The 62,677-nt window shown below is 43.9% G+C and overlaps 3 protein-coding genes across 3 annotated transcripts; 2 read left to right on the forward strand and 1 right to left on the reverse strand.

Annotated features, from left to right (window-relative positions):
- The first annotated feature begins 38,380 nt into the window (after positions 1–38,380).
- Positions 38,381–40,061, forward strand: LOC124651173 (AAA-ATPase At4g25835-like). Its single transcript, XM_047190305.1, has one exon. It carries the CDS (start codon positions 38,505–38,507, stop codon positions 40,059–40,061), a length of 1,557 nt encoding a protein of 518 aa, XP_047046261.1. The 5' UTR covers positions 38,381–38,504.
- Positions 40,062–40,450: 389 nt separating this feature from the next.
- On the forward strand, positions 40,451–42,001 carry LOC124657280 (putative cyclin-dependent kinase F-2). The gene has a single exon (XM_047195857.1). It carries the CDS (start codon positions 40,451–40,453, stop codon positions 41,924–41,926), a length of 1,476 nt encoding a protein of 491 aa, XP_047051813.1. The 3' UTR covers positions 41,927–42,001.
- Positions 42,002–45,877: 3,876 nt separating this feature from the next.
- LOC124655359 lies at positions 45,878–46,795 on the reverse strand. The gene is made up of 2 exons (XM_047194267.1): positions 46,718–46,795; positions 45,878–46,611 (listed from the first exon to the last, which is right to left on the reverse strand). Exon 2 carries the CDS (start codon positions 46,597–46,599, stop codon positions 46,033–46,035), a length of 567 nt encoding a protein of 188 aa, XP_047050223.1. The 5' UTR covers positions 46,600–46,611; positions 46,718–46,795; the 3' UTR covers positions 45,878–46,032.
- Between the last annotated feature and the right edge of the window lie 15,882 nt (positions 46,796–62,677).

A 62,677-nucleotide genomic window follows, 5' to 3' on the forward strand; every position in this document is an offset into this window, starting at 1 on the left:
AACTAGTTGGACCAAGTAGTGAGGATGAAGCCACAAATTTGAGTTCTTCATCTAAAAGGATGCAACTTAGACACCAAGATTTTTGAAGACTACATAAGGAAAAGGCCTGAAATTATTATACACATCAACATCTTCAAATGTCATGACACGACTTAGACACCAAGATTTGTGAAGACTTATATAAGAAAATGGCCTCAAATTATTATACACATCAACATCTTAAATGTCAGTGCGCAGCTTAGAGACCAAGATTTGTAACGATTTACATAAGAAAAAGACCTCAAATTTGTTCGGAGACAATATTTCAGTCGGTGTAGTGTGAGGGTTGCCACTTCTTCCCTACATGAACCAAGAACAAGTTGTATTATTTATGATTGTCTTAAAGTCATAGATAAAATATATTTGATCCATCCAATATATGCTCATATGCTAGACTTATGATCTAGTTCTTTTTGGATTTCAAAGAAAATTACATAGTGGACACTCTTTTTTATGGAGAAACACTAAGAAAGATCCCTACTGTATCATTATTCATTTATAAATTATAACTGATGAAACCTCTTGTGCAAGAATTTCTTGCTTATATATACCTAGGAAATGGTATTCTTGTTGTATTGACAAGTTCCATGGTTAGGTGCCTTGTGATAGGAGTGTGAAAAGAAATCTTTGTCCTACCAGTGGATTTTGAGTGATTGGCAACAACACCTATTTTTGGACTAAATTTTCTATGTAGTGTTTCATGAACTCAGCCCTTGGATGGTTAGGTGTTCCATTCAAAACGTCCATCTTGGTTTGCCTACCTTTCAAAAAACACGGTGCAAGGGACTAATGCATCTATATGCCAACATCAGGCGTGCGGTATAAAAATCTTGTATGGCTAACCATTGACGCGCCACTACTTTAAGAACTCAACAAGCTCAATTACGTGCTTCGGCGCAAGACTTGATTGTTGCTCCCTAAGGCCTATCTGCTTCCAAGGTTTTCACACACAGAAATAATGAGAAAATCACAAGTGAAACCATCTACTTGCTTCGAGCAACTAAACTAGCACTTGTGATTGCCATTAGCTAAAGGGATACATAAATCCTTGAAGCCCTCAAGACCGCTTCAGGAACAAGCAGTTAACTTGAGTCCTTGAATGCTCTATTGTAACAACGATAGGCTAATAGACAACAATCCTCGAGGAACTCGGGAGCACTACTATGTGCTTGCATCAAGCACTCAAACCGGAACTTGTGAGGGATTTCCTTTGTATGCCTCAATCAACGTGTAAAACTCTAATAGTATAGTACCGTCAGGCACACATATCCACTTTTTATATAAGCAACCAACTGGTGTTGAAGTGTCTATACGCAGTGGCCGCCCCCAACGTTGATAAACAACCAAATTAAAGAATCTGGAAGCGCATGCATCAGCTTGAAGCACAAACAACCATATGACGTTGGAGAATACCATTTAATGTTCTCAACGAACAACACAAGACAACAATGAACGAATATTATAAGATACATAATCCTCTTGAAGAACATGCAAATGACATTCTTGTAATCTATTTATTGTGAAGATGAAGACAGACAACAATGAAGGACTCAAGGCGTATGCTTTGCCAATGAAAGAACTCACAGAAAGCCCTTGACGAATATGTGTTGCCACGCCGATGAAGAAAGAGTACCATACGCAGACACTAGATCCCACTGAGTGATCTAGCACATTTGAAGAAACTTCTCGGAAGAAGGAGGATAGTGGTTCAAGACCTGAAGAAATGAAAAGATACCAAATTGAAGAAACAAGTGGATCCAACTTACCAGAAGACCTGGAGCACAACGCCTTGAAGGATTAGTTTATTGTATATATAGCTTTAAGTTATATGAATAATAAAACTATTAAGAAGGGGTTTCTCGTATTTTCAAAGCATCACCATTATCTGTTGTGAAGTGCTCATAAACATATACGCCAAATAAACACAACATACCTAAGCCTCCTGAGATCTCTTGAAGTATTAGTCTATGCTAAATGCCTTAAAGCATCGGTTTTGAACACATGGTTGAAGCATTGTTGCATGCTAAAGCGAACTTTTATTTGAGATAAGTGATTCATGTCTATCTTCTGATACTTCAGAGTTAAGATTCATGGCAGTAATTAAGTATTAGGTGATTGTTGAAACGCGGTTGCTTCATCATCAGTATAGAGGACAACCTCGACGAAGAGGATAACCTCAAATATCATGACAAACCGTTATATTATCGTCGCACTATCCTTTGATCAAAATAACTTTGCAACGTCTGACCATTAACCATAGCGTGTTACCATTGCATTGTGTTGTCTGCACAACACTAGTACAAAAACCATTGTCAGTGACTGTTGTCTCTACGGACCCTAAGAAATCCATCAGCGATGCTATTACTTTGCACTTAGAGTTGTCTCGGAGGTATTAAGGTGACGGTTAGTGTCAGTAGTAATTCCCTGCAAAACCATCACCCGGCAAGCGTATAGCACATCTATAACAGGAGCCGTTACCAGGGACTGTCCTCTCTGACACGCTGCTATGTCTAACAATTTCGTATTATTGCTTATTAGAATATGTCGTTGGTGTTACATGTTACCATTGACTGTTTCCACCGCTAGCGATTTTTTGTCAACCGATGCACACATCTGTAGTTTAGGCTGGTTCCTCTAGGGCTGCCCGTTGATGGATCGTGAAAACCACCACATTATCTCCATCGAAAGTTCTAAACCGAGATACTCCGTTATAATATAGAGCAAATATTTTTGTAGCCTACTAATAAATGCTAATTTACACTTAGGTGTGCAAATCCTCTGTGTAATTGTTTTGTGCAGAAATAGAAGCAAATAGGATGGAATCAAGGGAAATTAATCAACAATCTCGGTCTGGAATCATCACCAAGTCAACCAGGATCAACAGAGAACTTAACGACCATGGTAGGGTCATCCTCGCCCGTAACGGATGACCGTACCATGTGTTGGTGGCTTTGGCTCGTCAAGCCCAATATAAAGGATCCGAGGTATTTGACCAACACATAGAGAGAGAAAAAAAACCATTCCGCCGCTATATCAGATCCCATCTCCACCGAAACCTCGAAGCTGCCGCCATCGACTTCAACACTTCATCAACATCATCACTATCTTAATCCCCTCTCCATCTTCTTATAATCTAGATTTGATATTCGATTGGTGGCATTGCAAGACTCATCATTCATCTCTTTCATATTTGTTATACAATGTTTACAATTGTTCATCTAATTATGTGTGAGTAGTCCACTTGGGCTATGGGTGAGGCCTAATCCTCGCTCTGCATCTAACTTTTATAGAATATTGTGCAATATGTGAGTAGAGATCCATTTCATGTCTTAGATCTTTTTATGTCGATCTTTAAGGTTTGATAGGTACCCAAACCAACAAGACCGTTAAGGTTTAAGTATGATTCGACGCTATGCTTAGGTGACAATATTCATAGGTCGATAGTGTGGTTATCATCTAGGGATAACAGTGTAGTCACAAAACATTAAGGTGATGATTGTCTTATTGATCCGTGATGTGTCAACTTTCTTTGATACCATGTAAACGAGAGAGGGAGGAAGGGAGAGGGAGAGAGAGAGCTCGTCACATGTATAGTCTCAACCCTAAGGTGGACGTAACAGAACTATTATAATCATATTGTTACAAAAAATCTTATGTTTATCTACAGTTAGCTATGACCCGATCGATCTCACCTAACGTGATCTATAGAACTTACCTTAACACATGTTACATTAAGTCAATTATATTTTTCGTAGGGACATTAGTTCTAAGTCATGTGTGATTGACAGAGTATATATGTTCACATGTTGGTTTCTCATAACACATTTACACAACTGATGCTTAATCTGCGCTTTCCAATTAGAGCGTGTTATGTCGGTAACTGGGATGTGGGATGTAGTTCATGCTAATTAGGCATGTTCTTAGGAGGAAAAAAACAGAGAGATGTAGAGGCTTTATCATTGTGGGCTTAGGGCATCTCCAACGGGGCGCGTATTTCGGATGCCTAAGTTGTCTGAGAGCATCCGTTTGCGTCGCCTCACGGACGCGAAAATGACTGTTTTTATTCGCACGGCCGTCTGCGTTTGGGGTGGCTCCAGCAAGGCGACACAGCTTTTTTCTACTTATTTTTTTCCTCTTCTCTATTTAAACATAGTTCCAAACATTACATATTGGAACATGGTTTTACACAAACTAATACATAGTTTGGAACATGGTTTACACAAATTAATACATAGTTTGAACCATGGTTGACACAAATTAAAATATTGGAAAATGAGGAAAGTCAGTAGTGTTGGTTCCGTATGTTTGCTGCCAAGAAAGAACACTCTCGGGCACACTCAATCACCCAAACTGCAAAATCCAGCGGGCAATGATAACCTTGGTGTTCCCACCAAGGAAGAACATACAGAAACCGCCACTGCTGGTTTCAATTGGCTCGTAGCCATATTCGCTGCAAAGAAAGAACACTCTAACAGTTTTAACTGTCGGTGTTCGAGCCGGACTCGCCGGTATGGTAGTGCCTGCGGCAGGTTGTGTTGTCGAACACCTTGACGATCATCTCGCCGTCCCCCTCATAGAGGAAGGTGAGTTGGCAGTCGGGCTCGAGCGCGAGTTCGCGGGCGAACTTGTCCACCCCGTGTGCAGGTACATCTTGCCCTGCCCGTCGAACAAGACCTCGACAGGCCACCGACAGAAGTTGCAGCTGACCTCCCGTAGCTGCAACTGGGCCGGCTCGACGCCATCGACGAACTCAGCTAACTTTTCCGGGAGCCGCTTGATGCCGAGTGGGTCGTGGTTGATGCGGAGGAGGAACTCGAAGCATTGCTCCTCCTGCGAAGATGAGGAAGGCACAGACGACGTCGACCGTGGGGCCGTAACTGCTCCACCACAGCGGCCCCTGCCCTGGCCCCGGGGGCGCCCAGGCCCGCGGCCTCGACCGCCTCGCCGGCCACAAGGACCCGCCATGGACTTCCTCGCGGGCCTGGCTACGTCGCAGGAAGAGGTAGGCGGCGCTACGATGGAGCTTGTGGCGGCTAGGGTTTGTGTGGACGAGTGGATGAGGAAGAAGAGCGCGCGCCCTCTTTATATAGACTGGAGGCAGGCGACGGCCGCGGGACGCGTGCCATCGGGACGCGTGCCATCGCCATTACTGCCTTGGCGGAGGTGGGCAGCGGCCGCTCGCCAAGCGAGGCATCGCCATTAACGTGGCGCAGACTACCGAAGCGGCGCCTCGACGCTAATCGCTGGCGCGCCTGATAAGATGTATCAACGCAGGGTCGCTGCCAGGCAGGCCCGACGATACATCCGCTAGACGCGAGCGGATACTTTGCGCGTCCGCGCAGTGTCCACACAGCGTCCGCAGAGACGCATCCGAGGCGCATATTTAGGCTAGGTTTGTGTCGCCGCGGATGGCCCGATCACTTTGCGTCACCCTGCTGAAGCAGGGATCCGACGCATTTTTTGGCCCCGCGGACGCAACGGTTGCGTCGCCGTTGGAGATGCCCTAACAGTTGTACATTTTGACACATTTTTTTTGAGTGGTACATTTTGACACATAAGCCCATCGCAATGGACCTTCTTGCAACCTAATGGGGCGCCTAGGCCCACTCATGTTTATCTGATGGAAGCCCATTAACTGATTTAACTTTGAGACAGTGAGGGTGTGTTTGGTAGCCCGGGTGAGTTGAGAATCTCCTTCTCTTCTCATACATGCTCACCCTAGTCAAGTTGGGCTAAGAATTTGGCATGTGTTTGGTAGCCCGGGTTTGTTGGTACGTGTTGAGTTAAGATGTTGTTTGGTGGGTTCGTACCTGTCCAGAGATGTTGAGCTCATATCCAAAAATATAAATTACAACAAGCTCCAAATTTTATAAAAAGGCCCTTGAACAAAAATGAAAAAAGCAATCACATCCTCAAATCTCACAACCACCGCATCGAGGCTTGCTGCCGGCAGAGCTTGCTGCTGTGAAGGCCATGGCGGCGCGAGGCCATGGTTGGCGGACGGGACGGCGCGTCGTCGTGTCTGGCGTGCGGCCGTGGCTGGTAAGAGGACGGGGCGGCGCGAGGCCATGGCTAGCGGACGGGCCGGCGCGTGCTCGTGTCTGGCGTGCGGCCATGGCTGGTGCGGCACCGTGGTGGCGCGGAGTCTTGTCTGGCGGCCGTGGCTGGTGGCTGGTGCGAGGCTGTGGCGGCGCAAGGTCGCGTTTTGCGACCGGGCGGCGGAGCTTGGTGCTGGAGATGGAGCTTTCTAGCTGAAGACTGATGGCGGATCTGAGCGAGGCTCGGGCTGTGGAGGCCGACGGCGGCGGATCTTGGTGCTCGGCTTTGGACGTTGGCCGGCGGCCGTGCTGCTCGCCTTGGAGGCGAGGACGACGGTGGCGCGTGTGACTGGGAGGAAGGCCGACGTCAATCGAAGGGAGAGCGAGCGATACTGGCAGAGGAGGAAGATGGGGCTGCGGGGGAGAATGAGGCGTGCGGGCCGTGACCCCTCACGGGCTGTCTCGCTCACGCGGGGGCGTTTTCCGGATGGACTCAGCTAGGCTGAGCTCAGAAGCTCGAATCGAGCTTCTCTCTCGGGCAGGGCTCTGGGGCGTTTTTCGTGCGAGGTGGGCAGGGCCGAGAGGAGAAAACCGGGCTAACAAACACCTAAATTTACAGAATTCTCGGTTGGGATGGGATATTCTGGGGAGACCCGGGCTACCAAACACGCCCTGAGAGTAGATAGCTGATGCTTGCTGCTTGACATAAATTTCGTCCCCTAAAAAAGACAAAAATTTGGTGTCTCTACAGATAAATCGAGTATCAGAACAGGGTGCAGAAAATGCATTGATTTGTGAACCCATCCTGGTAAAACGTATTCGGCTAAAGTTGCCATAATTCGCTTCAAATAAAGGAAAGGAAAAGTTTGCACGAAAGAGACGCAATGGGTAAAGATGAAAGTCTGCACGCTCAGAAAAGCAAGTATTTTTGGGGACTCAAAATCAGATCCTCGGCCCTGTCCGTAGAGAATACTAGACGTAGAAGATGCCGAACCGAACGCACGCAGGAAAATTCCTTTGAAGTAAAGCAGCGTGTGTTTTCCAAAGAAAGATGGCACAAAAAGTTACAGAGACAAAACAAAGGTGCCCTACGGCTTGTATTCTAGCTACACGACCTGGAACCTATCGCTATTAAAGAAAGCGTCCAATATTTACCTGAAATTCAACTGCTATTCTGCATTATGGTTGCCGAGATCGATGCATTTCAGATTGTTTCGCACTCGTACATATACCTTGACTTGTATTTTGTAATAGGATATATAACGCATATTTTGTGTTTTACTTTTTTCTTTTTTCGAGAGAGTTACCCGGGTGCTGTTCATTGACATGGCATGTCAAGCACGCAGCTCCAATTTTCGGCCCATGTTTCGAAAGAGAGAAAAGGTAGGCCGCACGCACTTGCATGCGCGGGAAAGGCCCGTCCCGCAATGATGGGTTTTCGTTTTGGCATATATTCCCATATTCCCTCCCTGCCAAAAGTCGCCCGGCTCCGAACACTCGTCAGCTCACCTCAGCTACAAAAAGACAGTTAGCGCCTTTGATCCCAGGCTTTGGTAAAACCTAAACTAATCTGCTATGGCTGCTTTGGCGAAAGAAAGCTCCTAATTGCAAACTTGACCTTTTGTCTTTTGTTTGGACGGGGGAATCCGATGATGCTTCCTGCAAGTTTTTCCTCTCGAAGTCGGATGCTTCGTGTAAGATTGATTCCCATGTGACGTCCGCACGTAGAAAGTGCAAGCATTGCAGGCCATCTCCACAGCTCTGCTACTCGAGTGTAGTGTAGTGGACACTGCGTGATGGAGAACATGGTAGTATACATCCTGCATAAATTTGGTACTCCCTCTATATTAGTTATCGTCGATTTGCTAAGAGAACAAATATGAAACGGAGAGAGTACTAGTAGAAACCATGCATGAATTATTAGAACCGGCGATGTATTTTCCGCCCTTGCATCACGAGTCCCTGACATTTGGTAGCCTCGTGATGTTCAGCTAGACACGAGAGTAGCCAGTACCACACTATCAGTCATACTGGTTCACTGAAGCAGGAACAATCAGTCGTGTGGTGTCAGCGATGCAGGAGAACGTTCTATGCGCGGTAGCTCGTCCCGGCCGGCCGCCCTACAATGCCTTTTTTCTGAGCAGCACGGCTGGCTTGCTGCTGGTCCGGCAGCGCCACCACGTCGTCCTTCCCGGTTCCCAAGAAGCCCACCATCACCCTTCTCCCTAAAGATGACAAAGGAACAAAAGAACGTGTAGAAAAGAGAAGCTGCACCTTACCTGGCCTCTCTTCCCTCTAATCCTCACGCTTTCTAAAGCTCTTTTGCTTCGCCCTTTCTCCTGCCCCCTGCAGACGACCCACGGCCCAAATATTCTTCCATTTTTGTATTTTCTTCAGAAGGTTATCGTTTTGAAAGTTACATGGAAGTGGATAGTCTCATTTTTTTAAAGAAGGTAATGTTCCAATTCTTCTCATCGAATTCACAATTACATTGAGTTATTCGGATGACACCAACATGCCCGCATTGCACCCTCGGGGTGGTCGGGCGAAACTTTGCGTCGCCGCTAGCCGCTTTCCTTACTCATCATCATCCACCCTCGCCGTTGCTGGGCGACGCCACTGGGATAAAGCCGTGCAGTGGTCGGCACCCTTCTCTCGTGTAGCGAGGAGACGGTCGATGGGCGTGGTGGCCGTTGATGGCGTACGAACTTAGATTTGCATGAGCGCCAATGTGGTGGCCCATAGATCTTCCTACAACCTCGAAGGCCAATGTGACTACAAGGAAACACACTGGTCAGAGCTGGAGGGGCGACAAAGTGTTTCCTAACGGAGCTCGGCGTGGGATCTTTAAGATGTGTGCATTCCTTGGCATTAGGCAGCATTCCCTTCACCGTGTAGCACGATGGACAATGTCGATTGTGTGTTTTAGGTGTCGTATGCATAGACTTAACAACATCTCTAGTCGTGCCACCCATCTGGCATCCGGCAACTGTGTCGACTCGGGCGTATGATTTTCATATTTAACTATGTTTCAAGTAGTTTTGCGGAGTTTCAACACACAAAAAAATAAAGTAAGTTCGACAGTAATCAAATAGAAATAAATAATTCATACAATTCAAATAAAATAAAGTTCAACTAGAGCGATACTCGGTGGGGGGGCTCCTTTGAGCGCTCACATGTGCTCAATCAGATCATTTTGCATCTCATGATAAACAATTTCGTCGCGGATATCCTAAAGCATGGCGAGAAAATCAGTAAACTCGCGGGCACCTGGTGATCAACAACGGAAAGAGGATCCTAGTTATCATAGGATGATCATCCCTTGCTATAGGATCTCCGTGCTCCCTCTCGGTGATCATGTTGTGCATGATCACACAAGCATGCATCACCTCCCACATCTGATCTTGAGACTAGGTAATAGCAAGGTACCATACATCATAAAACCGAGATAGGAGCACACCAAATTTTTGTGTGACATCCTTCCTGCAAGCCTCCTGCCGTGAAGCAAAGTGAGGCTTTTTTCTTTCCTTGAGGATCGGGAATTTTCTTCACAAATGTCGACCACCTTGGATAGATTCCATTAGCTAGGTAGTACCTTTTCATATAGTGGTGGCCATTGATCTTGTAGTTGCTCTCTGAAGCATGGCCTTCAACAAGTCTCATAAACACCAATGAGCGTTGCAACATGAAGATTTTATTGTGAGATCCCACCATGCCAAAAAAAAAGTGTGTCAAATCCACAGGTCAAAATCTCCAGCAGCTTAAAGAACCACATTATGGCCCACTTCTTTTAGGCTTGTAGAAGGGCTTCTCCTAGAAGCTACCCTCCCTTAGTTCTTCCAGAAGCTCGTCTCCCAAATTTTTCTAAACTTCTAAATTAGTATTGGGCCTTCAGCAAGTCTCGTAAACACCGGTGAGCGTTGTAGCACGAAGATGTTATTGTGAGATCCCACTATGCCAAAAAAAAATTGTGTCAAATCCACAGGTCAAAATATCCAACAACTTAAAGCACCACATTATGGCCCACTTCTTTTTGGATTCTAGAAGGGCTTCTCCCAAAAGCTACCCTCTCTCAGTAGCTTGTCTTCCAAATTTGTTTAAACTTCTAAATTAGTACTGGGCCTTCAGCAAGTCTCGTAAACACAGGTGATCGTTGTAGCATGGAGATGTTATTATGAGATCACACCATGCCAAAAAAAAGTGTGTCAAATCAACTGGTCAAAATCTCCAACAGCTAAAAGCACCTCATTATGGCCCACCTCTTTTCGGCTTATAGAAGGGCTTCACCTAGAAGCTACCCTCCATCAGTTCTTCCAGAAGCCACCTCCCAAATTTGTTTAAACTTCTAAATTATTATTGGGTAGACTAATTTAGAAGTTTAAACAAGTTCAGGTTACGGGCTTTACGGAGAAGTTGAGGGAGGGTAGCTGCTCAGAGAAGCCATCATAGAAACCGAAAAGAAGTTCCCCTATAATATTCATGATGCCCTTTGTAAGAACCTTGTCAAGCAAATGGATAGTTTTTCCACGACCAATGCATCAAAGCATCCCAGAAAATCGCTTTGGTTAATTTTGTTCTATTATATGAGTTATCTCTGCTTCATCAGAACCTTTGAAATACTGTGGACCAAACACTACGTAGTCTTCTTGTGTATTAGTGGGGTACATCCTTGATCTTCCTTCTCCCAAACTTCAAACATCCACAACTAGGAATTAATACAAGCAAGGAATGCCAAGTGCTCATCATAATCGGCGGTGGCATTGGATTCCACTTCCAGGAAATGGTGCATCATCACCTCGTCATCGCCATCCATAGCCTATGAACGAAACAATAGAGTAATCAATCGACCTAATGGCGGAGAGAGCAACAAAATCTAGAAATGAAGCCTACCAAGGTAAACGGCCTAACACCTTGCGTGCAAGCCAAGGTGCGAGATCGCTGCGAGATGAGAGGATTGGAAAGAGGGGAGGTAAGAGGAGAAGCCGAGGTGGGAGACAGCTACCGAAGGTTAATGTAGAATCCACTGAACTTTCGACATTGAGAAGGGGGTGACAATGGCAGCACTGGTGGCAATTTGGTGAGAGGAAAGAGGCCTCGAGAAGGCGAGATGAAAGGTGGTGGAGGTAAATGAGTTGGGTAGTTGGCTGGTGGCACTCTCTTATCGGTATCATATGTGGTGTCGGTAATACCTTCTGTCTGACACCCCCATGTCGCCACCCTGTGGACTGGGGTTGTTTTGGATGGGCCAGATAGTTTTTTGGGGCCACAGCGGACCCAAGACGCCTTAGGGGGTCGCGACTAGGCAGGTTTTTTATCTGACGCCCCCAATACCCCTTTGAGAAATCCTATGGGGGCGCGACTGAAAATGCTCTTATTTGGCTAAACACGGTTGGATCCAACTCCCCGTGGGTCCTTTTGGTGTGTCTCAACTCGTTGACTACGTATAGTTCGACAGACAGACGCTAGCACGGCGTGTGTGGTTTGTAGTGGAAACACTAGGTGGTGGATGATGTCTAAAAGGTCACAGATCGAGTGTAGATAATTTTCAAATGTAAGAGTATCGAATCCACAATGGCGCTTGATTGCTGGCGGTTTTATTGTCTCTTGTTACCTTCGCTTAGAAGTACCTGTAAGTTGTCTTTAAATCCAAAGCAAAATAAAGATGATAGTTTTAAGGGTTTGTGAACAAAGTAAATAAAGTAAAATAAATTAAATAAGATGATGCGAATGCAGGTAAATGAAACTTAATAGGGGTAAAGCGTTCTCGAGAAGTTGCAGACCAACCACTAGCCTAAGTATGGTGGTTAGGAATATCCATTTTTTTCTTTTATATATGTTTGTGTGTGGCAAGGTTCCTTATATGGATGCTCCCATAAACATTGGTTCACATCCCTCATGGCCACTACCTTATCCCATCGCATGCCACATAGGTCCAGCAATTAAGGGTCTCCCCATGCTCATGGCCATAGGTACTGGTCCTTGTTATCCTTGTATACACATGATTGATAGATGCGGCAAATTGTTGTCTCATATACACACACGTACCGCCAACCATATGCAACGATGATTCTTACCAACATCTCTTAGGAAAATATTATGTGGTCGACAATGCACAACATCACACTTCATAATTATTAGATAATAATCAACAACTTTATTTCATTTCATAATTTGGCTAGGGTTTCCCCATCTCCCCAAGAACAAATGGATCTACTCACACATGGAGGCAATAACATCATCATGAACGTATGGATGGAAAATGGAATATTGAATGCATATAGATACGAATCCCACTCAAGGTTAAGGATTACAAAGAGAAGCCCAATTATTATGATGATGATTATCGATGCCTCAGCCTCCAATGATCCCAGTAGTGGTGATGATGATAGAGGATGCTGCTTCACTCATTCAGCCATTTACTATTGAAGAAATAGACAAGGTGGTGAAAAGCATGAAACCAAATACTGCTCCAGGTCCAGATGGCTCCTCTGTTAGATTTTTAGAGCTTTTTGGCCCCAGTTCAGAGATATACTAAAAGAAATGCTTCAGGAGCTGTATCATGGTAGGTTGAACTTGTCCAAACTAAACTATGGTGTCATTTCTCTACTGCCAAAGATTCTGGATGCTAATGTAGTATCCTACAGTATAGACCCATATGTGTTATAAATGTTATGTTTAAAGCTATTACCAAAGCTCTGACACTTAGATTTACTCCACTGGCTCAACAAGTAATCAGCTCTCTTCAGACTGGATTTATTCCTGGGATGTACATTTTGGATGGATGTGTAATTCTTCATGAAGTTTTGCATGAGTTGAAAACCTCTCACTCTGAAGTAATTTGGCTGACGTTGGACTTTGAAAAACCTTCGGCGAGTTTCCCCTCCAAATCTCTCTAGGAGGTCACGTTTCGGTATTTTCGGTGGCTCTCTGTCTCGCTTTTCAGATCCGACTTCACGGAGTGAATATATTTGACTAGGTGGTGCCAACAACGGGTGGTATGGTCAGGGAGTACAAGTGGGCATAGCCGTACCAAAAGTCGTTAAGTCTTATGTGAACACCGTTTCACGAATTTTAGCCTTCGATTCATGTCGTTTATTGTTGGAAGGCCTTTAATGCTCCAAATCATCATTATTTGGCCCAGATATGATTCCTTGTGCCTTGGTTGCGAATATTCCTCATTATTTCGAAGATCCCATGAAATAAATAGGATGGGTGCACACCAAGGTGGTAAAGTATAAAATTCATAACACTACTTAGGCATTTAGATGTTGTAAAACACGTTGCTTTGTGCGCTCATCAAGGACATGCTTGTTGTGGTTGTCATCATCGAATGTGTCGAGGAGTTTGTTCTGCCCCTCGGGATGAAAGAAATTTTCCTCCTAAGCCAAAGCTGGTAGCAACTCCTCGGTGTCGCTAACCTTCTTAGACATGTCACTGCCAGGTTGCCTCCATACTTTGTGTTGGGATACGCTTGCAAAACAAAAATTTACAAACCATTACCAGGATCTATGATTAGGGTTTAAGCCCAGAGTCTTACCACTAGATGCGCAGGCGCGGAAGTTGATGTAGTGTGTTCGCGGAGTGGCGGAGTACATTTCAATCATCAAACATCTTCTTGCGGATCCCAGGAACTTCTTTATCTCGAGCATCACATGTTCAGCACTTCTATTGGTATCTACACACACGAGGCGGAACGTCGAGCTGAAGATTGCTAGATCCTCTCACCTTACCAGGTACTTCAAGGTTGCTATAGTTTCCAACAAATGGAACTCCTGGGATAAACTTATACGAACATGGCCAGAGCATGATCACTTCGAGCAAACCCTGCCTGGATAATCAATGCCCTAAACTTCAAACTTGATTGTCCATGCCTCTACCTTATAGACATTCGTGTGGATCCACAACTCTTCTGGTCCCATTGAATCCTACTTCAAGTACATCATGGATCTAATTTGTACGAAACTCTGTCCCAGTCTGACTTGGGTCCAACCAAGTTGACCTAGTACAAGTTGACCTCATCGGACTGGTTGCGTCCCTTAAGTGTGTGACTCCCATTGTATCAAGACCACTTGGACACAACTAGAGCTAATCCTTCAAGTTCTTGATGTGCCTCGTAATTTGAATTTCCCCATGATCACTTGGCCTCGAGCGTTTGTCAGCAGCGGCTTCAAGCAAAGTGTTGAATCCCAAGTGATACAAATTCATACCGACAAACGTTTAAAATTTTATATTTCTGATTCCCTCCATCTCATGATATACCTATTGTGTGAGGGCTTTTTATCTCTTTAATAGATCAACTCTCTTCTCAATCCTTGTTATAGATTCACTAAACTAACTATCAGTCTAACTTATCAGTTAACTCTTAATAAAGTTGCACATCCATGATTATTGAATGAAATCAATCGAGATGGTCTAGAGAATATATCTCTAAGTCATAGGGGAAATTCCACCTTGGCAAACCATGTCGCGCAACTTTCTTCACAACCGACCCTAAATCTACCTTTGTAACTACCCAATTACAAAATAGCATTTGAGAAACTCCAAGTCAGCCAATCCACAACTCGGATCATCCATGGACCTCCGCACGAAGAAATTGGCATAAACATTGATTGAGGCTGAAAAAGTGAAACCACACTCGTTGCATCTCGTAATGGGTCTACCTAACATTGTAAATTCCTTTACCAGAATTTGTAGTTTTGTACTATCACATTTACATAACCATGCCCATGACAAGTGGAAGCGGATCATCAGCCGAGTCATACACTAGCCAAGGATATGTGTCCCCATAAGCTTAATGCCCGGAGACTATTAGAAAAAGTATCTTACAATATATAGTTTCACAGCTGAGCTGAATCACATATTCGATAATACATATCATTGATAGTGTTCAAGGACAATTACATAACTTTGAAATACACTTGAGGAAACATCATCGTACAAAGTTTCCTCCAGGGAATATTTCCAACGCCTTACCATTGCAGACCCAGGGTAAACCCTAGTTCTATTACTAGAAGGAACGGTGGAGACGCACCTTCTATTACAACCATTCTCAAAGGCATAATTATGGGATTAGCTTGGTTGGCAATACATGTGGTTTCTTGCTAAGGGGATGCCCAACACTTGATCTGGTGGTGTGACTTCTTGTTAGGAAACAATGGTGGTGGCGAGCAGAGTTGGGTTGTTTCAAGGTTTATGTAGTTAGTTATTTTGGGGCATGTTCCAGAGATTTCCCCTTCCTTATCATGGAGTTGGGTTGTCTTAGAGGAAACTTGGTGATGAAAATGACATGATATGCATGGTCAGTAGTGGCTTGCTCGATGCACGCTCGGTTTTTTCCTGTCGCGGCGTTCATCATTATACTCTATAAAAGCGCATGTATCCCCCAACTAAGATTTGCTAATTAATGATAATTCCCATTTTAATGGAGGGATTTTGTGAACTTTATTAATGGAAACACGGACCAATGGCTTCATTGAACTGCATAGTAAGGGACGATCTATTGGTATGATGAATATGATTAGGATAATGATATGCATTGGAACTTCTTAACGAATGAAATTCCTATGTACCAACAGTTCCACTTAGTTATATACGATGAAATGCTCCACACGTGATGCATGGATATTGGATGATTATTTATTAATTACATTAAAATAAAATTAACATTAAGATCATTTAGTTCAAGAGATGAATACATTATTTATGATCGAGAACAAGGAAGTGAAAGGAAGTTCGAGGCATAAGGTTGATTTCAGTGAGTGGATCAATATGATCAAGATGAATTTTGTGTCAAGATAAAGAAATGAAGAAGATGTAGTTTAGGATGGAACTTAAATGTTGTCATGAATGGGCTTATGAGTGGAGCCATGAAGGATGGAGCTCTTTAGAAAATAATTGAAGAGAAGAGTCTAAGATATGGAATTAAGTAAAGTAATCAAGAGATCATGAGTTGGTCCATGGTTGATCAAGACTTTGAGCAAGTATTGTATGTGAAGAATTCATTGTGGATTTTGAGAGATCAACATACATCGTGAAGTAAAAAATAAGAAAGTTTTCTCAAGATGAAGAAAAAAATTGGGTCCCAGAAGATAAACACAGAATCAAAAATCTTGTACCACATGGGATGAAGTGATCTATGGTATGTCAAGCAATCGTAAATTGCATTTTGCTAAATAATCCATGAATATTTGGGATTTTCCATCTTGGTTAGGCTTCACTCATGGCCAAATTGAGAGTTTTCACCATGTGTTGTAATCAAGAGAAGGATTCCAGCATATGAAAGCATGAACATTGTCGTCAAGCTCAAACAGAATATGCATGGAAAAGGTATGCATAAGACGGGATTTGCCTCTTTCAAGGTGCTTGGTGAGAGATCGGGTGGTAGGTTTGATGGTCGTACTATAAATAGGTGCTACCAGACGAGTGGCATGATCACTTTGTCCATAGAGTGCTTAGACCTTTGGATATGTTTATATACTCCATTTTGATCTTTTTGGGTATGTAGTTTGTGTGAGGATCTAGAACTTGTTGTTAGCTAAAAAACCAAGCCCGGGATCATCTGGAGTTAGTATGAGAGTGTTGTGACAGTTTTTGTGGCGCCACCTGAGAGGTTTTTGGCATTATCCAAGTGAGACACCGGGTTGTGTTGGACCGGTACTGACCTAGCCCAGTGTAACGCCCGAGAATAGCTGAGATGTTTTGGTTGGGCATAGATCTAGCCAATGGGAAGGTTTCGGGGGGTCCTGACTTATACCCTTCTTATCCAACGATTATCAGGCTTTTGGATGTGTGATTTCCATCATTGTTACACCTTCACGCTCCTCTCCCAAGTCTTTAATCTTCCAACTATATAAGTGAGGGAAAAGAAGTCACGGCTCTAGAAGACATTTATTGACCTCCTCTTTTGCTCTTCTCCTCTCTAATCCCTCATTTTCATAAGTTGCATCCTAATGAGATTTTGCACCTCCCCTCGCTAGTTCTCCAACTATTTAATCTCCTAGCTATCTAAGTGACGGAAAAGAAGACTAGGTCATTATGACCCATGTGGACTTGTTTTCCACAACCTCTCCAACATACGAGATTAGAACAGCGGTGGATATTTGAAATCTAGGAAAACAGCATATCCCCCTCCTCCTTTACATTCCAAATTCATACATGGTATCGATATATCTTGTGTGGAGTTTAAAATAATTGCTTGTTCTTGCTTATTTAAACGTTGTGCTGGAAAAGAATGCAATTGATTTACTTTGCGTCAGAATTAAACAAAACTCGTAATTTGTTTGTAAAACATCATAGGGCAAATCATTTACAACAAAGTTTTTCCAAAGAGATCGCTTCCGGCACCCTGCCGAAGAGGTGAATCATCTCCCGGAGGTCTCTTCATCGCCATGATCGCCTCCGGATCGATGTGTGAGTAGTCCACCCCTGGACTATGGGTCCATAGCAGTAGCTAGATGGTCGTCTTCTCCTCAATGTGCTATCATGTTAGATCTTGTGAGCTGCCTATCATGATCAAGATCATCTATTTGTAATGCTACATGTTGTGTTTATTGGGATCCGATGAATATTGAATACTATGTCAAGTTGATTATCAATCTATCATATATGTTATTTATGTTCTTGCATGCTCTCCATTGCTAGTACAGGCTCTGGCCAAGTTGATACTTGTGACTCCAAGAGGGAGTATTTATGCTCGATAGTGGGTTCATGCCTCCATTAAATGCGGGACGAGTGATAGAAAGTTCTAAGGTTGTGGATGTGTTGTTGCTACTAGGGATAAAACATCGATGCTTTGTCTAAGGATATTTGTGTTGATTACATTACGCACCATACTTAATGCAATTGTCTATTGTTTACAACTTAATACCTGGAGGGGTTCGGATGATAACTCTGAAGGTGGACTTTTTAGGCATAGATGCATGTCTGGATAGCGGTCTATGTACTTTGTCGTAATGCCTCGATTAAATCTCATAGTACTCATCATGATATATGTATGTGCATTGTTATGCCTTCTTTATTTGTCAATTGCCCAACTATAATTTGTTCACCCAACATCTGTTTATCTTATGGGAGAGACACCACTAGTGAACTGTGGACCCCTGTCCTATTCTTTACATCTGAAATACAATCTACTGCAATTGTTCTTTAGAGCATCTCCACTCGTCTCCCCGAGAAGCCCCCCACGAGCCGTTTTTTACATCCGGACGGCGAAAAACGTCCCAGTCGCGCCCCCAGGTTCTCGTTTTCATCCGGATTTGGGCCTAAATTCATCCGGCGATCCCACGCCATCCCCGGCCCCCCGGGGAGCGCTCGGGGACTCCGGATGGAGCAAAACCAATCGCCCACGCCCACGTGTCTCCTCTTTCGTCCGGACTCCCCGGGCCATCCTCTTTTTCCCCGAGAAACGCCGCTTGGGGAGCACACGACTGGAAATATACTGCCCCCAGGCCAAATTTTCGTCCAATCCGGACGAAAATTTCGCCGGATTTGGGCGTGGGGAGCGTCAACGAGTGGGGATGCTCTTACTGTTCTTTGCAAACAATCATCATCATCCACACTATACATCTAATCTTTTGTTTGCAGCAAGCCGGTGAGATTGACAACCTCACTGTTACGTTGGGGCAAAGTACTGTGATTGTGTTGTGCAGGTTCCACGTTGGCGCCGGAATCCCTGGTGTTGCGCCGCACTACACTCCGCCGCCATCAACCTTCAACGTGCTTCTTGGCTCCTCCTACTGGTTCGATAACCTTGGTTTCTTTCGAGGGAAAACTTGCTGCTGTGCGCATCACACCTTCCTCTTGGGGTTCCCAACGACGTGTTAACTACGCGCAATCAAGCTCTTTTTCTGGCGCCGTTGCCGGGGAGATCAAGACACGCTTCAAGGGGAGTCTCCACTTCCAATCTCTTTACTTTGTTTTTGTCTTGCTTTGTTTTACTTTATTTTATTTACTACTTTGTTTGCTGCACTTAATCAAAAACACAAAAAAATTAGTTGCTAGTTTTACTTTATTTACTGTCTTGTTCTCTATATCGAAAACACAAAAAAAATAGTTACTTGCATTTACTTTACTTAGTTTACTTTATTTACTACCACTAAAAATGAGTAATCCGGAAGTTGAAGTTCGTTCATTTAAGCAACAAGGGGGAGAAAGTTTTAAAGATGCTTGGTATAGAATTAGCGATGCTCATCATAGGTGCATTAAGAAACACTCCACCATTATACTACTTAGGAACTTTTATGTTGGTATCTCTAGCTGGAATAGGTATGTTCTTGATACTCTTGCGGGAGGTAATTTCCTAGGCACTCCTGCTTTAGAAGCTAGTTGCATCATTGATAGTCTAGTTGGAATACCACCTGTTAATGAAACGAAAATTGAAGTCTCTCTTGAAGATGTCATGAAAAAGTTGGAGGTCATAGAGAAAGATCTTCCGGGTATTGAGACTAAATTGGGAATATTACTTAATAGCACTGATAAACTTGATAAATCTCTAGGTGGAATTAATGAGAGAATTGTTGTTTTAGAAACTTGTGCTACTCATGATAATCGAACCCATAGGATTAGTGAACTTGAAGAAGCTATGGGAACCTTGGGTTCAACTTTTTCTTCTCTTAAGTTTAAGGAGAAAGCTTATGTGGGTAAGGAGCAAAAATTCATGTATACCTCTAAAGTGCCTAAGCCAAAAAACTATTATAGGCCTAAAATTGACAAAGCCCTTAGCACCACTATGGATGATGGAACATCTAAGATACCAATTGATGTTGATGCTACATCTCTTGACAATACTTGATTCACACTTTCTGCGCCTAGCTGAAAGGCGTTAAAGAAAAGCGCTTATGGGAGACAACCCATTATTTTACTTCTGCACTTTGTTTTATATTTGAGTCTTGAAAGTTGTTACTACTGTAGCAACCTCTCCTTATCTTTATTTTATTGCATTGTTGTGCCAAGTAAAGTCTTTGATAGTAAAGTCAATACTAGATTTGGATTACTGCGTAGAAACAGATTTCTTGTTGTCACGAATTTCGATCTGCCTCTCTGTAGGTAACTCAGAAAAATCTGCCAATTTACGTGCGTGATCCTCAGATATGTACGCAACTTTCATTCAATTTGGGCATTTTCATCTGAGCAAGTCTGGTGTCTCTTTAAAATTCGTCTTTACGGACTGTTCTGTTTTGATAGATTCAGCCTTTTATTTCGCATTGCCTGTTTTGCTGTGTTGGATAGATTTCTTTGTTCCATTAACGTCCAGTAGCTTTGTGCAATGTCCAGAAGTGTTAAGAATGATTATGTCACCTCTGAACATGTGAATTTTTGATTATGCACTAACCCTCTAATGAGTTTGTTTTGAGTTTGGTGTGGAGGAAGTTTTCAAGGGTCAAGAGAGGAGGATGATACAATATGATCAAGAAGAGTGAAAGGTCAAAGCTTGGGGATGCCCCCGTGGTTCATCCCTGCATATTTTAAGAAGACTCAAGCGTCTAAGCTTGGGGATGCCCAAGGCATCCCTTCTTCATCGACAACTTATCAGGTCACCTCTAGTGAAACTATATTTTTATTCCGTCACATCTTATGTGCTTTACTTGGAGCGTCTGTTTGCTTTTGTTTCTGTTTTGTTTTTGTTTGAATAAGATCGGATCCTAGCATTGTTTGTTTGGGAGAGAGATACGTTCCGCTGTTTCGTATGAACAAATGTTCTTAGCTTTATCTTTAATGTTCATTGCGAAAGTTGGACTATTTCATTCATTGTTATATGGTTGGAAACGGAAAATGCCGCATGTGGTAAATGGTTTAATGTCTTGAATACTGTGATACTTGGAAATTGTTGTGCTCGTATAGATCATGTTTAAGCTCTTGCATCATGTACCTTGTACCCATTAATGAATAACTACGTAGAGCTTGTTAAAATATGGTTTGCATGATTGATCTCTAGAGTCTAGATATTTTCTGGTTGAGGTGTTTGAAAAACAAGGAGACAATATAAAGTCTTATAATAGATACAATATGTTCATATGTGAGCTTTGCTGCACCTTTTATACTTGAGTTTGCTTCAAACAACCTTGCTAGCCTAGCCTTGTATCGAGAGGAATTCTTCTCATGCATCCAAATCCTTGAGCCAACTACTATGCCATTTGTGTCCACCATATCTACCTACCACATGGTATTTCTCCTCCATTCCAAAGTACATTACTTGAGTGCTACCTTTAAATTTCTATTATTTGTCTTTGCAATATATAGCTCATGGGACAAATAGCCTTAAAAACTATAGTGGTGAAGAATATGTACTTATGTGTCTTATTTCTTAATAAGTTGCTTGTTGATTGGTAACCATGTTTCTGGGGACGCCATCAACTTTTACCTTTGTTGAATATCATGTGAGTTGCTATGCATGTTCGTCTTGTACGAAGTAAGGGAGATTTTCATGATCAAATGGTTTGAGTATGCATAATGTTAGAGAAGAACATTGGGCCACTAACTAAAGCCATGATTCATGGTGGAAGTTTCAGTTTGGACAACTAATCCTCAATCTCTTATGAGAATATTAACTCGTTGTTGAATGCTTATGCATTAAAGAGGAGTCCATTATCTGTTGTCTATGTTGTCCCGGTATGGATGTCTAAGTTGAGAATAATCAAAGCGAGAAATCCAATGCGAGCTTTCTCCTTAGACCTTTGTACAGGCGGCATAGAGGTACCCCTTTGTGACACTTGGTTGAAACATATGCTATGCAATGATAATCCGTGTTAATCCAAGCTAATTAGGACAAGGTGCGAGCACTATTAGTATACTATGCATGAGGCTTGCAACTTATAAGATATCTTATACATAACACATATGCTTTATTACTACCGTTGACAAAATTGTTTCTTGTTTTCAAAATGAAAAGCTCTAGCACAAATATAGTAATCAATGCTTCCTCTGCGAAGGGCCTATCTTTTACTTTATTGTTGAGTCGGTTTACCTATTCTTTCTATCCCAGAAGCAAACACTTGTGTCAACTGTGTGCATTGATTCTTACATGTTTACCTATTGCACTTGTTATATTACTTTGTGTTGACAATTATCCATGAGATATATATGTTGAAGTTGAAAGCAACCGCTGAAACTTATATCTTTCTTTGTGCTGCTTCAATACCTTTACTTTGAATTTATTGCTTTATGAGTAACCCTTATGCAAGTCTTATTGATGCTTGTCTTGAAAGTATTATTCATGAAAAGTCTTTGCTATATGATTCATTTGTTTACTCATTATCTTCATCATTGCTTCGAGTCGCTGCATTCATCTCATATGCTTACAATAGTATGATCAAGATTATGATAGCATGTCACTTCAGAAATTATCTTTGTTATCGTTTACCTACTCGAGGGCGAGTAGGAACTAAGCTTGGGGATGCTTGATACGTCTCAAACGTATCTATAATTTCTTATGTTCCATGCTACTTTATTGATGATACTCACATGTTTTATACACATTATATGACATTATTATGCATTTTCCGGCACTAACCTATTGACGAGATGCCGAAGAGCCGATTCTTGTTTTCTGCTGTTTTTGGTTTCGAAATCCTAGTAAGGAAATATTCTCGGAATTGGACGAAATCAACGCCCGGGGTCCTATTTTTCCACGAAGCTTCCGGAAGACCGAGAAGATCACGAAGTGGGGCCACGAGGTGGCCAGACAACAGGGCGGCGCGCCCTGGGCCCTCGCCGCGCGGCCCTGGTGTGTGGGCCCCTCGTGACGCCCCTTGACCTGCCCTTCCGCCTACTTAAAGCCTTCGTCGCGAAAACCCCAGTACCGAGAGCCACGATACGGAAAACCTTCCAGAGACGCCGCCGCCACCAATCCCATCTCGGGGGATTCGGGAGATCGCCTCCGGCACCCTGCCGGAGAGGGGAATCATCTCCCGGAGGTCTCTTCATCGCCATGATCGCCTCCGGATCGATGTGTGAGTAGTCCACCCCTGGACTATGGGTCCATAGCAGTAGCTAGATGGTCGTCTTCTCCTCATTGTGCTATCATGTTAGATCTTGTGAGCTGCCTATCATGATCAAGATCATCTATTTGTAATGCTACATGTTGTGTTTGTTGGGATCCGATGAATATTGAATACTATGTCAAGTTGATTATCAATCTATCATATATGTTATTTATGTTCTTGCATGCTCTCCGTTGCTAGTAGAGGCTCCGGCCAAGTTGATACTTGTGACTCCAAGAGGGAGTATTTATGCTCGATAGTGGGTTCATGCCTCCATTAAATGCGGGACGAGTGATGGAAAGTTCTAAGGTTGTGGATGTCTTGTTGCTACTAGGGATAAAACATCGATGCTTTGTCTAAGGATATTTGTGTTGATTACATTACGCACCATACTTAATGCAATTGTCTGTTGTTTACAACTTAATACTGGAGGGGTTCGGATGATAACTCTGAAAGTGGACTTTTTAGGCATAGATGCATGCTTTGGATAGCGGTCTATGTACTTTGTCGTAATGCCACGATTAAATCTCATAGTACTCATCATGATATATGTATGTGCATTGTTATGCCTTCTTTATTTGTCAATTGCCCAACTGTAATTTGTTCACCCAACATCTGTTTATCTTATGGGAGAGACACCACTAGTGAACTGTGGACCCTGGTCCTATTCTTTACATCTGAAATACAATCTACTGCAATTGTTCTTTACTGTTCTTTGCAAACAATCATCATCATCCACACTATACATCTAATCCTTTGTTTTCAGCAAGCTGGTGAGATTGACAACCTCACTGTTACGTTGGGGCAAAGTATCGTGATTGTGTTGTGCGGGTTCCACGTTGGCGCCGGAATCCCTGGTGTTGCGCCGCACTACACTCCGCCGCCATCAACCTTCAACGTGCTTCTTGGCTCCCTACTGGTTCGATAAACCTTGGTTTCTTATCCGAGGAAAACTTGCTGTTGTGCGCATCACACCTTCCTCTTGGGGTTCCCAACGGACGTGTTAACTACTCGCAATCAAGCTCTTTTTCTGGCGCCGTTGCCGGGGAGATCAAGACACGCTGCAAGGGGAGTCTCCACTTCCAATCTCTTTACTTTGTTTTTGTCTTGCTTTGTTTTACTTTATTTTATTTACTACTTTGTTTGCTGCACTTAATCAAAAACACAAAAAAATTAGTTGCTAGTTTTACTTTATTCTTGTCTTGTTCTCTATATCGAAAACACACAAAAATTAGTTACTTGCATTTACTTTACTTAGTTTACTTTATTTACTACCACTAAAAATGAGTAATCCGAAAGTTGAAGTTCGTTCCTTTAAGCAACAAGGGGGAGAAAGTTTTAAAGATGCTTGGTATAGAATTAGCGATGCTCAATATGAAGCAGCTGGACGGGGCCTATCTCAAGGCCATGAAGCGAAGTACAACTAGCGGGGATAGCTTGATATATTCGTCAAGAAACACACACTGATCGGAGAGCTCAGAGGGTCGGCATCTACATCAGCCGACAGTGTAGAGCTCGGTGAGGAAAACCAAACGCATCTACCACCATGTAGTTGAACCAATCGGAATCGATGTGCTCTGGATTTAGGCTGGATTCATGCATGGACAACACTACAGAGAAGCTGCGATCTGTGGTGCCCGTCCATGTGTGAATCGAAGAGGATCTCACCAGCAATGGTGCAATCAAGTTGAAAAAAAAGCATGCCACAGATCTCCACAAGAATAGAGCAGGACGGACCTTCTTTTCCAGGGCTGAGCATGTTTTATTCGTGGATGAAGAAGAAACCATGGATGCAATTGTTGTACGCGAGGAAGAAGAAGCACATGTGTTATTCTCGTTTCTCTGTTTAGGAAAAAATAGGTCGGGCTGAAGTTTAGAATACTTTTAAAAACTGAAGTTTTCCTGATACTTCAGTTTCCAAAATCACCATATTTCTTGATCCAAACGGTTTCAAGTATTCAATACTTTATTTTTTTCAGAAACTGAAGTATCCCTGGAATACTTCAAAAAAATTGAACCGCCAAACGGGGCCTTAACTTGAACACTACTTTGATTTCGGATATTAGTATTTTTAGGTTTTGAAAAAACAATCCCTTTGTTGTTCAGAAATAGATCTCTTCGTGAAGTAAAGCAACTACACATATATTGATACATGCATTCTCCTGCTCAAACTCATAATCAGATTGCTTTATGAAAAGTTTCCCATAGAGCAATCGGCTTGTTCAAGATAACCAGCAACAAACTGCTCGAGTGACTGCAAGATCGGTGTCGCTATCCTCTGCTCCCGATCTAGTGGGGTCCTTTGCACCACCACTGGTGATGGCTCCTACTACAGCGGTTGCAAGATAACAGGGTCAGATATCTGATATGCATACAGCACGCGTCCGTTGGGAACCCCAAGAGGAAGGTGTGATGCGTACGGCGGCAAGTTTTCCCTCAGAAAGAAACCAAGGTTTATCGAACCAGGAGGAGCCAAGAAACACGTTGAAGGTTGATGGCGGCGAGATGTAGTGCGGCGCAACACCAGGGATTCCGGCGCCAACGTGGAACCTGCACAACACAACCAAAGTACTTTGCCCCAACGAAACAAGTGAGGTTGTCAATCTCACCGGCTTGCTGTAACAAAGGATTAGATGTATAGTGTGGATGATGATTGTTTGCGTAAAAACGAGTAGAACAAGTATTGCAGAGATTGTATTTGATGTAAAAGAATGGACCGGGGTCCACAGTTCACTAGAGGTGTCTCTCCCATAAGATAAATAGCATGTTGGGTGAACAAATTACGGTCGGGCAATTGACAAATAAAGAGAGCATGACAATGCACATACATGATATGATGAATATTGTGAGATTTAATTGGGCATTACGACAAAGTACATAGACCGCTATCCAGCATGCATCTATGCCTAAAAGTCCACCTTCGGGTTATCATCCGAACCCCTTCCGATATTAAGTTGCAAAACAACGAGACAATTGCATTAAGTATGGTGCGTAATGTAATCAATAACTACATCCTCGGACATAGCATCAATGTTTTATCCCTAGTGGCAACAGCACATCCACAACCTTAGAACTTTCTGTCATCGTCCCGCATTTAATGGAGGCATGAACCCACTATCGAGCATAAATACTCCCTCTTGGAGTTAAGAGCAAAAACTTGGCCGAGCCTCTACTAATAACGGAGAGCATGCAAGATCATAAACAACACATAGGTAATAGATTGATAATCAACATAACATAGTATTCTCTATCCATCGGATCCCGACAAACACAACATATAGAATTACGGATAGATGATCTTGATCATGTTAGGCAGCTCACAAGATCCGACAATGAAGCACATGAGGAGAAGACAACCATCTAGCTACCGCTATGGACCCATAGTCCAGGGGTGAACTACTCACTCATCACTCCGGAGGCGACCATGGCGGTGAAGAGTCCTCCGGGAGATGATTCCCCTCTCCGGCAGGGTGCCGGAGGTGATCTCCAGAATCCCCCGAGATGGGATTGGCGGCGGCGGCGTCTCAGTAAGGTTTTCCGTATCGTGGCTCTCGGTACTGGGGGTTTCGCGACGAAGGCTTTAAGTAGGCGAAAGGGCAACGCGGGGGGCCACACGAGGGCCCCACACGCCAGGCTGGCGCGGCCAGGGGCCAGGCCGCGCCGCCCTGTTGTGTCGGCGCCTCGTGGCCCCACTTCCTTTCCCCCTCGGTCTTCTGGAAGCTTCGTGCAAAAATAGGACCCCGGGCGTTGATTTCGTCCAATTCCGAGAATATTTCCTTTGTAGGATTTCTGAAACCAAAAACAGCGAGAAAACAACAAGCTGGCTCTTCGGCATCTCGTTAATAGGTTAGTGCCGGAAAATGCATAAATACGACATATAATGTGTATAAAACATGTAGATATCATCAATAATGTGGCATGGAACATAAGAAATTATCGATACGTCGGAGACGTATCAGCATCCCCAAGCTTAGTTCATGCTCGTCCCGAGCAGGTAAACGATAACACAGATAAATTCTGGAGTGACATGCCATCATAACCTTGATCATACTATTGTAAACATATGTAATGAATGCAGCGATCAAAACAATGGTAATGACATGAGTAAACAACTGAATCATAAAGCAAAGACTTTTCATGAATAGTACTTAAAGACAAGCATCAATAAGTCTTGCATAAGAGTTAACTCGTAAAGCAATAATCAAAGTAAAGGTATTGAAGCAACACAAAGGAAGATTAAGTTTCGGCGGTTGCTTTCAACTTATAACATGTGTATCTCATGGATAATTGTCAACATAGAGTAATATAACAAGTGCAATATGCAAGTATGTAGGAATCAATGCACAGTTCACACAAGTGTTTGCTTCTTGAGGTGGAGAGAGATAGGTGAACTGACTCAACATAAAAGTAAAAAAGAATGGTCCTTCAAAGAGGAAAGCATCGATTGCTATATTTGTGCTAGAGCTTTTATTTTGAAAACATGAAACAATTTTGTCAACTGTAGTAATAAAGCATATGTATCATGTAAATTATATCTTACAAGTTGCAAGCCTCATGCATAGTATACTAATAGTGCCCGCACCTTGTCCTAATTAGCTTGGACTACCGGATCATCGCAATACACATGTTTTAACCAAGTGTCACAATGGGGTACCTCCATGCCGCTCGTACAAAGGTCTAAGGAGAAAGCTCGCATTTTGGATTTCTCGCTTTTGATTATTCTCAACTTAGACATCCATACCGGGACAACATGGACAACGAGATAATGGACTCCTCTTTAATGCATAAGCATGTGGCAACAATTAGTGTTCTCATATGAGATTGAGGATATATGTCCAAAACTCGAAACTTCCACCATGATTCATGGCTTTAGTTAGCGGCCCAATGTTCTTCTCTAACAATATGCATGCTCCAACCATTAAGGTGGTAGATCTCTCTTACTTCGAGACAAGACGGACATGCATAGCAACTCACATGATATTCAACAAAGAGTAGTTGATGGCGTCCCCAGAAGCATGGTTATCGCACAACAAGCAACTTAATAAGAGATAAAGTGCATAAGTACATATTCAATACCACAATAGTTTTTAAGCTATTTGTCCCATGAGCTATATATTGCAAAGGTGAATGATGGAAATTTTAAAGGTAGCACTCAAGCAATTTACTTTGGAATGGCGGAGAAATACCATGTAGTAGGTAGGTATGGTGGACACAAATGGCATAGTGGTTGGCTCAAGGATTTTGGATGCATGAGAAGTATTCCCTCTCGATACAAGGTTTAGGCTAGCAAGGTTATTTGAAACAAACACAAGGATGAACCGGTGCAGCAAAACTCACATAAAATACATATTGTAAACATTATAAGATTCTACACCGTCTTCCTTGTTGTTCAAAACTCAAAACTAGAAATTATCTAGACTTTAGAGAGACCAAATATGCAAACCAAATTAGCAAGCTCTAGGTGTTTCTTCATTAATGGGTGCAAAGTATATGATGCAAGAGCTCAAACATGAGCACAACAATTGCCAAGTATCAAATTATTCAAGACAGTTTAGAATTACTACATGTAGCATTTCCCAATTCCAACCATATAACAATTTAACGAAGAAGATTCAACCTTCGCCATGAATACTATGACTAAAGCCTAAGGACATATTTCTCCATATGCAACAGAGGAGCGTGTCTCTCTCCCATACAATGAATGCTAGGATCCATTTTATTCAAACAAAAACAAAAACAAAAACAAACCGACGCTCCAAGTAAAGCACATAAGATGTGACGGAATAAAAATATAGTTTCAGGGGAGGAACCTGATAATGTTGTCGATGAAGAAGAGGATGCCTTGGGCATCCCCAAGCTTAGACGCTTGAGTATTCTTAGAATATGCAGGGGTGAACCACCGGGGCATCCCCAAGCTTAGAGCTTTCACTCTTCTTGATCATATTGCATCATTCTTCTCTCTTGATCCTTGAAAACTTCCTCCACACCAAACTCGAAACAACTCATTAGAGGGTTAGTGTACAATAAAAATTAACATGTTCAGAGGTGACACAATCATTCTTAACACTTCCGGACATTGCATAAAGCTACTGGACATTAATGGATCAAAGAAATTCATCCAACATAGCAAAAGGGGCAATGCGAAATAAAAGGCAGAATCTATCAAAACAGAACAGTCCGTAAAGATGGATTTTATTGAGGCACCAGACTTGCTCAAATGAAAATGCCCAAATTGAATGAAAGTTGCGTACATATCTGAGGATCACGCACGTAAATTGGCATAATTTTCTGAGCTACCTACGGAGAGGCAGGTCGGAATTCGTGACAACAAAGAAATCGTTACTCGCTGAGCAATCCAAATCTAGTATTCACTTTACTATCAAAGACTTTACTTGGCACAACAAAACACAAAACTAAGATAAGGAGGGGTTGCTACAGTAGTAAACAACTTCCAAGACTCAAATATAAAACAAAAATACTGTAGTAAAAACATGGGTTGTCTCCCATAAGCGCTTTTCTTTAACGCCTTTCAGCTAGGCGCAGAAAGTGTGTATCAAGTGTTATCGAGAGATGATGCATCGACAGCGGGGTTTGGAGTTTTTTCAACTATGCATTGTATCTTATCTATGTAAGTTTCAGAGGCTCCATTTTCATTACCCTTAGGCTTGCTACTCTCATCAAACAAATCTTCAGGAACAATCCAATCAAAATTCTTTTCTAGTGCCTCGCACATTCCCAAGAGCTTGCAAGGTATCGATGTCTTAATATCCCCCTCATAATTAACTTTATTAGTGTACTTTTGTCTATCTTTTTCCATCTTCTCAAGGGTGCTAGCAAAGTTTGTATAAGAGCCAAGCATATTATATTTAGTAAAGACCTTTCTAGCTTCTCTTGCTACATCACCAAATTCTTTAAGAAGGGTTTCTAGGACAAAATCTTTCTTTTCTCCTTCTTCCATATCACTTAGTGTAAGGAACATATGCTGCATTACGGGGTTGAGGTTAACAAATCTAGCTTCTAACATGTGTACTAAAGAAGCAGACAGCAATTTCATAAGTAGGAGCAAGTTCTACCAGGTGTCTATCTTCAAAATCTTCAACCGTACTAATATGAGTGAAAAAATCTTCTATATTATCTTTCCCGAGGATAGACCCTCGCCCTACCGGTACATCTTTAAGAATAAACTTAGGAGGAAACATGATGAAGCAAGTAAAGTAAATGCAAGTAACTAATTTTTTTTTGTGTTTTTGATATAGAGTGCAAGACAATAAATAAAGTAAAGCTAGCAACTAATTTTTTTTTGTATTTTGATATAATGCACCAAACAAAGTAGTAAATAAAATAAAGCAAGACAAAAACAAAGTAAAGAGATTGGATTGTGGAGACTCCCCTTGCGAGCGTGTCTTGATCTCCCGGCAACGGCGCCGTAAAATATGCTTGATACGCGTACAGCACGCGTCCGTTGGGAACCCCAAGAGGAAGGTGTGATGCGTACGGCGGCAAGTTTTCCCTCGGAAAGAAACCAAGGTTTATCGAACCGAGGAGGAGCCAAGAAACACGTTGAAGGTTGATGGCGGCGAGATGTAGTGCGGCGCAACACCAGGGATTCCGGCGCCAACGTGGAACCCGCACAACACAACCAAAGTACTTTGCCCCAACGAAACAAGTGAGGTTGTCAATCTCACCGGCTTGCTGTAACAAAGGATTAGATGTATAGTGTGGATGATGATTGTTTGCGTAAAACAAGTAGAACAAGTATTGCGATGAGATTGTATTTGATGTAAAAGAATGGACCGGGGTCCACAGTTCACTAGAGGTGTCTCTCCCATAAGATAAATAGCATGTTGGGTGAACAAATTACAGTCGGGCAATTGACAAATAAAGAGAGCATGACAATGCACATACATGATATGATGAATATTGTGAGATTTAATTGGGCATTACGACAAAGTACATAGACCGCTATCCAAGACATGCATCTATGCCTAAAAAGTCCACCTTCAGGTTATCATCCGAACCCCTTCCAGTATTAAGTTGCAAAACAACAGACAATTGCATTAAGTATGGTGCGTAATGTAATCAATAACTACATCCTCGGACATAGCATCAATGTTTTATCCCTAGTGGCAACAGAACATCCACAACCTTAGAACTTTCTGTCACTGGTCCCTGCATTTAATGGAGGCATGAACCCACTATCGAGCATAAATACTCCCTCTTGGAGTTAAGAGCAAAAACTTGGCCAGAGCCTCTACTAATAACGGAGAGCATGCAAGATCATAAACAACACATAGGTGATAGATTGATAATCAACATAACATAGTATTCTCTATCCATCGGATCCCGACAAACACAACATATAGAATTACAGATAGATGATCTTGATCATGTTAGGCAGCTCACAAGATCCGACAATGAAGCACATGAGGAGAAGACAACCATCTAGCTACCGCTATGGACCCATAGTCCGGGGTGAACTACTCACTCATCACTCCGGAGGCGACCATGGCGGTGAAGAGTCCTCCGGGAGATGATTCCCCTCTCCGGCAGGGTGCCGGAGGTGATCTCCGTAATCCCCCGAGATGGGATTGGCGGCGGCGGCGTCTCGTAAGGTTTTCCGTATCGTGGCTCTCGGTACTGGGGGTTTCGCGACGAAGGCTTTAAGTAGGCGGAAGGGCAACGCGGGGGGCCACACGAGGGCCCCACACGCCAGGCTGGCACGGCCAGGGGCCAGGCCGCGCCGCCCTGTTGTGTCGGCGCCTCGTGGCCCCACTTCCTTTCCCCCTCGGTCTTCTGGAAGCTTCGTGCAAAAATAGGACCCTGGGCGTTGATTTCGTCCAATTCCGAGAATATTTCCTTTGTAGGATTTCGAAACCAAAAACAGCAGAAAATAGCAACTGGCTCTTCGGCATCTCGTTAATAGGTTAGTGCCGGAAAATGCATAAATACGACATATAATGTGTATAAAACATGTAGATATCATCAATAATGTGGCATGGAACATAAGAAATTATCGATACGTCGGAGACGTATCAATATCTGACCATGTTGTCTGTGGGAGATGTGGTTTGAATCATCTGCTAGAAGTGTGCCAGGAGCGTGAGCCATGGAAATACATTGCTCCTTATTATGGAAGTGAAGAATTTGGTTCAGGTTTTTACTCTATTCCTGCTGCTGAACTCGAATCTCCTCCTTTAGATCAACTCAATTATGCTCATATAACTGTGGAAAAAGGAGAAGTCACATGTAGAGATATAGAACATGAATTTGATGTATGGGCTGAATCAATGAAGATTAACTGGATTTTTTTGCAAAAGTGGTCTCCCCTACTGAATTCAGAACCAGATTCCCATCTGCCAAAGCTATTGATGAGCTTGCTCACTTTGGCAAGTTGTTTATGAGGACTGTTCCTGGTGCAATTATCAGTCTGGAGAAATGGACATGTGACATAGAACCTATTGGTGTAATGGAAGAAGCTTGGTTCAGAATTAAAGGAATCCCATGAAGTTTAGGAGCAAATCTACTGTCTACTATGCAGCAAGTTTTGTTGGAAAGCCATTAGCTCTGGACAAGAATTGTTTGAGGAATTTTGCCTATGCTAGGGTTAAGATTGGCTGTCGGGATCTTTCCTTGGTGCCCAATACCAGGATTGGTGAGATTAAAAAAGGCTTCTATGAATTCCAATACACTAGAGAACTCTTTGAGCCAAGTCCTCCTATAGGTACTAGGACTGGTGTTGCTGAGAACATTACTGGAATGGAGGAGATCAAGGGACTCCAAAAAGGCAAAGGACATGTGGGAATGACTCTGAAGCAGGATCTCAGTCAGCTCCTCCAGTTGTAGGTACTGGTTCTTCTACTGGCACTCAAAGGCAGCTCAACAACATCCCCAGTACCAGGCAGTTCACTGAAGCAGAGAAAGGGAAGAACAAAGTTACTGATGAAAGTTCCTCTACTCCTTCATGCAATTTACAGACAAAGAACCAAGCTATTCTGAATGAAGTCCAGAATGATGTTTTTACTGCTCTTGCATATACTCAGTCAAATAGTGATGATGATTCCCTTCCTCAACATAATGATCCTTCCTTCAAAAAGTTCATCAGTGGGCTGGCATCCTCCAATAGTGACAAATCCTTTCATATGAAGATACAATTTGGACACATTTTGCCTCCTATTGAAGAGAATGTGGCTGAGAATGATGGTTTACCTAATGAACAGGTCGATTATGGGAGCAGTGCTGAAAGTGGTGAGTCTAGTCAAGCCTCTAACATGCCTTTCATTAATCCAGGTCAAGGTATCCTTGCTCTTGCTAGTCCATCTCTCAGGCATGAGCACACTGCTGGGGTTATCCATGTTGATGGATCTCAGCCGGAGGTGGAATGTACACAAGAAGAACTTGCTTCACAGGTTGATAATCCTTCTGAAGATGAAGGAAGCCAACGGACTGATATGCATATTGATGCTGCTACCAGAAGAAGCTCTAGAGTGGCTGGTCAAGGAAGCACATCAACCAGGATTGATGACAAAGCAAAAGCTGCTACAGAGAAAAAAGATTTGTCAGGTACATCTCTTAATTCATCTAACTGTTTTGAAATTCTTGATGATGATGATATTATTGCTAGAGATTTAGAAATGGGTGTCAGTCATGATTCTTTCCCTCTTGAAAAAATAAATTATCTCAAAGATTTAGAGATTGCTAGGCATGCTATCAAGGAAATGCAGGAAAGAGATGAGGTTGTCTCAACCAATGAACCTAGTCAGATCTTGCTTTTTAGATTTACTGATGATGTGGATGATGATTTGGAGGAATATACACCAGTTGTCTCCAGGAGGACAAAGAAAAAAAAGGAAATCAGCAGAGAAAAAGTATGTGAGAGGGACACTGGCCAAATCAGGTGCTGCCTCTGAAGGAGCACATTCCAAATCTAGTGTTGCATCGGTGAAAGTCTCCAATGATCACCCTTTGTGTGGCATTGTGACTGGAACCAGAAGAAGAAAACAAAACTCCAAGTACTTATGATAGGAGCAATTTTAAACTGCAGGGGTGTTGGCAAGAAAGATATGAGTGTTTTCCTATCAGATCTTCTAAGAGAGCAAGAGATAGATTTTCTTGGCCTGCAGAAAACTATAAAGAAAGATTACTCTCCCAGCTTTTTCAGGAGATTTGATCCACAAAATTTCTTTGAATGGAGATGGATTCCTTCTGTTGGAAGAAGTGGGGGGATTTTGGATGCCTTTAGGTCATCTAGATTTGACATCTATGATACCAGTGTGGGTAGATTCCACATCAAAGTTACTTTGATGGATTTGAAAATATAGTTAAAATGGAACCAGGCTATAGTGTATGGAGCTGCTCAGCTGGAAGACAAGGAAGATTTCTTGGCTGAGTTGGGAAATGTCTGCAGTGATCAAATGCTTCCTCTTCTTATTGGAGGAGACTTTAATATAATCAGATTTTCCTCAAAAAAAATATGAGGAGGAATAGATGGACGGATATGTTCAATGCCATTATCAACAGTCATGGTTTGAGGGAACTTTATATGTCTAGTGGACAATATACTTGGACAAATAATCAGCAAGATCCCACCCTGGAGAAGTTGGATATATATTTTATGAATGATGCATGGGAAAATTTATTTCCCCTCACTACTGTACACAAACTTGTGAGAGAGATATCTGATGACAATCTTCTTATCCTAGATACAATGGAGCAAAGAGATAGGGTTGTTAGACACTTTAAATTTTAAAAAGCATGGTTGCAAGAAGAAGATTTCCTTGGCAGAGTCTCCAGAGCATGGCTAAAACCTCTAAGGGCTTTTGACTGTTTAGGCAAAATACAACTGAAACTGAAAAATGTCAAGAATGATTTAAAAGGTTGGGGTGTAAACTTTAGAGGAAGAGATATCAAGAGGAAAAAAGAGATTGGTAGGGAGCTAGATGATCTAGAGAGACTGGAAGAAGATCAACCACTGTCTGCAACACAGATAAGAAGAAGGGTCCAGATTCAGAAGGAATTACTGCTCATTATAGATAAAGAAGAAAGTTACTGTCACCAAAGGTCCAGAGAAAATGGCTTCTGCAGGGTGATAGCAATACTTCTTTCTTTCATAGAATCTCTAATGGCTGCAAAAGAAAAAGAACTATTTTCTCTCTGAAAGATGGAGGAAATGTTATCCAAGGGACACTAGATTTACTTAACCATGCTACTGCATTCTATAAAAATCTCTTTGGTCCTGCTACTGATTCTGGGATCAGATTAGACAGTGACATTTGGTCAATAGAGGAAAAGATAGATGATCTGGAGAGGGAAGTGATGGATAGGGAGTTCAGTGAAGAAGAAATAAAAAAAACAACATAGATCAGATGGAAAACAACAAAGCAGCTGGTCCTGATGGTATTCCTGCTGAATTCTACAAGGAATGTTGGGATATCATCAAAGCAGATATGGTAGCAGCTTTTAATGATTTTCACAGACATACAATTGATTTAAAATGATCAATTATGGAATTATTACCTTGGTACCAAAAGGGCCTGAGGCTGACAAGATTCAGAAATACAGACCAATCTGTCTCCTGCAAGTGTTGTTCAAGATTTTCACTAAAGCTCTAACAATCAGGGATGTTCCTTTCATGTTATGAATAAAATCATTCACCCATGACAGACTGCTTTTATTAAGGGCAGATACATTACTGATGGAGGTGGTTTGCTCCAAGAAGTCTTGAGAGAGGAAAAATTCAAAAAACAGTAGGGGTTTGTTCTAAAGATTGATTTTGAGAAAGCATATGATAAGGTAAACTAGAATTTCCTATTTGACTGCTGTAGACAGAAGGGATTCTGTGAAAATTGGATGATTTGGATCAAAAAAGATGTTGTTGATGGGACTCTTAGTGTCAAAGTTAATGATAAGGTAGGGGCATATTTTGGCAGTCACAAAGGTGTCATACAGGGGAGCCCCTTTGCCCCTTTTCTTTTCAACATGGCAGCCAACAGTCTTGCTAAGATGATCTTTGTTGCACAGCAAAATGATTTGTTGGTGGTCCTAGCAGATAATATTGTTCCAAAGGGATTGCAATGCTTCAGTATGCTGATGATACAATCATGTTGATCCAAGACAATTTGGAACAAGCCGGGAACCTTAAACTCCTGTTGTATATATTTGAAGCTATGTCTGGCTTAAAGATCAATTTCAAAAAATGTGAAGTGGTGATGATCTTGCAAGATGACAGCAAAATACAGTGCTACAGTGACCTCTTCAACTGTTAGGGAGGAACTTGGCCAATAAAATATTTAGGCACACCAATTTGTGCAAGGAGACCTATGGTTGCTAAAATGGGCTTCCTGGGTGAAAAAACAAAGAAAAAGATGTGTGGTTGGGTGGGGAATAATATGTCCATTGGTGGGAGAATGATCAAGATTGGTGCATGGTTGCCCAGTACGGGGGTATACCAGATGTCCATGAGACTCCTGCACAATACTACAATTGAAGAAATGGATAAACCTACCAGATCCTTCTTTTGGGTTGGTAGTGCTGATAACAAGAAATACCACTTTATTAAATGATGGATTTGTAAACCAAAGAAAAAAGGTGGTTTGGGCCTGAAAGATCTTACCAAATTTAATGTCAGCCTCATGTGTAAATGGTGGTGGAAAATTGAATCTGGTACAGGCCTTTGGCAGCATTTCATGAATACAAAATATCTGAAAGATACTGGTATTTTTTATTCAAGGAAGAAACCTGGTGACTCTCCCTTGTGGACAGATATGCAGAAGGTTAAAAATATTTATCTAATTGGTAGGAGGATGCATGTAGAGGATGGAAAGATGACAAGTTTCTTGTATGATGCCTGGTGTGGTCTTAACCCTTTAAAAGATACTTTCCCTGATATTTTTGATATCATCAATGAGCAAAATGTTACTGTAGCTAGTGTTGCTGCTCTTGGTTGGAACTTCTCCTTCAGAAGGTACTTATCACCTGATCTGACTGTTCAAGTGCATGGGATGTTGGATATAGTGAGGAAAATTGTGTTGTCACAAGAAAAAGGCATACCTTTTTGGAATGGACAAAGAATGGTATTTTTCTGTTAAATCCATGTACAACCATCTCTGCAGAAATGGGACTGACAGATCCTTCCGACACCCGTGGAAAAGCAATATACCTCTGAAAATAAAGATATGGATGTGGCTTATATGGCACAATGCAATTGCAACAAAGGACAATTTGCTGAAGAGAAACTGGGCTGGAAGTGCTTCTTGTCAGTTTTGTCACAGAGATGAAACCATATCACATCTTTTCTTTGATTGTGCAGCAGCAAAATTTGTTTGGAGCACAGTTTCCATGGCAATTGAGGCATCTGACAGAACTGGGAGTTTTACCCAATTTTTCTGGTGGTTTCCTCGTTTAGTTCCAGCCAGTAGAAACTTGCAGATTGTTGGGCTAGCTGCTATATGCTGGGCCATTTGGAAGTTGAGAAATAGAGCTTGTTTTGAGAACAAACTCATTAAATCTCCTAATGAACTAATCATTTTTGTTGTTGTTTTTATTAATTATTGGGCAGGTATGCATAATGCTTTTGATGCAGAAAACATCAGAGTTGGTGCTGCCAGTCTCCTTCGCCTTGCTGCTGGTGCCACTTCTACACCACCGCCGTCAGAAAGGCAATCCAGAGGGTTATAGATGCTACGATGACTGACCCTGCCGAGGACGACATGGAGACATATGGTGGAGATTGTGCATAGTTTGCTACACGCTGATGTTGATGTTGGGTCCTTCCCTTCTCTGGATGTTAGGTTTACCTGTTCTGGTGCCCCCTAGCGATGTTGGTTGGTTGTTGATATGGATGTTAGTCTTGTGTTATCGTTGATAAGTTGGTTAAAAAAATTGTTGCCTGTAATCGCTCTATAAACGGTACCAGTAGGCGGCGATCCCCCCCCCCCCCGCGCTCTTTACTTTCCGCTTTTGTACATCTGAACAAAACTGATGTATGTTTTCGTTATCTCCTCATAATGAAAATCGACCAGAGAGGGATCGCTTGAAAAAAACATATTTGAACATGATTATGATGATATAAGATTAGGAATACACTTCAGTGTTAAATGTGTTATGATTGACACTGCTGTGATTGTCAAATAGTTTTCTTATCTATCCCATGATTCATATCTACCTTTTGGTGCATGCATACGTGCTGTCATTCAGGCTAAAAAAACAGTTTTTGTAACAGTGCACGCCTTCTTTTGATCTTTTCCATCCTCCTCCTCCTCTGATCCTCTCTTTATATCTGACGCTCCCTTCACCTGGCCTCATACAACTGCAAGACAAGCCAAACCCCAGGTTACACTACACTGTTATCCCAAAACCCAAGTTACACTACACTGTTATCACAAAACCCAAGGTAGCAGCAAGCAACTGAGCAGAGCAGGAGCAAAGCTGAGCTGAAAGATCCATTATCCCAGCAATGGAGTTCTTGTCGCAGATGTGGTCGCTCCTCGGCCTCCTCACCATCCTGCAGAACGTCCTCCCCACGCAGCTCCTCACCCTACTCCACTCCTTCTGGCAATCGCTCCAGGACTCGCTCACGCCCTACTCTTACTTCGACGTGCCGGAGTTCCTCGGCTCCGCTGCCGTCGAGCCCAACGCGCTCTACCGCCACGTCCAGCTCTACCTTCACCGCTCCCTGCTCCTGTCCTCCCCTTCGCCTCCCCGCCTCACGCTCTCGCTGCCGCGCTCCGTCACCGGCCATGTCGGCGCGGCAGCCGCGCCGCCGTCAGTGTCGCTCTCCCCGAACCACTCGGTGCCCGACGCCTTCAATGGCCACCGCGCCGTGTGGACGCACCATGCCGACACGCTCCAGGACTCACTAGAGGAGCGCCGGTCCTTCTCGCTGCGACTCCCGAAGAGGCACGCCGCGGCGGTGCTCCCGGCGTACCTGGCGCACCTCGCGGCCGCGGCGGACAACCTGGAGCGCTCGTCCCGTGCGCGGAGGCTGCACACGAACGCCGCGTCCCCGCGCGGCTCGGCGTCGTGGTCGTCGGTGCCGTTCTGCCACCCGTCCACGTTCGAGACGCTCGCGCTGGACCCGGACCTCAAGGCGCGCCTCCTTGCCGACCTCACCTCGTTCGCGGACGGGAGGGAATTCTACCGCCGGACTGGACGGCCGTGGAAGCGCGGGTATCTCCTCCACGGCCCGCCCGGCTCCGGCAAGTCTTCACTCATCGCCGCAATGGCGAACCACCTCCGGTACGACGTGTTCGACCTCGAGCTCACCCGCGTCACCACCAACGCCGACCTCCGCGCGCTCCTCATCCAGACCACCAACCGCTCGCTCATCGTCATCGAGGACATCGACTGCTCACTCCACCTCACCGGCGACCGCGGCCTCCCCTCCATGCGACGGCACAAGAGACGCCGCGCCCCAGCGGCCGCTTCCGACGACTCGTCCGACTCGGACGACGCCCGTGACGACGTTCTTGGAACAGACAGCCACCGAGGGAAGGTGACGCTCTCCGGGCTTCTCAACTTCACCGACGGCCTATGGTCCTGCTGCGGCGAGGAGCGCGTCATCGTGTTCACGACGAACCACGTGGACGGCATCGACCCGGCGCTGCTGCGGCCGGGGAGGATGGACGTGCACGTGCGCCTGGGCCCGTGCGGCGCGCACGCCATGCGGGAGCTGGTGGACCGGTACGTGGGCGCCGTCGGCGACCAGGAAATGCTCGACGCGGCGGAGGGCTGCATCAGGGACGGCGCGGAGATGACGCCGGCCGAGGTGGGAGAAGTGCTACTGAGAAACAGAGACGAGCCGGAGACGGCGGTGATGGAGCTGGCATCCGAGCTGAAGGCGAGGGTGAACGCGGCCGACGAGCTCCAGTGGGAGGACTCGGCGGCGGAACTCTCCGACGAGTCGCCGACGAAGAAAGGGAGGAAAGGGTTCGCCGGGTGGGAGGGCAAGGTTAGAATCTTGGGAAGGCTTAGAAGCCTCACCAAGTCGGAGTCCGGCCGGCGAGGCGTGTAGCTTGACTTGCATTGCATTCTAGGAAACGTCTTGGTCAGATGATAGTTGAAAATCGAGTGCATCTTCATCACAAGTTTAATGTATGGGTTTGATGTTTCCTTGTAACTATAAACCATAGCCATGATCGTTTTAGTGTTGCTGCTTGAGTGACGGCATCGCGTCATGGCCGAATAATATTCGGACCCGGCGGGACTTTACGCCTTTCCGAGTAAGAACTGGACTACAATCCAAAGTATACTTGAACCTCTCAAATAAGTTCCTTCTCCGTATATATATTCTACTCACTAATGACTTACCTCTATCATCACCGCTCAAATTAGTTCCTTCAAATTCCTCCGCTGTATCAATCTATGGCCACCAGCACCACAGCAGCTGACGCCGGTTGCACCATGACCGACGACGAGCACGCGGCCGGGGCATGTACAGGACTGGACTCCAGCAGGGTTCGTCATTTCCAAAACTTCCCAATTCTATGGATTTTCGTCCAGCTATCACTCGCAATACTGTTGCTCTTCAGAAACCTGTGGTTTCGGTCGGCAGCACGGCTGAAGCTGCTGCTTCCCTCCGCCGGCCTTGCGGGTACACCGGCCCTCACGGCCTCCCGAATCGCCGATATCGTCGCCATGATCGACGAGCACACCATCGCCGGCACAATGACCGGCAAGCAAGTCGCCGCGTTCTGCGCCATGATCAACGCCCACTGCCATGATGACACCGAAACGCTTCGCGAGGGCGTCGGCAGCACCCGCGACTACAAGCTGATGCGCAGGCTCGGCAAAGGCAGCTGTGGCCGCGTCGTCATGGCGCAGCACCGTGGCACCGGCCAGACCGTCGCCATCAAGAGCATCCATGCCCGCCGCGGGAAGAGGCGCCCCGACATCGGCGAGCTCCTGGCGGAGGCATGCTTCCTAGCGGCATGCCGCGGGCACCCCTGCCTCGTCGGCCTCCATGGCATCGTGCGAGACCCAGGCGGCTCAAGGGAGTACTGCCTCGTCATGGACTACGTCGGGCCGAGCCTGAACGATGCTCTTGACCGGCGCGTGGAGGAGCACGGCCATGGATTCCCCGAGGACTACGTGCGCCGTGTCATGCGGCAGCTGCTGACAGGTGCCGCCACGATGCATCGGCGCGGCATCATTCACAGGGACATCAAGCCCACAAACATACTCGTCGACGACAAGGACAACAACATCGTCAAGCTCTGCGACTATGGCTCTGCGATGCCCATCGCCAAGGCGGAGCCCCCGTACGTGCAGGTAGGAACGGTCCCGTACATGGCGCCGGAGATGCTGCTGGAGAAGCCGGACTACGATGAGCGCGTCGACCTGTGGTCGCTCGGGTGTGTCATGGCAGAGCTGCTCTCTGGCCAGGTGTCGTTCCACTCTATGAAGACAGCTAACGCTCTCGAGAAGATATTCGACGTGCTCGGTGCCCCGGGCGAGAGAACATGGCAGGGCTTCAAATCCACGCTCCTAGCCGAAGAGGTGCAGCAATGGCGAGCACAGCAACAAGAAGTGCAGCGCCCAGACCAGTTGCGAGAGCTGTTCCCGGAGGAGATGCTGTCTTCGGAGGGATTCCATGTCCTGAAGGGCCTCCTTACTTGCAACCCCACCAAGAGGCTGACCGCAGCCAGGGCGCTCCAGTGTCCCTGGTTCAAAGTCGATGCTTCTGAAACTGATGATGCTTCAGGTTTCAGTTCCGGTGGCACGGGCCTTGGCCAGGCACACAGCATTGTCACTAGCTGGGTGATGATCCGCGCTTGGGCAAGGTTCTTCAGGCAGGTAGCCTTGTCATTAGTTCGGTTTCCCGTTGGTGCATCGGCATGGCTCACGAACAAGGCATTGTTCAAGCACATTGTCTTGTGAACTGGTAATCAGCGTGCAACTTATACTACATGTTCTGTACTCGTGGCCAGGTAGCAATCAATCTGCATAAAGAAGAAAACAATGGTTACATGAATTTGCCACACGAAGAAAAACACAAAACTGAAGCATCATCAGTTTCAGAAATGCATGACTTGATTATTAGCATAGCCAATGTACTATTCCCTAGTTCTACAGGATGGAATGATACAATGTCTAGGTAGTTGCTTCAACAGAAGAGTGTCAAAGCAACCAGACAGAAATGGTTCCACTATATTCTGTAATGATGGAACAACCAAGACAGTATCACCAATCAGTTGTTGCTCAAGGACCACCTGTGCTGCGAAATGCTGTGACTGTAACCAATACATCTGCACCGCCTTCCCCTAAACGTGCCAGAACTGATACTTACTCTGCTGCCTCTGCTGCTTCGGGTGAGGGTCAAACTGGTGATACTAGTCAGTCTGTTGGGACTGGGTTCCGTAGATCTCATACTCAGGTTCTAGAGACTGTTTCTGAACATGAATCAGAGGAAGAAAGTGAAGGCAACACTGAACTCCTAATTGATACTATTGCTAGAGAGGGGAGGCTAAAAAATGTTGAAGTACATGATGTTTTCTTGAGGGGGGCAGTACTGTGACTGGGCATGTGTCTCCTATGGTGGAGAAGGTTCTCCCTGATGTTGTGTCTCCTTTAGCTCCCATTACTCCAGTGGTTGAGAAAGAGGTGGTTTCTCCTGTCAATGACAAAATCAATATGCAAATGGTCGTTTCCTATGCTGCTGCTGTGACTGGTTCCGGTTGGTCGTCTGCCCCTGTGGTTACCGAAATAGAAAGTGGCATCAATATGGGTGATAATCAATCTGAATATTATGTACAATCGCCCCCTTCTGCTGACCGATCTGATTTGCCTCCTAATGAGAGTGTGGTGCACCCTGGAGATGATGTGAGGAATATTCTCCGCAACCCTGAAGGAAGGATGGGATCAATATTGGAGCAGGCTGCAGCTATATCAAAGAAAAGAAATCTGGAAGGTCTGTATGGGAGTGAAGATGGCGACAGGATCAAGGTGGGAGCTGATCAGATCTTGCAGCGAGCATCTTCTCTACACTCTGAAGTGCCATTGGCGCCAACAACTCCCACTGTCAGGCCTGGAGTGCCGATGATCACAAATGGTGGACCCTGAGAGATGTTTGCAGCTCCAAAAATTGCTTCTCTAAGTTGTACCGTTTGGTGGTGGCTGAGACTTGTGCTCTTGGATAGTCTGGTGACTGTTTCCTTTTGTTTCCTGTAGTGTAGGGTAGGTTTTTTGCACCGTAGCTTGGTTGTCGACGTCAAGATCAAGCAGCAGGTTTTCCTACCGCCTTTTGTTTCCTGTTAGCTGGGTACCATGTTCTTCCCTTCCCTTCCGTTTTTTGTTTCCTTTTGATGAATTGTCTGTAAAACGAATCCTTTATTTCCGTTATGAATGTAGTGGAAAGGGGAGGAGATCCCGGTTGGAAAAAAAAGTATCACCAATCAGTTCACATGCAATCGGAAAAACCTATGTGTGCTTCTATGCTCCAACATAGGAATTCTGACAGCTTTCTTAGTGATGACACTATTTGTGGTTATAGGATCCAACAACATAGGAATTCTGGCAGCCTTAGTTGGTGTAAATATATCACCCTTCTTATTAGGAAGATGCAGATATGTCACATGATGCATTGCGGACCGAGTAACTATGGATCTGTAGTTTGCTCTATTAATACCAACTAATAGCGACACGTATGAATTCTTAGCTGTTCCTACAAATGATATTCTTGATTTCCCATCCACCCTCTCAATCTGCTACTGAACTGCAGTTCCATTGCAAATCAATAGTATGAACCCATTGAGTAAAGTATTATAAAGTTTATGTGATATTTGAGTAAAGTGATTAGTATCAATAGAAAGTAGAAATTGACAAAATCTTCTCTTAACCCTTAAAGGTATAACTATGAGAATGAACGGATGCCCACCTTTTATGGTTAAATCTCTCATTTTGTTAGCACAGGGTTGATCAACACAAGAACACACCATGCCAGTTCCCAGTTCCATGTCATACATCACCGATTTGTCAAAGGGTTTCAGCTTCAACCTGTTGTTACATGCAGTTTCACATCTTCAATTTGTGTCACCTGCTTTACCAGTTTAAATTTTGTCCTTCACTGTAATATACTATTGTTAACAATCATCACTACAGGATAAATAACAGAGAGACATCTACAGGTCAAAACACCAAAGTAGATGTTTTCTCGGAAAAAACTTCAGGGTAGATTAACAGGGAACCACCTACATATGAACTTGTAACAACTGAGTATGCAAAGCTGCAGAATACTTTGCTTCCACAACCAGATGCAACATTCAGAGAACAAAAGACAGCACTGTCATAAAAGGATTTGCTTACAATCAAAGGCAGCAGTTGCATCGTACAATCCTTGTCGCCACTGGTTCTGATCCTAGTTATCTGCAGTATGAAACACTCAGAAATAAATTTCGAAAAAAGAATACAGATAAATAGACAGTAAGCCAATCTGGTAAGCTGATAGTATCCCCATTGGCCCATTCTTAACCACATTTGAGCTGAAACTAACTAGCCTGTATTTAAATTTGAATGAGAACACACTGCAGTACAAAACAAAACATTATGAACCGGAAAACAGAAAACTGTCAAAACCTAGTGCAAGAACAAACAGAAACACATAACTTGATTATTAAGATAGCAAATGTACTATTCCCTAATTCTACAGGAGTGAATTGTACCATGTCTAAACAATTGCTTCAACAGAAGAGTGTCAAAGCAACCAGACGGAAATGATTCCACAAATTTGCAATGATGGAACAACCAAGAAAGTGTCACCAACCAGTTTACATCCAATCTGAAAAATGTTATGTGTGGTTCGATACTCCAACATAGGAATTCTGACAGCTTTCTTAGTGATAACAGTATTTGTGGTTGCATGATCCAACATAGGAATTCTGACTGCCTTACTTTGTGTAAAAATATAACCCTTCTTGCTGGGAAGAAACCAGATCTGTCACATGACTACCAAATTGCTGCGGACCCGTAATTTGCTCTATTAATACCGATCCTAATAATACCAACTAATAACGACAGATGTGAATTCTTAGCTGTTTCTACAAGTGATGTTGTTGATTTCCCATCCATCCTCTCAATTTGCTATTGAAGAACTCTAACTCCATTGCAAACCAATTTTGGTAATATTATCAAGAGTTTTTGTGATATTTGATCAAAGTGATCCATACATCTGAAACAACAAATTATAGGGATATGTTGTTGGTATCAATAGAATGTAGAAAATGACAAAATATTCTCTAAATAGCTATGAGAATGAATGGCCATATGATGAATTCACAAACCAACCTTATATGGTTTGATTCCTCCTTTTTGTTAGCACAGGTCGATCAACACAAGAACACCATACCAGTTCCCAGTTCCATGACATACATCACTAATTTCTCAAAGGGTTCCAACTTCAATCAGTTGTTCAATACAGTTTCACATCTTCAATTACCAATTTGATTTTATTTTTCTTTCGGTGTAATATAACATTGTAAACATTCATAGAACAAATGACAACATTGTCATCAAAGGATTAGCTTACTATCGAGGGCAGCAGCCGCATCATAACCAGATTGTCTCCATCGGTTCTGATCTAGGCATCTGCAGTATGGAAACACTCAGAAACAAATTGTCAAAAAAGAAGACCCATAAATAGACAAGCCAATCTGGTAAGCTGATAGTATCCCCATTCTTAGACACATTTGAGCTGAAACTAACTAGCTTGTATTCAAATCTGAATGAGAACACACTACAGTACAAAAAAGCAAAACATTTGTGCCTCATGATCAGCTAGGCAGAAAGCTAACATGAAAGCAGAATGATGCACACTGCCTGTTTCAGCAAAAAAAATAAAGAACAGGATTCAGGTATCAATTCATCCATGGCTCCAATTATTTACCCAGTCAGATACATGCAAGTTCGAACAAATATCAGTGTTCTGAGAACAGAGCAACAAAAGCAAAATCAAAGCTTCTGTCTGTATCGGCTCCCCCAATTCTCAACTCTCAGGAAATGCCACCAGACTCGGGAGGGGAAGCTGAAGAATCCGAAGGCTTGGACATCATGACCTGGTGCCTGTACATCCGCCACCAGTTCTCCTTGGCCTCGTCGACGGTCCGGAAGGTCCAGATGTGCGGCTTGGCCTTCTCCCGCGCGACGAGGATCTCCTCCACCTCCGCCTTGCGCTTGGTCTTGAGCGAGAGGCAGTCGACGAGATCCCCCCACTTGCCGAAGCAGTTGTCGAAGTCGCCGTAGCGGTAGTAGTACTGCATCTGGTGGAACGGCGAGTAGCAGAACCACAGCGCGTCGAAGCACTTTATGCAGTCCAGACGCGGCGGCGGCGGGCCTACGCCGGCCCCGGCGCTGGTCGTCGGGGGCTTCTCTACGGGCTCCGCACCTGTAACTCCGCCACCGGCGCCGGTCGTCTCGGGCTTCTCTACGGGCTCTTTACTAATCACCCCGTCGCCGGCGGTGGCGTTGACCGTCTCGAGCTTCTCTACGGGCTCCATACTCGTAACCCCGCCGCCGCCGTCGCCGGCGCTGGTCGTCTCGGGCTTCTCCCCGGGATCCATACCTGTGAACGCCTACAAGAACGGGGTTTGCATGTGAGATCTGTACTCGTTGATAGGATCATCACGAGAAAACAACAACGAAAACCGAATCGTAACAAACGGAACTAGCTCTTCACACCTCTGTCGCCGCCGTTGGCTCGTTTGCCGCGGCGGCTTGCGGCGGAAGAGGATGAACTGCAGGACTGGACAAAGCCTAATTTCCATGCGAGATGAGATCTCGCAGAAGAAGAAATGGATTACGGAGGCCTTTGCAAGGGCCCAACCATTTACAAGTGTTTCACGAAAGCCCACGAGCTTCTTTTTCAGGTTCATACACGGCTGCTCCGTTGTAAAACAACAAAATACTGCATCGTATTTGACAAGCTTTTCAACATAAAAAACGTATTTGACAAATGATGCACTATATTGGTTAAATTTGACATGAATAATGTACTTTTTATTGGATAAATTTTGACATGTCATGACACAACGTTGTGTTACCTTTTCAGATTTGTCAAAAAGGAACAATCAAAAATGGAGCCGCTCAAAAAATCCATTCAAAATGTGTGCCACTCCAATTTTGAAAAATAAAAGAGTGTCATTCTGCCAATTCTTCTTCTTCACGGCAATGAAAGTATTTTCAGTTGCATCAAACTTCAACTGTCGGCATAATTCCAAAAGGAAAGAACTTTCAACCGAAAAAAACCCTCAAATTTGCAACTAAACTTTTCGTTATCGCTGGAAGAGCACAATCAATCATACAAGGGATACTGATCACATCAACAACACCGGGATTTGTTAACGAGGTTTAACGAACTTGCAGGTTCTCTAGAACATGCTTAGCGGACGCGCATCCACGTGTTTTAATCAACACTAGACCATGTATGCGCGCTTTGCTGCGCCCGTGTAATCTAAGAAATATAATTAATGGTTGTGAAAATTAAGACAATCAAAGACGTGAATTGAAACTTGAATAGTTTAAAAGTTGAAGCCTCAATATAGGAGATGGAGTACTTATTATTTTACTTGTGAACCAAGTAACAATTATTTACTCTGAAATCATCATTACACCATTCACAGGGAAAAACTAAAACTGGATGGTTTTGCAGCCAAACAAAACGTTGATGATGCCCAGCAACTCGGACAAGATAAGTTACAACATTAGCTTCACGTGCTAGCCATATGGACGTTGGCAATTACCAAAACCTCTGAATCAGCACCTCTTCTCTTTTATTATGTCTAAAAGAGACTGGAAAATAAATACAACACTGTACTAAAAGTTGTGCTTGTTGCATCGACTGGGGTTAGTGTTCCAATCATCAAATCACTAAAGCATGAATAGAAATCATCCCAGATATAAGATCTTCCACCGATGGAATCTAGAGGAAATGTGAAAAGTTATTACCCCAAGCCGCCGGAGATTGTTATAGAATCCTGTCAACGAAGTTAAAAAAGTTGTAAGCCTTGCAATGAGGTTCAGACACAAGAATGACCAATAGAAGCAATGCAATCAATTCAGCTTTTTCGAATTTTGCAATCAATTCAGTGATAACAAAAGAATATAGATCCATATTCGGAGGAGTAGTGATAACAAAAGATCCTACGAGAGATTTAATTAGATACAAAATAACACAACAAAGATGGTTGCGAGTAACAAAATCTGCTCGAATCTTGTCAAGACGTACGGCCCGATCAACAGGATGGAACAGACCTGCCAAACTGTATTCAGAAGCCGTACCACCAATCGCCGCCGGGCGCACCCTGCGCTGCCGCCGCTGTGGCACTTGCGGCCTTATTCCCCACCTCCACGACAACCGCCGGATCTCGTACCAGACGGATCGATAAAACCTATTAATCTGATGGGACCCGATGAACAGATTGCTGCACTCAAATTGAGCACTTCTTATGCAGGTGCGTTGCCCAGAAGCTTACCGGAAGCAGCTGCCCGAGTATTATGGTTGCCAATGAGCACGAAGAGAAGCGGCCCCATGGACATGTAAATGCTCGCCGTCGCCATCCCTAAACGATGCTAGAATTTGTGTGCCGCCGCCGGACGGGTAGCTGTCAGTGGAGGACCTGACTGCCAGATATGTCTCCTGAAACAAACAACAGCAAGTCAGTTCGCCGAATAAAAAGAGCATCGATTACACAACAAGGATGAAGAAGGGCAACTGGGAAATGTGAAACTACCCTAGTTGAAAAGCATGTGAAACAATGAAGGTTGAAGACTCAACTTATATGAGGAACCGGGAGAGGAGGTAGACATGCATGAAAGCTCGTCCACTATAGGTCCACCGCCACCGTAGAGAAAGGAAACGGAAAGCGGCGCATCTACTACGGCACTAATCGCGCTCTAATGGCAGCGTGCGACCGCTCCGCCTTCTCGATTCTTTTTTACTCGCAAGGAAATGTTGACGGGGAACCGGGCTGAAGGAACCACATAGCTAGGCCCATCCAAAATCTGCTCTGTGATTCTCGTCGTGTCAGCCCAGTTAACGTCAACGTGCGCAAGTCCGTTTCCGGAGTAGCGGCCCTGTCATGTTGGCAGGCCGTGACACAAGCTGGACACGGTTAAAATGAAGCAGCAACGTTCTTCTTCTGCTGTGAACCGGGTCTGGCAGGCCGCTAAGCAAACAAATACGAATGGGCTGCCTAAGCCACAGAGGCACAGACCACGAAACAGGGCCCGGTGAATCACAAGCCAGCTTGGTTGATTTTGGGAGTAGCAGCCCGGTCACGTGGGCTCGAGCGGAGCTGCGGGACTGAAGACCAGGTGAAAGTGTAACTGAAACAGCGATTGGTGGGGTGACTGGCAGATCTGAGCCATCCAACGACACGATCCAATGGCTAAGAGCGTGAAATCACTGTGGTGGCTCCTAGGTAGTTCTATTTTACTGTTTCTCAATAGTACATTCGACTAGGGGCGTAGCCAGGTCCCAGGCAACAAGGGCCTTGGCCTTGGGCGTGCTAGTGCAATTCATTGTTAACTGTAGCAATATTTATACTGTTTAACTTTGTTGAGGACTGTAGCAGTGCAGTTGGCCCGGGGCGTGACTCCTGGCTGGCTACGCTACTGCATTCGACGACAACCATGCCGAAGCCAATGGATGCATCTTGCTCACCATGGCATGTTAGACCCGCCATCCTAGCGTCGGATCGGTTAAAGAAGAATAAGGTGAAGCACGAAAAATAGGAGGCGTGAAGAACATACTTGTAGAATGGGCACGTTGGTGGAAGACTCCGGCGCCGGCGCGCCATGAGCATATCGGGCTTTACCGGGCAAGGTCAACCTACAAATCTTGGCGTTACACACAACTAGGAGAGGGATGAGGATGGGATCTATGGCTCGTACTGGATACAGTTGAGTGCTGCGAGATCTTGATTTCGCTGAGAGGGGAATTAATGTTGCGAGATCTAGGTTAGATAGTGGAGAGGGGAGTGTAGTTGCATGGTTAGATAGCAAGTGTTCCCTATATTATATAGGAGTGTTGCGACATCTATGGTTATCTTCATGGGCCCTTGACTTTGTGAGGCACAACTTCGGTCTCAGATGCGGTTAACCAGTCGTACCTAATTAAAACAAGAAAAAAATTGCAAGAAAACCCATTCACATATATTATACACATAAATACAAAATTATATATCAGTGCCCCCATTAATTTGCATTGAGGTTGCTACACATGTGCGACATCATTACAACGCCAGTCATTACAACGCCACAACAACTTCACCATTTGTTCACCGATTCTATACGCAGTGTCATCGTCTTAGTCCCCACACTTACTCTTCAATAGAAGTTTCTCCGGATCAATTGCGAGTTAGATTCCAATCGTGTCCAAGTCAACATGAGCCTGCAGGGTCACACATCTGAGAGCGGGAGCAAGTCGGATAAAATTGTAGGATAACGTAGCATAGAAAACAAAAAAAATTCCTACCGCGAACACGCAATCCAAGCCAAGATGCAGTCTAGAAGACGGTAGCAACGAGGGGATTATCGAGTCTCACCCTTGAAGAGATTCCAAAGCCTACAAGATGAGGCTCTTGTTGCTGCGGTAGACGATCACTTGCCGCTTGCAAAAGCGCGTAGAAGATCTTGATCACGGCGCCACGAACGGGCAGCACCTCCGTACTCGGTCACACGTTCGGTTGTTGATGAAGACGACGTCCACCTCCCCGTTCCGGCGGGCAGCGGAAGTAGTAGCTCCTCTTGAATCCGACAGCACGACGGCGTGGTGTCGGTGGCGGTGGAGAAATCCGGCGGAGCTTCGCTAAGCGTGCGGGATATGGTGGAGGAGCGGGGCGGCTAGGGTTTGGGGAGAGGGGGTGGCCGGCCACTATAGGGGGCGGCCAGGTTGTGGTCTTGGTGTGTCCGGCCCCCTCCCCTTGGCCCCTCATTATATAGGTGGAAGCCCCAAGTGTTGGACTACAAGTCTCCGAATAAGACCCGAACCCAAAACCTTCCATATGGTGGGAAACCTTCCCAAGCTAGGACTCCTACTAGAGGTGGGAGTTCCACCTTCCATATGGGGGGGTTGGCCGGCCCCCTAAGGGGGAGTCCACTTGGGACTCCACCCCACTAGGGTTGGCCGGCCATGGAGGTGGAGTCCCATGTGGACTCCACCTTCCTTGGTGGTTTCTTCCGGACTTTTCTAGAACCTTCTAGAACCTTCCATAGAACCTTCCGAATCATTTTAATTCACATAAAATGACATCCTATATATGAATCTTATTCTCCGGACCATTCCGGAACTCCTCGTGATGTCCGGGATCTCATCCGGGACTCCGAACAAATATTCGAACTCCATTCCATATTCAAGTTCTACCATTTCAACATCCAACTTTAAGTGTGTCACCCTACGGTTCGCGAGCTTGATAGCGTGTAACTCACACGTTCGTTGGGAACCCCAAGAGGAAGGTATGATGCGCACAGCAGCAAGTTTTCCCTCAGAAAGAAACCAAGGTTTATCGAACCAGGAGGAGCCAAGAAGCACGTTGAAGGTTGATGGCGGCGGGATGTAGTGCGGCGCAACACCAGGGATTCCGGCGCCAACGTGGAACCTGCACAACACAAACCAAGTACTTTTCCCCAACGAAACAGTGAGGTTGTCAATCTCACCGGCTTGCTGTAACAAAGGATTAACCGTATTGTGTGGAAGATAATTGTTTGCAAGAAAACAGTAAAACAAGTATTGCAGTAGATTGTATTTCAGTATAAAAGAATGGACAGGGGTCCACAGTTCACTAGAGGTGTCTCTCCCATAAGATAAATAGCATGTTGGGTGAACAAATTACAGTCGGGCAATTGACAAATAAAGAGAGCATAACAATGCACATACATGGCATGATAAATATAGTGAGATTTAATTGGGCATTACGACAAAGTACATAGACCGCCATCCAACTGCATCTATGCCTAAAAAGTCCACCTTCAGGTTATCATCCGAACCCCTTCCGGTATTAAGTTGCGAGCAACGAGACAATTGCATTAAGTATGGTGCGTAATGTAATCAACAACTACATCCTTAGACATAGAATCAATGTTTTATCCCTAGTGGCAACAGCACAACACAACCTTAGAACTTTCACATCACTTGTCCCAGGTATCAATGTAGGCATGAACCCACTATCGAGCATAAATACTCCCTCTTGGAGTTAAGAGTAAAAACTTGGCCAGAGCCTCTACTAATAACGGAGAGCATGCAAGATCATAAACAACACATAGGTAATAGATTGATAATCACCATAACATAGTATTCTCTATCCATCGGATCCCGACAAACACAACATATAGAATTACAGATAGATGATCTTGATCATGTTAGGCAGCTCACAAGATCCAACAATGAAGCACATAAGGAGAAGACAACCATCTAGCTACTGCTATGGACCTATAGTCCAGGGGTGAACTACTCACTCATCACTCCGGAGGCGACCATGGCGGTGTAGAGTCCTCCGGGAGATGAATCCCCTCTCCGGCAGGGTGCCGGAGGCGATCTCCTGAATCCCCCGAGATGGGATTGGCGGCGGCTGCGTCTCTGGAAGGTTTTCCGTATCGTCGCTCTCGGTACTGGGGGTTTCGCGACGGAGGCTATTTGTAGGCGAAAGGGTAGGTCAAGAGGCGGCGCGAGGGGCCCACACCATAGGCCGGCGCGGCCAGGGCCTGGGCCGCGCCGCCCTGTGGCGTCGCCACCTCGTGGCCCCACTTCGACTCTCCTTCGGTCTTCTGGAAGCTCCGTGGAAAAATAGGAACCTGGGTCTTGATTTCGTCCGATTCCGAGAATATTTCCTTACTAGGATTTCGAAACCAAAAACAGCGAGAAAACAGACAATCGGCTCTTCGGCATCTTGTTAATAGGTTAGTTCCAGAAAATGCATAAATACGACATATAATGTGCATATAACATGTAGATATCATCAATAATGAAGCATGGAACATAAGAAATTATCGATACGTTGGAGACGTATCAGCATCCCCAAGCTTAGTTACGCTCGTCCCGAGCGAGGTAAAACGATAACAAAGATAACTTCTGAAGTGACATGCCATCATAACCTTGATCATAATATTTGTAAAGCATATGTAATGAATGCAGCGATCAAAACAATGGTAATGACATGAGTAAACAAATGAATCATAAAGCAAAGACTTTTCATGAATAGTACTTCAAGACAAGCATCAATAAGTCTTGCATAAGAGTTAACTCGTAAAGCAATAAATCAAAGTAAAGGTATTGAAGCAACACAAAGGAAGATTAAGTTTCAGCGGTTGCTTTCAACTTACAACATGTATATCTCATGGATATTGTCAACATAGAGTAATATAACAAGTGCAATATGCAAGTATGTAGGAATCAATGCACAGTTCACACAAGTGTTTGCTTCTTGAGGTGGAGAGAGATAGGTGAACTGACTCAACATAAAAGTAAAAGAATGGTCCTTCAAAGAGGAAAGCATCGATTGCTATATTTGTGCTAGAGTTTTGGTTTTAAAAACATCAAGAGAGTATAAAAGTAAAGTTTTGAGAGGTGTTTGTTGTTGTCAACGAATGGTAATGGGTACTCTAACTACCTTATCAACCAGACTTTCAAGAGCGGCTCCCATGAAGGACGTTATTTCTACCACCGTGGTAGATCATCCCTCTTCTCTTTTGTTTACACATGTATTTTAGTGTATTTATTTTTGGGTGGCACTCCTTCCAACCTTGCTTTCACAAACCATGGCTAACCGAATCCTTCGGGTGCACGCCTAACAATCTCATACCATGAAGGAGTGCCTTTTATTTTAGTTTTATTATGTTGACACTCCTCCCCACCTTTGCTTTCTCAAGCCATAGCTAACTCGAATCCTTCGGGTGCCGTCCAACCTTTCACATACCATGGAGGAGTGTCTATTTGCAAAATTAAGTTGCTTACCGATGAATCGAGCAAAACATGTGAAGAGAATTATTAATGAAGTTAATTAATTGGAGTGGGAACCCCTTTGCCAGCTCTTTATGCAAAGTTATTGGATAAGCGGATGAAGCCACTAGTCCATTGTGAAAGTCTGTCCGAAGTAAATGACAAGATCGAAAGATAAAACACCACATACTTCCTCATGAGCTATAAAACATTGACACAAATTAAGAGATGATAAATTTTGAATTATTTAAAGGTAGCACTCAAGCAATTTACTTTGGAATGGCGGAGAAATACCATGTAGTAGGTAGGTATGATGGACACAATTGGCATAGTGGTTGGCTCAAGGATTTTGGATGCATGAGAAGTATTCCCTCTCGATACAAGGTTTAGGCTAGCAAGGTTTATTTGAAACAAACACAAGGATGAACCGGTGCAGCAAAACTCACATAAAAGACATATTGCAAACATCATAAGACTCTACACCGTCTTCCTTGTTGTTCAAAACTCAATACTAGAAATTATCTAGACCTTAGAGAGACCAAATATGCAAACCAAATTTAGCAAGCTCTATGTATTTCTTCATTAATGGGTACAAAGTATATGATGCAAGAGCTTAAACATGAGCACAACAATTGCCAAGTATCACATTACCCAAGACATTTTAGAATTACTACATGTAGCATTTTCCAATTCCAACCATATAACAATTTAACGAAGAAGAAACTTCGCCTTGAACATTATGAGTAAAGCCTAAGGACATATTTGTCCATATGCAACGACGGAGCGTGTCTCTCTCCCACACAAAGAATGCTAGGATCCAACTTTATTCAAACAAAAACAAAACTAAAGCAAACCGACGCTCCAAGCAAAGTGCATAAGATGTGACGGAATAAAAATGTAGTTTCAGGGGAGGAACCTGATGATGTTGTCGATGAAGAAGGGGATGCCTTGGGCATCCCCAAGCTTAGACGCTTGAGTCTTCTTAGAATATGCAGGGGTGAACCACGGGGGCATCCCCAAGCTTAGAGCTTTGTAACAACCCAAAAATTTCAAAACAAACAAAATGAATTTCCCTAGTTCCAAATTTTGGAACCAACAAAAACTTTTATTAAAATAAGATTGATACATATAGACCTTGTTTTAAATCCTGTGTTTTGCCATGATGAGTGTTATTATGCTTATGTGCTAAACCCTAAAACCCTAAAGTGATCAAGGAAGGTCACCAACCCAATAAAATAAAGAAGAAAGAAATCAAATAAGAAAAACCCTAAACCCTAATCTTCTCCAGAAATCATTTTAGAGATATTTTGAGAAACACAAAATAAAATAAAAGACATATGTGGGCATATAGTCCTAATAGGTAAATCTTGAACCCTACCTTTATTATTTATGCTAAATAGTGGTGAACCATTGTGAACCCCACTAAACCCTAAACTTCACCCCTCTTTTCACCACCCTAGCTAAATTAAAATAAAAGGGAATTAAATAAGAAAGAGGCATATGTGCTTATGGCTATATTTATAAAACTTTACCCTAAGCCTTTCTACTTTGCTTAGAGGTTTGGAAAACCTTCATATACCTTACCTAGTACTTATCAAACCAAATCCAAGTGGTTTCCAAAGAAAATAAAAAGAAACTAAAAATGCCATAGAGGCATATGAGAATAAAATAGCAATTTGGGAAATAAAGAATATTGACCCTAGTATTTGTTGTGAATGGTTAGATCAACTCCATATGACATATCAACCCTCAACAACACCATTTGGGACAAGCAAAGTCAAATTAAAAATCAAATGCCACCTATGCATAGAGGCATATGTGACACATAGCCAATTTTCCAAAAACTTGACCTAAGCACCTCTACCTTGCCAAAATGGTTGAAAACCTTACTAAACCCAAACTAATCCTAAATCAACCATGAACCATGACCTTTGGTCATAGGTAAAGAAAATAATATAAAAAGATGGAATGCACATATGTGCACATGGCCAAAAATACAAATTTGAGCCAAAGACCATCAAACTTGTTTCCATTGCTTGGATTGTTTTCTTATATCATATTAAACCTCAACCACATCAAGGGGATCAAGAAAAACCAAATCAAAAAGAAAATAAGAAGATTTTTCAATACTCATATGTGGATATGGCCATTTTTACAAATCTTGAACCTAGACCATTATGGCTTGCCCCATTGGTTGTGTTTGGTTACTAAACACATATAAACACCTTTGGAATCAAACAAACTCAAATCAAATCAAATTTTGAATGAAATATGAGCTCACATGCACTAATGGTCATTTGGCCACATTATAAAATGTTCCCCACTTTAACCCCTGGTTTTTATTTTTATTCAAACTAAACTTGGTCAACTATGACCATGTAATCCAAGACCATATGAAGATGAACAGCTTTCATGTTGACCACCATACCTCATGTTGACTAGGTTGACCAGAATAGAGGTGACAAGTAGTGATGTTGAAACAAAGAGAAGATGATCCACTTTTTGAAACTTTGCAAATCAACACCAAAATGAGCACCACCACCACCAATATACTTCAAATATTATATGATTGAGATCCACCAAAAAGTTTGCCAAAATTCAACAAAAACTTTCTTGCGGCCATTTATACAAACACCTTGTGTGCACCAACTAGGTTTGTGCCCATACTGATTTTTGGTTGGACCAAGTCCAACCCTGGCCCCTCCCTGCTGCCCTGAAGTCTCCTCTCACCCCTCAGCATCAACCCATGCCTCTGCCTTCACTGTTACTTGGTCACCATGACCATGATCATGCCATGCCGTGGCATGATGCCACTCCACCATGCCACCCCTCTCACCACTCACCTCAGCAGTGCACCACGATGCCCTCGAGTTCCCCCTCCCTTCCCTGAACACGCCAGACAAGATTCCAGACCGAGAGGAACACGACAGAACCCTGGACAGCACGTGGTCACCGCCCTCGGCCTCGCCAGCGCGTGCACCAGCATGGCCACGGGCGCGCCAGAGCGTCGTCGCCCCTCGTCACTGCTGACCTCCACTTGACCCCTCCCTTCGCACACGCACACAACAGTGTCACAGCAACCTCCCAGACACGCTCGCCTGCGCCGGAGAGTACGGCCGCCGTCGTCACCGACAAAGACTTCCGCCACGGTACTGAGCGTTCACGTCACCCGCCTGCTCGAGTCAGCGCACCATTTTCTGTGCCATCACGCGCGCCATGCTCGCCATGACGTCGCCAACACTGCTGCATCGTCGCCCAGCTCTCTCCGCCCCTGTAGCCACGACGCCATGGTCGACCTCATCCATGCGCCTCGGCACCGCCACACAACTATAAAAGGAGGCCACCCTTGCCTCAATTCTTCAAGCCACTCTCATTCTCTCATCTCAGAACCACTGCTCGAGCTCTCCCTCTTCCCAATTTACACCGTAGCTAGCCAATTTCTCGCCGGAGTGCTGCGGAGCCGCCGCGGACGGAGACGAAGCTAGAAGCCGCCCCAGGAACCGCCACTTGTACCGGGAGGATCGCCGTCGTCGACAACGTCGCCTGGACCCTCTCCTTCGACCGCCGGCGGCCTGGAGCGCCCTCCGACCCCCTACCTCGCCGGCGCAGCACGCTCCTCTCCCCCGACGGTGACGACGAACCACAGCCGTGCGATCAGCTTCTGATCGAACGGACGACGCTGCCAGGTACCGATTCGGGTGTTATGAGCCACCGACCGCTGGGCCCCACCTGCCGGGCAGCCCACGCGTGCTTCGGACGCGTGGTGGGCTGGCCTTTGCACCATTTAAACAGATTGGGCCCATTTCTTTTCCCGCCTAGGCCCATGCGTTTGAAATTGAATTTTTCGAATTAATCAAATTGCTTACTGCATACTTTCTCCAATTTAAATAGAATCAAATCTACTTGGCCAAATTTAACAAATTTTATATATTTGGAAACCTTGTGAAAATATCTACAAAACTACACTGGTCCCAACCCTAGAGTATTTATAGAATAAATCTGACAAAATAAACAAGGCAGGGACTTTTCTCGCCTTAGATTAATTCTTAAAAATCAACCAAAAATGCTTTTGAGTTGATTCCAACTCCTATAATTCACATTTCACTTACACTAATTGTTTCTGCAACAATATACCATGCTTACCTTGAATGATCATGGCCTAGTTGAATTAAAGGACTTTATGGCTATTTCTAGTCAAAGATATTGTCCAAAACTATTAATAAATATTATGGGAATATTTCTCTCATTTAAATCTGGTCATGAACAATTCACAATAAGCTAGAGACTCTGGTCATTTAGGTCCCATATGAATTGTTGATAATATTAGATCCTTATCATGTTAAAAATTAAATGGTATGAGGTGCTACACCTCATTTAATCATTAGTATGTGGTATTAAACTATATAAGGTGTAGCCTCTCAATTAAATACTTACCCAAGGGATTCAATGAGAATTAATGACACATGTAGTAATAATCCATAGGTTCTTATTTAAATATATTCAATCATTTTCATAGTAGTATTTAAATTATTCAAGGCTACTTATTAAATCTTATGAGATGTAGTGGTCTCATTTAAATCTTGTCTCAACTAAGTTAATATGGGGTATAGACTATGGTCAATTTTAAACTCATATTAAATCAGTTGATGATATTAAATCATTAATCATGAGTAAGAAAAAGGCATGAGGTGGTGTACCTCATTTAAATCACTTCCCAATTAATACCTATGAAGAGGTTGACTTGGGTCAACCTAGGTCATATGACATTAATGAAGGAAATTAAATCTTAATAATATTCAATGAGAGGAAATTATTTTCCTCAAGAAATAAATAAGAACTCTAATTAATATTTAGAATGAGAGGAAATTATTTTTCTTAAAGATAACATGAAATCCACTCACCTAATAAACATGTTGATTGATAGCTTAGTAAGAGTGATTTATGTGTGTGCTTAGTCTAGTACTTAGGCTTTGTGTGGTAATTGTGTGTATTGTACTCGTATCTAGACGCTAGTACCGAGGAGTACCCCGAGGAGGAGGAGGACTACTTTGAAGAGGAAGAGAACTTTGATCACTACTCCAACCAAGGCAAGCTATTATCAATGCAAGCTAGACTGATGCAAGTTATATTGTGGCCAGCTAATATTATTGCAAAGTGCAAAGCTCTACTAGAGCAAGGCACACTCACCCATTTACTTTATGCTTCAGGATCCCATCCCAAGTTTTATTCTTGCAAGCTTTTACTTTGATTATTATAACTTGCTTTTATAGTTAACTTTGGTCTAGAGATAGAATACTACAGGAGTATCAAATTTAGCCTAGAGCAATGAAAGCTAGATAGCACCCCTCATGATTAGTTGCTAGTGCTAACAAATAAAATTGACTACTCTAGATGGGAACTTGTGAAATGAAATGACTTTGAAAACCTTGGAATGATGAGTCATTCTATTGAAAGATTTTGAAGGTGAATGTGACTTGTGAATGACATGGTGAACTTTACAAAAACTCGATGGTTGGGTTCGGATGCGATACCATTCCAATTTTGCAAGTACCCCCACAATACCCGACATGGGTAAGGGCTTAACTAGAAATTTATGTGCTTTAGTATGGGTTCCCTCTAAACAAGCGTCATCGGGGTTATGCCGAGGGCTGCCTCTACAAAAGAAATGATGTGATATGACGTGAATGAGGTGAATTGTCCGGCCCAAGCCCTGTGCGGTTCCCGGGTTAACAGGTTGGTTTTCACCGGGAGGCCAAGCTCATGGGGAGAGGTGCTCGTACTAGAGTATATAAGCGAAAGGTTATGGTTGGTAGTCCGCATACGGAGTATGATAAATCGAGGACCGATTAACCCTGACGGATTATTGCAAATATTGTGGCACAAGTGTACGACCTCTGCAGAGTGTAGAACTATTCGAATAGCCGTGTCCACGGTTATGGACGATTGGAAAGGCCATACTGTTCCGTCATCAGACCATTTTCAAAAATGTGACATGTGAAGGGTGACTTGTGATTTGAACTTGAAATGGTGACTTTGACTTGAATCACAACGAGTTGTGGGAATGACACTAATGTTCCCACTTGAGTTAGTTAGCAAATGAAGAGGCTTTTTACTAAATGCTTATGAAATAAAATTGGCTTTATGCAAATAAACTTAGAGCTTAGCACCCCCTTACTATAGTTGATAGTGCTTACATTAGTATTAGTTTGCGAGTACTTTAAAGTACTCATGGCTTTGTCCCTGGCTATTCAAATGGCCAGACTATGAAGGAGAACAGCGGTACGAGGAAGATGGACAGCAGGACGTCTACGACAACTAGGACCACTCCTGACGTCAACAGTTGCCTGTGGAACAGATGGACCACGATCGCTACTACTTCGCTTCCGCTACGTGTTTTGTAATAGGATCTCTAGATCCACTATGATGTATTAAGACTGGATCATGTGATCCTTGGTTGTAAGACGATTATGTGTTGTAATGAATGATGTGTTGTGATATCAATCTATTATGTCTCGCAAAAACAATATTCCTGGGATTGCGAGGAATGGCATAATAGGCATCTGGACTTAAAAATCCGGGTGTTGACAAGTTGGTATCAGAGCCATTGTTGACCTTAGGAGACCCTAGTTAGAATGGACGTCTGAAAAACTTAGTTTCAAAAACAAATAAAGTAGATATTTATGAAAACTTATTCTCACTCTTATCCTTGAGATCTTTTCCAAAATAAGAGATCCATACTCCACTTTTCCTTATAATCCTACATAAAAGTTTGCACACTTGATCACTTCTCTAACTTACTCATCTTAAATTTCTCACGAGATGGAATACCAATGGAAATGCTATCAGCTTGGTTACGGAGGAGAACTGAGGTTCGAAAAGGAATTGAAGCAACTAGTGGAATATCTAGGACACCCGTACCCCGAGTTCTTCGGAACATCCTTCAATAATCAGTTGGGATGATCACCCCGGTGGGAAGTTTCCACTGACCTAGGAAGAAAGCTTGAAGCCCCGTTATGGGAAACCATATGGTTTTCTGTAACGGGAAACACCTGGAAGGAAGGACTAGACAAAGCTATGCAAGAAGCAATTTCCGTCTCGTGTGGACAAAATGAGGACAAGATCAAGAACACTCGCTTCATCTACTACCCAAGACACGACTCCATGGGAAGACCAATGACCATGCCCTCACCACAACCGAGAGATGAACCCCTATAAAGCCCCTCAGGACTTCAGGCAGTACAAAACCCGCAGGGATTTGGACAACGCCCTCGCCCTTCGCCAAGCACCTCAACAGTGAAGACGAAGAATTCCCCCTGAAGAGTAGTATTATTAGGGCACTATCGTAGGTGTGAGTTTGTATCAGGATCCCCCTTGTATCGTAGAGCGATGAATGGTTCTTCAAACCAACGGTGTGTTAGATTTGTAATGTGTGATGCTTGGTATGAATGAAAAAGTGTTGTTGGTTTTTACCCCCGCAACACTACTCAAAATTGTTATGAACCCTTTAAAAATTTAACCCAAAACAAACCCCTAGAAATTTCCCTCTTATCTTATCATCTATCTCAATCTTCGGATGGCCCCACCGAACCGCAACCAAGACACAATGATGCGAGATGCTCCGGATGATGATGGAAGATCGCGAAGCCACGAGAGCTGAACGACAAGCCAACTTAGCCGCACCGCAACAGATAGCTCAGAACAATCAAGGCCATGGAAACCATGACCACCTAGGATCAAAGCTCAAGAACTTTCAGAACACCAACCCTCCGATGTTTAGCAAGACTGAAGAGCCACTTGACGCAGATGACTGGCTCCAGACAATGGAGAACAACCTAGAAGTTGCGGGAGTAGAAGCCGCAGAGAAAGTACTGTTTGCCACCCACTATCTGTCAGGACCTGCGAGAGCCTCGGTGGACAAGTGCCCGCGCAATGAATGTCTGGACAAATGATGAACTGGGAAGACTTCAAGCTGAAGTTTAGTAAATACCATGTGCCCCAAGGACTAATCAAGAAAATGAGAGACGAGTTCCGTGAACTCAAACAAGGAAGGATGTCCGTGGTGGAATACCGCGACAAGCACTGTCAAGGTACGCCCCGGATGAGACAGACACCAATGAGAAGAGGAAGGAGAGATTTCTGAACGGACTACACGACGAGATGCAGACTGTGTTAGTGAACATTCCGTTCGCTGACTTAGAAGCCCTTGTGGACTCAGCCATACAAATGGAAGGAAAGCTACATCAAGCCAACGAGAACCGCAAGCGCCGGATGATGAACCAAAGTGGACCCCACCATACCCAGAAGTACCGCAACAACTCCTCTGGAGGATTCACCCCAAGACACAGCAAGCCCCCTGCTCAGAATTATCGCCCCAACTACCCCAACAACAATGGAGGACCCCCGAAGCCCGGAGGCAACAACAACAACAACAACAACAACCACCACAACAACAACAGTAACAACAAAGGAAACAACAACAACACCAATACTGCCCCAAGGACTGGAAGTAACACTGTTCCCATCAACCCCAAAGACAAGTCCACAGTCAACTGCTACGAATGTGGAGTTGTGGGTCACTTCTCCAATGAGTGCCCCAAGAAGCTTGCCAGGATTGCCGCCCATACCGCAGCACCTGCTCAGCAACGGCGTCGCTTTGCTTGGAAGAAGGAATCGGAACAACAACAACGGCCGTCTCTACCACATGA

This window comes from Lolium rigidum, chromosome 5 (assembly GCF_022539505.1).
Source record: "Lolium rigidum isolate FL_2022 chromosome 5, APGP_CSIRO_Lrig_0.1, whole genome shotgun sequence".
Classification (NCBI taxonomy): Eukaryota; Viridiplantae; Streptophyta; class Magnoliopsida; order Poales; family Poaceae; genus Lolium; species Lolium rigidum.

Bases quoted from the DNA above. Each gene is read 5' to 3' on its own strand.
- LOC124655359 (XM_047194267.1), bottom strand. From the start codon at position 46,599: ATGGATCCCGGGGAGAAGCCCGAGACGACCAGCGCCGGCGACGGCGGC.
- LOC124651173 (XM_047190305.1), top strand. From the start codon at position 38,505: ATGGAGTTCTTGTCGCAGATGTGGTCGCTCCTCGGCCTCCTCACCATC.
- LOC124657280 (XM_047195857.1), top strand. From the start codon at position 40,451: ATGACCGACGACGAGCACGCGGCCGGGGCATGTACAGGACTGGACTCC.